This window comes from Miniopterus natalensis, chromosome 13 (genome assembly GCF_054644295.1).
Source record: "Miniopterus natalensis isolate mMinNat1 chromosome 13, mMinNat1.hap1, whole genome shotgun sequence".
NCBI lineage: Eukaryota > Metazoa > Chordata > Mammalia > Chiroptera > Miniopteridae > Miniopterus > Miniopterus natalensis.
The window spans coordinates 38874419-38927014 of record NC_142093.1 but is presented as its reverse complement, the minus strand read 5'-3'; the positions used below and the strand labels follow the sequence as shown (position 1 = coordinate 38927014).

General features: G+C 37.9%; 2 protein-coding genes, 1 non-coding gene and 1 pseudogene across 11 annotated transcripts; 3 read left to right on the top strand and 1 right to left on the bottom strand.

The window, feature by feature from the left end:
* Positions 1 to 3398: 3398 nt before the first annotated feature.
* PCYOX1 (prenylcysteine oxidase 1) lies at positions 3399 to 13388 on the bottom strand. Its single transcript, XM_087823616.1, has 6 exons — positions 13228 to 13388; positions 11960 to 12166; positions 10794 to 10968; positions 5311 to 5522; positions 4823 to 4975; positions 3399 to 4225 (listed from the first exon to the last, which is right to left on the bottom strand). Exons 1-6 carry the CDS (start codon positions 13337 to 13339, stop codon positions 3567 to 3569), a joined length of 1518 nt encoding a protein of 505 aa, XP_087679742.1. The 5' UTR covers positions 13340 to 13388; the 3' UTR covers positions 3399 to 3566.
* Positions 13389 to 13517: 129 nt separating this feature from the next.
* On the top strand, positions 13518 to 15571 carry LOC107529211 (elongation factor 1-alpha 1 pseudogene; annotated as a pseudogene).
* Positions 15572 to 21454: 5883 nt separating this feature from the next.
* TRNAG-CCC (transfer RNA glycine (anticodon CCC)) lies at positions 21455 to 21525 on the top strand. Its single transcript has one exon. It is a non-coding gene; the product is annotated as a tRNA-Gly (tRNA).
* A 344-nt stretch (positions 21526 to 21869) lies between these two features.
* TIA1 (TIA1 cytotoxic granule associated RNA binding protein) lies at positions 21870 to 51151 on the top strand. Of its 9 annotated transcripts, none has more exons than XM_087823617.1 (13): positions 21875 to 22090; positions 28782 to 28878; positions 33168 to 33266; positions 34037 to 34091; positions 34264 to 34296; positions 35516 to 35603; positions 38744 to 38819; positions 44799 to 44907; positions 45300 to 45395; positions 45507 to 45591; positions 45944 to 46067; positions 46908 to 47050; positions 48470 to 51151. In XM_087823617.1, exons 1-13 carry the CDS (start codon positions 22065 to 22067, stop codon positions 48594 to 48596), a joined length of 1158 nt encoding a protein of 385 aa, XP_087679743.1. In that variant the 5' UTR covers positions 21875 to 22064; the 3' UTR covers positions 48597 to 51151. The 9 variants fall into 9 exon arrangements, with proteins under 9 accessions (XP_087679750.1, XP_087679749.1, XP_087679743.1 ...); XM_016202619.2 differs by having other exon boundaries at positions 21877 to 22090; positions 46905 to 47050; XM_087823620.1 differs by lacking the exon at positions 21875 to 22090 and adding an exon at positions 22663 to 22767 and having other exon boundaries at positions 46905 to 47050.
* Positions 51152 to 52596: the final 1445 nt, after the last annotated feature.

Genomic DNA, 52596 nt, shown 5'->3' with positions numbered 1-52596 from the left:
CCATAATATATTCATCTAGTTCAAATATTAAGGTGCACAAACTGATGAAATATATTACACATGGATGTATCATAAACCTAACAAGGAAATGCTTAGGCCTGCTCTTTTCGTGATTTGGTAAAACCCCTACAAATCTTGAATCATTTTAAAACTAGAGAATGGGATACACACAAGTGAGTACATAAAGTACTTGTAAAACGACAGTGGCCCTGGCCACTTTGGCTCAGTGGTTAGTGTTGGCCTGTACCTCAGTTGCAGGCTCCATCCCTAGGCCCAATCTGGCCCATGCAGGAGGCAACCAATCAATATGTCTCTCACAGTGATGTCTCTCTCCCCCTCCCGTCTACTCTGAAAAGCAATGGAAAAAATATCCTCAGGTGAAGATTAAAAAAAAAAAAACAGTGGATGTCTTACATATATCTCTAAAATGGTATATCCTATTCATAGGAAACGTGTATGGCAAAAGAACAGCTAGAGGGATCAAACCAACTTAAGGAGAATTGGGTGGTGAAGCCCAATACATTATTCCAACTTTTATTTTTTCCATTTTTTTTTATTCCAATACATTTAAATCTTCACTGAAGTTGAAAGGCCTGATGTTTTGCAACCACATAGAGCTGAATTGTAGACCTAGTTCTCAATGTGGTTCCTAGATCAGCAAAGTCACCTAGGAACTTAGAAATGCAATTTTTTTATATGCCACTCCAAACCTATTAAATTCTGGGGGTGAGGCCCAGCAATGTTCTAAGTACTCCAGGTGAGTCCAATGCATACTCAGGTTGGAGAACTGCCTTTCATTACGCCTCTGCATCATTTTTACCAGACCCTTCTGTAAAAAGATGAGTAAACAAGCTGATAGCATTTTTCAACCAATTTTAAAAGTATATTCTTTAAAGCTGTAACTGAATTAAAACTAATATGCTTGATATACTGACAACATATTTTGCTCTTTGAGGAAGCAATTTTAGAGGCCCTGTTGGAAAACTTAATCAGAGTAGGTTTGATGCAGTGGCAACACTTTAAATTGTTCTTCTTATAAGTAAAAATATAACCTATTGCAAAATAAGTCTACAGGTGATAGAAATTAAATTAACTATTTCATTAGTATTTACCAATATAGCATATACATTCTCTACATACTATCTCCACAAAAGAAAAAATTCTTTTTAGAAATTAGAAAAAAGCTGATTCTTTGACAAACTATTTTTAACAGTACATGTTAACTTTTTTGCAGTTACTGTTGAATTCACAAGCTTTTACTTGTTCTGTCCCTACCTAGGCGGTCATTCATTATCTTTGTACAGTAGATGTAGAACTGGTTCTCAAGTTTGGCTGCATATTAGAATCACTTGGGAAGCTTTAAAGACATACAGGTGATTTCAAAGTGCAGCCAAGGTTGAGAACTACCATCTTATTTCAGCAACCAGTTTCTCACTCAAAATGGTACAGTAGCTTAAGAAGTTTGAACAGCCTTGGCCAGTTTGGCTTAGTGGTTAGAGCATCGGCCCAAAGACCAAGGGGTCTCAGGTTCAATTCCCAGTCAAGGTTATGTACCTGGGTTACAGGATCTAAGTTCAGGAGGCAACCGGTAGATGTGTCCCACATCAATGTTTCTCCCCACCTCCCTCCCTCCCACCCTCTCTAAAAATCAGTGGAAAGAATATCCTCTGGTGAGGATTAACAACAACAACAAAAAGCACAAAATAAATATTTAACATTAAAGTTTGAATATATGCTGGATTTGATCAAGTATGGTGTCATGCTGAATATCCTCATGTCAACTGCCCTGGAATAATCTAGGTTGCCTCTGTTGTTACACTGTCAATACTTTCTCATTGAGAAATCATTCTTCACAAAATGAATCTGCTTTGAAAATGGATTGGATTTCTTGGGACTTTTAAGGCACTACAAACCCTTTGGAGACATTTTAGACGCCAAAATCAGTGATTCTCAACACAGGATGCACATCAGGAACTTTTAAAAGCTACAATGGTGAGGTCCTATCCTCAATCCATTAAATCAGAATCTCTGATTTGGGGTGGTGAGGGTGGGGGGTGGGGAGGTCTATCCCTATATATTTTTTTTTTAATATATATTATTGATTTGAGAGAGAAAGGGAGAGGGAGAGAGAGAGACAGAAACATCAATGATGAGAGAGTCACTGATCCTGCAGGTCCCCTACTGGGTATCAAGCCCGCAGCCCAGGCATGTGCCGACCAGGAATCGAATCACAATCTCCTAGACCATAGGTGGATGCTCAACCGCTGAGCTATGCCGGCCTATCCCTATTTTGAAAAGCTCCACAGGTGAGCCCTGGCCTTTATGGCTCGGTTGGTTGAGCATCTGATGCGCCAAACGGTCACCACTTTGATTCCTGGTCAGGGCACATGCCCGGGTTGCAAACTTTGATCTCCAGTAGGGGGCGTGCAAGAGGCAGCTGATGGATGTTTTCTCTCACTCTCCCTTCCTCTCTCTATAAATAATCAGTAAAAATATTTTTTAAATATATAAATAAATAAAAGCTCCATAGCTGAGGTTTTGATAATAGAATGCCAATTTCTTCAATCAGTAGCCTATATTTGCTTTTCTTTTTACTGGAGATTTTTGTGTGACATCTTAAGGTTATACTACTCAGGCTTCTGAATTTCACCCCTGAAAAGACAGAAGCAATCAAAAGAACATTCTAAACTTCAAGGTTTCCATCATGGGTACATTTACTTTGAAAACGGTATAAATTACTGCAGCCAGGCATAAGATACCAGCTCCCATGAACTAGTCCCCAACTAAAAGGTGTGTCTTTTTAAGTTCTTCCTCAAGTATTCAGCTTAAAATGCTCTAAAGTTTTGTTCAAAATTCAGGGCCTTACCTCTAGATCTATTGAATCAGAATCTCCAGAGGAGCTAGGGAATACTACGTTTAACAAATTCCAGATAATTCTTACGATCAGACAAGTTTGGAAAACACTGTTGATGGATATTAAAAGAAGAGTTAAGAAATTTTGGAACAGGCTCTCTCCAGAGTACACCCATGCCTTTCTTCCCTCTTAGGCTTGCATCTTTACTTTTCTCCCTTAAACTCTAAGGGTCCCCATAAGACTTGCAATCAGGGGAGCAATGGGCAGCAGCAGTCTGTCCAGGGGTAACCCCCTTACCTTGTCTCCAAAGCCCCCTTTCTCTGACTTTTCAGTGAGCTAACAGCAGCCCCGCCTTGGCTCACTTCTTTCCTATAACATTTCTAGGGAACCAAAGCAGACCACCATCTAGGCTCTCTCCTGCTGCTTCTTTTACCCCAAGTCCTTCCTCTGTTTCACTATCCTCAGCTTTAATAAACATACTCTCAGAATCTCACACTCACACACACACACAAAAAAAAATGTGGAGATAGCATAAATGCAATAGTTACACCTTCACACTTAGACCCTTGTATTTTCTCATGACTCACTGGAATTACTCTTGTTAAACAATAATGGCAAACTATCTGATTCAAAATCATCTCTGCTTGAGTCTTGTTTCTGCCAGTGATATTCCATTTGGAACCAGAAGAAGGGAGAAAATGAAAGTGTTATCTCATAGTTCAGTTTTCAGTTTCTCATACAAGTCCTCTTGATCAATCATGTGTGTGTGCCCATTCCAGCGGTGATAGGCAAGGAGAGCGGCATTGTGGGCTGCAATGGCACTCATTTCCATGGCACTTGCTGCACACTCTATGCCATTGAGGTAATAGAGTCGATCACGGAGTATGATGGAGGGGCATTTCTCTGGAGGCTTATAGATAGGATATGCATACCATTGCTGCTTCACAGAATCATCATAGGACAAAAAGAGCTTTAATATTTGCTCTTTAGTAAGAATTTCCGGGGAAAAGGTCTTCCAAACAAAAGCTCCATCTGTTGATGGTTGAGGCTTATTATTTTCTCTTACAGAGGACACAATCCCAATGCTGTTAATAAACAAATCTGAATTATCAGTGGTTAAGATTGTACTGAGATCAAATTCACCTAAGGCTCTAGAGCTAAAAGTAGTTGAATTCAACTTCCCCTTAATAAAAGTTGCCACTATATGTTGGTAGTATTGATGAAATTCCTCAATTGGAGGATCAAAGTTGAGAAAAGTTATATTGGACATTTTTCGATTCAATGGAGTGGCCACCAGGACGATGTCATAAAAGTCTGAACGGGTCTCAGATCCAGTTTGGTAGACCACTTCATACATCTTTGTGGGGTTTCCTAGAAGAAATAAGTAAGCATACATTTCTTTAGTGTTTCTAACATACTATATTTTATACCTCCTAAAAATAATTCTATACCTTCTTAATAGTTTATAATCCTAAGGAATTAAAGACTGTATCCTTTAAGCCCTGGCCAGGTAGCTCAGTTGGTTAGAGCATCGTCTCTATACACCAAGGCTGCAGTTTCTATCCCCGGTCAGAACACATACAAGAATCAACTAGTGAATGCATAAATAAGTGGAACAACAAATCGACATTTCTCTCTCTCTAAAAAACAACAACAACAAAAAAAACTTTACCCATTAGATAACTGTCTCAAACTGAGGCCAACTTCCTACTTAGAATAAAAATAATACCTTGTCAATAAGTACAAAATAAGGAATTTTTACTTTTAAGAATGACATTTTTTAAATCCAAGGAGTCATGCAACTGTACTTGAGTACATCTGGGAATATTTCCACATGGCACAACACATACAATTTAAAACTCCATCATTTGGAGCTGAATGAGAAACAGAGGAAGAAAGGTTTTTTTCCTTGAGCAATTATTTTCTACAGGGGAAATCGGGAACAGTAAAATAAAAATTCAAGCTCACCTGTCTGCTTGGTCCCTGTTTTCTCCTCTATGTACATTACTGAGCCAGGTATAAGGTTGCTTTTGGAAGCTTGAAGGAGCCTTGAGCAAACAAGTTTATTGCCACCTTCTACTGCCCAAAGGCCAGAATCAGCACCAGATAGTGAAACTGCCCCTGTCAGCAGTAGGGAAAAAATGTACTTTAATTTTAACTGTGTAAGAAGCCCTCCACCCACTCTCCCTTCCCAGTTAGGTGAGTTCTGCTCCAAATGTCTCCACACATTGCCAAATTTTGCCCTGGAGACAAAATGTCACCCAGCTGAGAACCATTCTAAGGACTCTCTCCCCATAAAAATGCACATCTACATTTACACAACTTTGCCAACAATGTCTGAGGTTTCCCAGAGAAAGGAAGTCTTCTCCAATGCATGGCTTAGGTCAGGAGTCACCATAATATCAGGTATGCCCCTCTGTGAACCAGTTCTGTAACTGTTCCAAGCCTTGGCTTACCTACAAAGCCATTGATGCCTGTGCTTTGGCCGTAATTAAGCCTATGGATGGGAGCAATCATTTCATGGAGGAATTTCTCAGAGAAGCCTGCTTTCTGCAAGGTTTCAAGAAATGTTCGGTTAAGCATTCCAAGGAAGTCGTCCCCTCCTAGAGAATGTAGTAAGTTTTCTACACTACTGAAGGCATAGTCATGAGACTGGTAGCGGTAGATCCTTTTGAAAAAAAGAAAAATGGCCATTAAACACCAAACAAGACAGGGGTAAGGGGATGCTTAAAGACGGGAAATGGCATCGTAAGACTCAAACTGACTTTCAGATGTCTCTCTGATGAGTTCCTACTTAACATGTGAGATGCACCTCAGCCACCGTCTTACCCAGGTATCCCAGAAGCTCTTAGCCCTCCCTCTCCCGCTGCCTCCTCTGGAAGTCCATTGTCCTTTGTATATACTCTTCTGCATTGATTTGGTCACTGGGAACACCTTTACAGAAGTGGGTATGCCTTGTTCTCATTCATCTCTTTAACTTCCAGTAACACTCAGACTTGTCTAAAATTGTAACTTTATCTTTTCACCAGGCTAGATGCTCTCCACCCACTCCCCACCCCAAACAAAAACAACAGGACACACCTAACATCCAACATGTCATCCTCAGTTCACTCAGTTTCAAACTGAAACTTTTTCACTTCTCCTTTCTGCTTCTCCCACCCAAGAAGGAAACCTTATCAATCTTTCCAATGTCTCTCTCTTTACTTCATTCTCATTTTCCTGATTTTAAGTCAGGATTTATTTTCAAACTATTAAAATGAGTAACTGATCTACCTGCTTCTAGTTTCTTTCAATAAATCTCCCACAAGCCCTAAAATACCTTTTTTATTTTGTAATCTACCCACTTATTCAAAAACATCTTGCCTACTACTGCTTACTAAATAAAGTCCTGACTTTTTTTTCCTTAAATCATAGATTTTAGAGCAAAACTCATCAACCCTAATTCCTTTGCTCTAAGTGCAGATAAAGAAACAAAGTAGAAGTACTAAAAGAACTTGTTGAGCCCTGGCCAGTGTGGTCAGTTGGTTGGTCGCCATCCTGTGCACTGAAAGGTTGCTGGTTCCATTTCTGGTCAGGGCACTTGCCCTGAGTTGTGGGCTCAATCCCCAGCAAGAGGCATGCAGGAGGCAGCCAATAGATAATTCAGTCTCACACTAATGTTTCTCTCTCTCCCTCTCCCTCTAAAAATCAATTTAAAAATTTTTTTTAAAATAAGAAAAATCTTATGGCAAGTAGAAGGCTCAAGCACAACTTGCCCCCTCTGCCCTCATCCCCCCACAGACACACACACTCACGCCCTCCACTTGAGCACACCTGACCCATTCACTGGTCTCTAAATATGCTCTGCATATTACTCCCCAACACTGTACTGCCTCTTCCCTTCCACTGGAATACACTTCCCATTCCTAAACACAGAACAGCTACACTTCCTTCAGAGCTTGAATCACACCTCCTCTGCAAAACTTTGCCCAACTTCTCAGTCTACAGTGATGTCTCCAAAAGTCCCATAAAACTTAGCATCCGTGCTGCTCATGCCACTCATTCAGCACCTAGATACTACACTGTATGATATAATTTTTGGAAAATGCCACCTGACATTTCTCTGAACTTTATGGACTTAAAAGAATGTCCACATAAATTAGTTCAAACATAATTCAATACATAATTTTTCAGATAGCAAGTGATACAAAAATGAGAAAGACATGGTTCCTTTGCCTCAAGAAGCTTACAGTTAGGAACAGGTAATAAGTTACATGCATAAAAAGTATATAGAAAAAAGGAAGAAATAAGTGTCAAAGAAAGATCTCTATCAGTGATCAAGGGAAGAGAGTTTTACATCAACCTTCTTCTCCAAAATAAACTAAATTTTTAGAGCAGGCGACAATGTCATATCCATTTTAACATTACCTACTGTCTACCAGTGTAGTGTACAAAGTATTTTGTGGGAAAAAATAATATAAGTGCCAAAACTGAGAAACTAAAGTAACTCCTTCTAACCACTTCATTTGGCTTCTAGGTCCTAGGAAATTGGGAAAAGATGGAACTCAGTTCTTTAGAAAAATAATAGACTGAGTATCTCATAAAATGAAGAGTGGCTAATGTACAGAGTGACCACTGGCTAACAGCATGACAAAAATAACTTACATATGATGTTATAAAAAATTATTCCCCACCTTCTCCCACCTGAGCCCCAACCCCACTCAAGCAAGCCTCCTAAGTAAAGGCCTCCTAGAGGGTGACGTGAGCCTGCATACACCATATAAACACTGAGCATTGTAACTGTTTTACAGTACTACTTGCATTAGAATACATATTTACTAAAAAGTTAGACATGTAACTAGCAGTTTCTGCTAATCAAATTGCTTATACAGCATTTTCTCTTCTCAAGCTACATTTGTATACCTCTTTGCACTTATTTATTCATTCACTTATTCAGTCAACAAATATTTATGGAGCATCAACTTCAGTGTTCTAGATGTCAAAGATGCAGAGCTCAACACAACATAGGGGAAAAAAAACCCTGCCCTGATGGAGCTTGTGTTCTAGTTGGGGAAATGGTAATAAAAAACTAAATAAATGTGAGTAAATTACATAATTTAGAGGATGATAAGTATTAAGGAGGAAAGTAAATAAAATAGGAAGATTAGGCCCCTGGCCAGTGTGGCTTAGTTCATTGGGCATTGTCCTGTGCACTGAAAGGTTGTTGCCGGTTCGATTCCCAGTCAGGTCACATACAATAATCAACCAACGAATACATAAATGAGTGGAACAACAAATCAATGTTTCTCTCTCTCAGTCTCTCTGTCTCTCTCAAATTAATAAAAATTTGCCCAGCCAGCGTGGCTCAGTGGTTGAGCGTCAACCCATGAACCAGCAGATCATGGTTTAATACTCAGTCAGGGCACATGCCCATGCTGCAGGCTTGATCCCCCAGTAGGGGTCATGCAGGAGGTAGCTGATCGATGACTCATCAATGACATTTCTATCTCTCTCTTCCTCTTCCTTCCTCTCTCTGAAATCAATAAAAACATATTTTAAAAAATAAAAATATATATTTTAAAAGAAAAAAAGAATCAACTAGTGAATGCATGAATAGGTGGAGCAACAAATCAGTACTTCTCTCTCTCCCACCCTTCCTCTCTAAAATCAATAAATTTAAAAAAGAAAAAATGATACATACAAGTGGCACTACAAATGATGCCATTTTCCTGAGCATGTAGCAGCATGCCACCTACCTTCTTTAAAAAGTGACTGCCTGTCTCTACACAAATTCTATATATATATATATATATATATATATATATTTTTTTTTTTTTTAAGCGTTAAAGTTAACACTCCACAAGGTCATATTCATACAAATCAAACTGAAAAAATTTCCAGGCATACAAACTGTCATCTCTGTTAATGTGCCATCTTTCATCCTCAAATGTCAAAAATGGATTTATTTTAATGATACAAAAAAATCTAGAAAGTCAAATCCACTGTCCATTTGTGTTGGGTAAGAAACCTGTTGTCTTCATTCATTTCATGAAATCCATGTTAAAAGAACCCTGTCTTGGTTGTATATTATCACAGCACTCTTGTATTAATCCATTTTCCTCTATTTCCCATAGTGGACTGCCACCTTGATTTTTCAGTTGCAGGGTCCATTTGAGACTCTTCAGGCTGACTGGGTGTTAATGCTTCATCAACATCTAGTCCTTTGTACAGGCTCTTTAGAGATTCAGTCTCAGGATTCACATTTTAGCTGTATAAAATACAGACTTTCGCAAAGATTGCCTTTACCCTCAAATATAAAACCCCATGGTCTCAGTCTTCAAAGTGGTTTGTCTCAAATAAAAAAGCTGTATTTTTTCAGAACAAAATTTAATTTTAAGCCTCTAAGTTACCAGTCCGAGCACAGCTGACAGGACCTCAGGTTGCCTGGACGATTCCCACACCACGGCTCCTGCCTGCACCCGGTTGAGCCACAGGGCCTGCTGGCTCACAGCGCCTCTGCCATGGGAGCCAACCCCAGCGTGTGGCCCATCTCCTCTCAGCCGCGGCTGCTTTGCCTCTGCGGGCCTGCGCGCTGCCTGGCACAACTCTCCAGTGGTGAGCCCTGGGACCAACTGCAGCGATACACCCCATCCCCTCATCCACCCTCCCACCTCCCTCAGGTGGCCTGCAGCCCCAGGTTCCTGTGCCTCTACATATTTTATTAGTAATTGGTTTATTGCTTTTCGCTCTACTAGAATGTATATTCTTTGAGGGCAGGGCATGTTCTAGGTTGTACATCCTCTGGACCTAGAACAGTGCCTGGCACATAACAGGCACATATGACATTTAAGTTTTACCTTTTTAATGATTTCATTACGTTGTAACACTAAAATAGTAAACCAGCCCTGGCCAGTAGCTCAGTTGGTTAGAGCATCATCCCCATATGCCAAGGTTGTGGTTTCACAATAAAAAAGCTGTATTTTTTCAGAACAAAATTTAATTTTAAGCCTCTAAGTTACCGGTCCGAGCACAGCTGACAGGACCTCAGGTTGCCTGGACGATTCCCACACCTGGTCAAGGCATACACAAGAAGCAGCCAATGAATGCATAAGTGGAACAACGAATTGATCTGTCCATCTGTTTATCTCTTTCTCTCTCTGCCCCCTTTCCTGTCTCTCTCTAAAACCAATCAATAATTTTTTTTAAAAAAAGTAAACAAGCATAAAAATTAGCAAATGCCAACAGCCTTTAAAAAATAGGTTGCATTTTTTTCAAAATTAAACTGGTTATTTTGTTATTTTTCCTAATTACCAAAACAATGTATTTTCATACACAGAGACAATTTTGAAAATACAGAAAAACATAAAAAACATAAAGAAAAAGAGGTACCTGTACTGTCACTCCCCAGTGACACAGAACTGATACCCTACCTCTGGATGCTGCTGGCTCACTAAAACATCATGTCGCAATTAAAGCTCATTTTTCTGATCCTTTCTACAAGCTCTTGCACACATGACCCCATTCATCTGATACATAACACCAGCACAGCGCAAGGATTAAGAGTGAGGACTAGAGTCAGCCTGCCGGGGTAGGAATTCTGGATCTGCCACTAATAGGTGGATATACTTGCACACTTGAAACTTCTCCATGCCTCCACCTTTCACATCTGTAAAAAGAAGCTAATAAATAGTACCTACCTAGAGAGCTGTTATGAGAATTCAAGAAGTTAATATTTGTAGAGCATTTAAGAGTGTCTAGCAACACTAAGCAAGCATTTGTGAAATACATTTTCAAAAGCAAAAATAAACTACCCTTTCAATTTTCAAGTGAATAAATGGTCTGCATATTTTATTTAAAACATTTTGCCTAACAAATAGGCCTTGCAGTTAGGTAGAGAACTGTTCCAAGAAACCATAGTTCTTAATGATCATTAGGTTAAATGGGAAGGGAAAAAAATTACCTCATAAACTTGTCCAATATATCCTCTAACCACATGTGCATTCGAAGGGGCTGAAATCCATACTGCCAAATTAGTTTAATTATGTTCATTATAAACCAGCTGCTCTCCTCAAATACCAGAGTCTCTCCATTAGAGACCCCTATTAGGCCACCAGAACTCTGAAGAGTAGACAGACCTGCAAAAACAGAGAAAGGGTAGCCAAGTCAGTAGTTTCTATGTTGATCAAATGAAAGGTAATCTGAAGCTATTGCGGGACACTCTCTGAAGTGAATTCTGGGCTTCCCCCAGTTCTCAGGAGATATATCAAAGGAGCTCTATCTTTAGAATAGTGATACAATACACTATACACTCACTACACTGTTCAAAAGCAAATTCTCTAAAAGATGGGTCATGCAGATATATCAAAATTAGACTGGCTATTTTTAGTCCGAAGAGACTAAAAAGTCAAAAGAAAAAGCCAGACTACCAACTGAATTCAACTTAAAAACAGAAATGTCAGATATGAATCTTTGCAGCATAAATTGCTGCTGGCATATACTTGCCCTAGTGGGAAAAAAAGAGGTTCAGGAAGCACCCAAAGGAGGTATCCTAGTCCTCTGCAAATACTCTTTTCCAGTATTTCAAATACTGGAAGGAGGCCAATATTACCCAATATTCCTTGAGAGAAGGGCCTGCAGAGGCCTGCCTGATCTCCCTCATAACCAGTCCAGCTCCTCTGCTGGTAGGGAAGTAGTCAACCAGACATCCCAGCTTCTAAGCACATGTCTGTACCCACAGCTGTGAGTGACTTTAAGCCTGACACTTTAAGCATCTGGGCCTCATTTTCCCAGCTATAAAATGAGCACACTAGGTTTCTGCTAACTTGATTCTTTGATTCAACAGAAACCCACAGGTTGAAGAAGGACAACAGCAACCATCCCCACCCCCTCAACCTCTTGGTTGTAATTCCAGATAACTTAAGATGCTGATACTGGTGTCCCATTACAGGAGAGTGCCTCCTAACTAAGGCAGTGCCAACTGCTAGAAGGAAAGTGAGGAAACTAGTTTCACTGCCTTGTCTGTAAAAGACAATTAACAAGGTGGAAAAGTTTCAGTTCCCTATGTGATAAACATATTCATGGATGGTCACACAGAAAGCTCCATAGCTCTAAGACCAAATTACATACCCAGGTCCTTGACAAAACGCTTCATGTGCAGATTTAAAGGATGGATGACAGAACCTCCAGCTTCATATTCCTGCCCCTGTATAGTAATGGTGGCCAGTCGGCCCCCCACCTTTCCTCTTTCAAACAGGTCAATCTTCACATCTTTCCCAAATTTCTGGCGAAGATAATAGGCTGCTGAAGTGCCACCAATTCCAGCTCCAATTATCGCTATGGGGTGAAAAAAGGAAGTTTCTTTCCCTCTGACCAGTTCTGTGGGTTTTGTTTGAAAGGCCATTAAGCAATAACAGATGTTACTGAAGGCTATTTATTACCAACAATTTAGGGAAGCGCGGAGAGGGGAAGGCCAGTGACAGTTGCAGTGAAGGCAGAACTCTGAATCTGGACAGAAGCACTGCCCCCAGACAAAAGCGGCAGTCAATTAACTTACAAATTGACATTCGATTTTTTTATTTTTATTTTTTTTTGCCAGATGCCCAAACATTCTCACAGTTTTTTCGGGAGGCACCAATGGGCATGCACAACCTTCTTCGTGCCCAACTCGTGGGAACAGAGGAGGTGGGTCTTTCCAGCACGCATTTTAAACAAAGTGGCCGCCATTTTTGCCTAGATTTGCTGTTTCATTAAGGCAGGTAAATTATCCCAAAGAACAGTTTTAAAGGGAATAAGAAACAAAGCAAAACAAACAGCAAAAAACAAAAAACAAAAAAAACCAAACGACTGAAGCTAGAGAGCGCGCGGATTATCTCAGCTTTGCAAGCAGGGGCCTCGGGGCGCGGGCGGGCGCAGAGGCGGGTCGCGCCCCCGCAAGGGGAGCGGACGGGGTCAGCTTGTTTTCGCCGCCCGCAGTGCTGAGCCCTCGCGTGCCTGTCATCTGCAGCACGTAAGAGACCCGTGGCTCCAAGACAAACCAGAAGACTGTCCTCCCGAAGGAGCCGCAAGGGCAGGCGGCGGGAGGGCGCTCGGGCTCCCCCTCCCAGCGGCTTCCGAGCCAGCGGCTGCGGGACGCTCGGGAGCCGCTTGCCCGCCCGCCTGGGTCCCCCTTCAACGGTCCGTTCCTCAAGTGGGCACATTTCACACCGGGGAAGGCACGGGCTCTCGGGCGCCGAAAGCGACACAGCCGCGAACAGGGAAGATCGCAGCCTGCGCCAGGGCTCGGCCCCCGCGGCCTGGCGGGCGTCGCGGACGCCGGGCCTGGGGCGCTCGGCGGCGGCCGCCCGGCGCAGGGCGCACTCCCGCGCCTCCTGCCGCGCCGCCCCGGTGTCGCCTACCGATCTTATCTGGCGGGGCCTGCAGTTCGGTGCTCCCGGGACACACCCAGCTGCACAGCAGCAGCCACAGCCCCAGAAGCGAAGAGAGGAGCTCCCCGGCAGCGCGACTCATGTCTCCCAACACGCAGCACTCGGGAGCCCCGGCGCGCCCGACTGAGCTGCAGCCCGCGGCTGCACGTCCGCGCGCCCCGCGTGCTCCGCCGCCCCGCCCGCTCCGCCGCCCCGCCCCTCGGAGCCCTGCGCGGGTCCGCCCCTTGCCGGCTTCTGTCCCTGACGCCCCAATTCCACCTATGCCTCCAGGAGCTCCGAAAAGCCTACCCTTCTTCAGGGAGACGCCAAAGGTACCCGAGGAAGCTCACCCAGCAATCCTTCCTCCCCATCTGTTTGGATGAAACACCTTATTTCTTCACTAGGGTCCTCTTCTGTGCCATTGATCGCTCCCTCTCAAACAATGCACACAGCGAATCCCTGTCCAAAACAGACCAGGGGAGCTCCGAATACTTACTGAGCGATCACTATGTTCCCGGGGCTTGTTGGGTAAGAGATGAATGGGCAATGATGTTACCTGAAAGGAAAAATGAGGGCGACCTGGGATAGGCTGGTACAAGGTGAAGGGACTGAAAAAGTAGTGTAACCATACATCCCAAGGACATTACGCAGGCGTTCAAAAAATGTAGGACCTGTAACTATTGTCCTAGTTTGTTCAGTGAGAAAAAGGGTGGCTGAGTGATAGGTATTATGCGATCCCGTTTCTGTAACTAAAATACCCCAGCCACCCAAAAAGAAAATAAAAATCAGTATATGAAGATGAACAGTCTAGGTAGAAGGAAAATAAGTTTAATAAAATAAAGGTTGAAGCTTTTTCACAATGGGTTTGCCACCAGAACACTAGGGTCGTGAAAACCACCACTAAATCAAAGCCAAAATGGGAAAAGACTCATAACAACATCGTCATGATTGAACAGGTGGATTCTGACAAGTCTACCACTACTGGCCATCTGATTTACAACTGTGGTGGGATGGACAAAAGAACCATGGAAAATTTTGAGAATGAGGCTGCTGAGATGGGGAAGGGCTCCTTCAAGTACGCCTGGGTCTTAGATAAACTGAAAGTTGACCGTGAGCATAGTATCCCCATTGATATCTCCCTGTGGAAATTTGAGACCAGCAAGTATTCTGTGACCATCACTGATGCCCTAGGACACAGAGACTTTATCAAAAAATGGTTACGCGCACATCTCGGTCTGACTGTGCAGTCCTGATTGTTGCTGCTGGTGTTGATATATTTGAAGCAGGTATCACCAAGAATGGGCAGACCCATGAGCATGCCCTTCTGGCTTAAACAGTGGGTGCAAAACAACTGATTGTTGGTGGTAACAAAATGCCCTATAGCCTGCAAAAATATGAGGAAATTGTTAAATTACATTAACAAATTTGGCTACAACCCTGATACAGTAGCATTTGTGCCAATTTCTGGTTGGAATGGCGACAACATGCTGGAGCCAAGTGCTAATGTGCCCTGATTCAAGGGATGGAAAGTCACCCGTAAAGATGGCAATGCCAGTGGGACCACAATGCTTGCAGCTGTGGAGTGCATCCTGCCACCAGCTCACCCAAGTGACAAGCCCCTGACTCTGCCCCGCCAGGATGTCTACAAAATTGGTGGTATTGGTACTGTCCCCATGGGCCGACTGGAGGACTGGTGTCCTCAAACCCAGCATAGTGATCACCTCTGCTCCAGCCAACGTTACAACTGAAGTAAAGTCTGTTGAAATGTACCATGAAGCTTTGAGTGAAGCTCTTCCTGGGGATAACGTGGGCTTCAATGTCAAGAACATGTCAGTCAAAGAACTTCGTCATGGCAATATGGATGACTCATAACTTGTCAAAATCTACCTGTTAAGCATGACGATGTTATGAGTCTTTTCCTTTCCCACTGATCAGCAAAAATGACTCACCAATGGAAGCAGCAGGCTGCACAGCTCAGGTGATTATCCTGAACTATCCAGGCCAAATTAGTGCTGGATATGCGCCTGTGCTGGACTATCACACAGTTTATATCGCTTGCAAATTTGCTGAGCTGAAGAAGATCCATGGTGATTCTGGGAAAAAGCTGGATGATGGCCCAAAGGTTTTGAAATCGGGTGATGCTACCAACATCAATATGGTTCCTGGCAAACCCATGTGCGCTGAGAGCTTCTCTGACTCTCCTCCTCTAGGCCGTTTTGCTGTTGGTGACATGAGACAGACAGTTGCTGTTGGTGTCATCAAAGCACTGAACAAGAAGGCAGCTGGAGCTGGCAAAGTCACCAAGCCTGCCCAGAAAGCTCAGAAGTCTAAATGAATATTATCCCCAATATCTGCCACCCCAGTTTTAGTGGTGGAAGAGTGATCTCAGAACTGTTTGTCTTAATTGGCCATTTAAGTTTAATAGTAAAAGACTGGTTAATGACTACAATGCATTGTAAACCCTTCACAAGGAAAGGAGAATGTTTTGTGGGCCATTGGGGGGGGGGGGTGTTTGTGTGTGTGTGGCAGTTTTTAATTTATTAGTTTTTAAAATCAGTACTTTTTAAAAATATATCTTTATTGACTTCAGAAAGAGGAAAGGAGAGGGAGAGAAGAGAGACAGACAGAAAAATCAATGATGGGGGAGTCATTGGGGATCAAGCCCGCAGACCGGGCATGTGCCCCAACCGGGAATCGAACCTCAATCTCCTGGATCCTAGGTCAACGCTCAAACGCTGAGCCATGCCCAGCCAGGCTAAAATCATTACTTTTCAGTGGAAACAACTTCACCAAAAATCTGTCGCAGAATTCTTATTTTTATTTTATTTTTTTTAGGGAGGGAGAGGGAGAGAGAGAGAAAAACATAATGTGAGAGCAAAACATCAATCAACTGCCTCTTGCACACCCCCTACCAGAGATAGAGCCTGCAACCTGGGCATGTACCCTGACCAGGAATCAAACCGGAAAGCTTTCTGTGCACAGAGGACCCCCAACCAACTGAGCCACACAGGCCAGGACTGTCACAAAATTTTGAGACCCATTAAAACAATGAGAAACTTGTGTGTTCTTCCTCTCTCTCTCTTTCTCTCTCTATTTGATTTGAGAGAGAGAGAGAGAGAGAGAGAGAAGGGGAGAGAGAAAAACACTGATTCATTGTTCCACTTATTTTTGCATTCATTGGTTGATCAAACCCACAGCCTTGAACCTGTGTGTTCTTTTGGTCAACACTGTAACTTTCTATTATGCTACTTAGGAGAAAGGAAGTAGAAAATTGAGTGCAAAAAGCATTCATTCATTGGACAAATAGTTGAGTTCCTTCTAAGTGGCAGGAAATGTTCTAGGTGAATGAGAAAAATCAGTGCCCATAACCTATTTCTGGTGTTATATCTGCTGGTACTTTATAATTGGATAATCCTATTAACGGTTTTTTTTTCTGGATGGGAACTTTGTTTTTTTTTTTCACTTTCTTGTAAGGGGAGGAATCTGTTTACACAGTAAAAGCTGTGGGAGGGAGTCTGTTGGTGCAACACTAAATAGGTTAGGACAAATAAGCAAAGAATAACTTCGTTTATGTGTAAACTAGTTTGTAAAGGCCAAATTCTGTTATATTAAAGTCCACATGTTACATATAAAATTTTGTAGTTACATCAATATTGAGTAAATTTGTTGGTGTGTCAATTTTAGTTTTCCAGTTTTACTGGAATGTGAATTCACATTTACAAATACTGAGGTAGTTTAAAGAATCGAAAATGAGGCTTAAATAGTATTGAGCATTGTCTTGCTACAGTTAATTGTATCCAGATTCTAGGAAAAATAAATAATACTGAAAAGAAAGAAAGGTTGAACTTGGAGAAAGAAAGTAGAAAATTCAGTGCCAAAAGCATTCATTCATTGGACAAATATTTATTGAGTTCCTTCTAAATGGCAGGAAATGTTCTAGGTGAATGAGAAAAATCAGTGAACAAAACAGATTTTTAAAAATATTTATTTTAAGGAAGCTGACATTCTAGTGAAGGGAGACAGATGATAATTAGAATAAATAAGTAAATTATATAATATATAGAGTGGGGTATGAGGGGTAGGAATGGGTTGCAATTTTAAATACGATGATCAGGGTAGGCCTCATTGAGTAGGATGGCATTTGAGCAAAGCTTGGAGGAAGTGAGGGGAGGGGACCAGGCAGATATCTGGGGAAAGAGCTTTCCAGGCAAGAAGAATGTCTGGTGTGTTTAAGGAACATCAAGGAGGCCAACGGAGCAGAGTAAGAAAGGGGGAGTGGAAGTGTTAATGGAACAAGATGTAAGTTGTACAAGAAATAAACACTTCTACTCACGAACATGAAAATATGAAGATTAAGTCCTCTTTTGCACTTTATCTAGAAATTAGAAAGAACTAAACTATGTGTGCCTTTTGCTTTCCCATTTTCAAATTACATTATGCCCACAACAGCTAAGTATATTAAGCCTACTAGGCCCTCAATAAATTTCTGTTGGCTGATTAGAACTGATGATGTAAATCACCTTAACACAAGTGTCATATTTGGAAAATTTCATTTCTGCTACTGAAACCTTGGGAAAGAGTTTACTGAGAGGACACAGTAAAGAGACGGTGTAAAAAAGACTTGCAAAGTGGGAGAAGTGGGAGGTGGATCGAAGGCTGTCTTATTCTGCACTCTTGCTCTTTAAAATAATACTGCTACTGAAACTCAAAAAGGTTTTTAAAAAATCATGGGGGGGAAATATTACCTCATATATGAATGGTAACAATATTGTAATGTAACAAACACTTATTCAAGGGTGGTGTTCAAAAAAGCAGTCTCTAGGAAGCAAAACGCTGAGATTCCCTCCGCCAAACTCTAACCCGGTTCCTCTGAGCCCTCTTCATGACTAGGCCTCAACTTTGGCCTGTAAAAGTCTGGAACAAAGCACTGATGTCGTTTCTAACACCTCGGAGCCACTTCCTTGGGATAACCCTAGTTCCCCTTACAGTGCCCGAAAGAACACTCAAGTTTCCCAAAATAATTTACTGTTTGCTCCACCCAACACATGAAGATAGAGCCCTGTGTCCCAGTCTCCGTGGGATGGTAGGAGCCTAACTGATAAGCACCCATCCTCCCACTTCTCAATTTTTGTGATCTTTCACTTCCCAGACTTGACTGAGCCCCCACTCACCCCCTCCCTATTTCTTCATTCTCCCGTTAAAGGGCCAGTAACCTCTGTACAAATCAAAGTTCAGTTTACGCTTTTCCCCATTGTAATAGTATATTGTGATTAAAATTTAAACTTTAGTGTCTGGATTATCTTTGACAACACTCAAATCTATAATTCTGTCTCTGCTCCATGTCTTTTTTCTTCTTTGCAATTGCCTTGAAGAAATTCATTTTTATACCATCTTACTTCCTCCGATCTCATTTCTTTCTTATTCTAAATAGTCTAAATGATATTAATTCTGTCTTAAACAAGACAGGAAACTCAGAGGTGAGAGTTTATAAGAATATATAAACATATTTGACTACATAAAACAAACATTTTCAGATGGCTAAAGAGAATTTTAAAAGTTTTTAAAAATAATGCCTGAGATAAATGTTTGCCACTAATGTGACAGACAAGGTTGTGGTGTATATCACGAACATACAAAGAGCTCTACAAATTGATAAAAAGAGGTAAACAACTCAGTATAAATAGGGACTAAGTATACAAATACACAATTAATAAAAAAGAAAGCAAGTGCCAATGGTCAAAAAATACACATGAATAGATGCTCAACTACAGTAGTTTAGACAAATGAAAATTAAAACAAGAAGATACTATTTTTCATCTATCATATTGGCAAAAATTAATAAGACTAATAACATCTTACTGCAGAAGAAAATGGGGTAGAGTGGATAGAAATCGCAGGAAACAACTTTCAAATGTTGTTGATGGGGGTGTGAATGACTAAAGCCTTCTAAAAACAATTACCTATTAAGATATACAGATATACTATTTAATTCAGAAATCTAATGTTTGGGAAACTATTCTACAGAAATAAAAGGATCAGTTATAAAAATATACATACCAGGATGCTTATTGCAACATTGTTTGTAGTGGGGGGGGAGGAGTAGCCTGAATGTCCATCAATACTATTTATGGTCAATAATACAATTTACCATTGAATAAACTGTGGCACATTCATTCTATGGACTATTTTGCAATTATTTTAAAAATGAATTAGACCTGTGTTAGTTGAACTGGAAACAACTATAATGTAAGTTTAAGTTAGAAAAAAAACCTTGCAAAGTAATATCCATAGCATAATCACATTCTTTTAAATAACAAAAACCCCCAAGTACTTACATACATGTGCACCTGTATATATATAAAATAAGATGTGGAAGCTTATAGACTAATCTGTTAACATTAATTACCTCAAGAGAGGGAGAATGAGGGAATCATTAATCTTTTCCTTATTTACCTATATTGTTTCACTTGTCACACTTGTCACATGTATTACTTTTGCAACTTTAATCAAGTTTTCAACAAAACTTTATTAAAAATGTAATAGATAATAAATAAAATAATAAAGGTCTAAAAAAGCTTTTAAAGCTTAAAAAATACTTCTGTTATATCCATACAATGGAATTTTATTTTAGTAAAAAAAGGAATAAAGTATTGATGCATGCTACGACATGGATGAACCAAAAAAGCATAATGCTAAATTAAAGAAACTTGTAACAAATGACCACATACATTACTGCATGATTCCCTTTACTTGAAATGTCTAAAATAGGCAAACCTATAGAGTCAGAAGACTAGCGGGGTGGGGAATAGGGAGTGACTGCTAATTGATAAGGGGTTCCTTTTTGAAGTGATGAAAATGTTCTAAAATTGATTATAATGATGGTTGCCAATCTTTGTGAATACTCTAAAACCACTAAACTGTACTTTAAATGGATGAACTGTAAGATATGTGAGTTATATAAAAAAGCTCTTAGAAAATACTATCCACCATTAACAATTGTCTTATTCATCCTCAAACAACTAATATTTTATATCTTTAAATAAAATCCAAAAAATGTGCCACAAATTCTAAAGACAATTCCGAAAGTGGAAATTCAAAAGTATCTAGCCTTGCCTGGCCGGGCACGGCTCAGCAGTTGAGCATGGATCTAGGAGATCTCAGTTCGATTCCCGATCAGGGCACATGCCCGGGTTGTAAGCTTGATCCCCAGCGTGGGGGTGCAGGAGGCAGCAGATCAATGATTCTCTCTCATCATTGATGTTTCCTATCTCCCTCCCTCTCCCTTCCTCTCTCTGAAATCAATAAAGATATATTTTTTTTTAGAAAAAGTATCATAGTCTAAAGGAACTACTTCAAAGAGTACATCATATTTTTGGATGCACACATTCGCCTACGTTTAAAAAATATTCCACGTAACTTATGAAATTCAGCACAAAATTCATAATGAGTACACAACCATATTTCAGAGCCCTTATTTTTCTGCCTCCTCTCAAAGAGGACTGAAATTTATGGATCTTCTGACTCATTTGGTTTTAGGGTTCTTGCCACTGAATTGCATTAAATAGTCATTTTAAAAATATTTTCCAATGTACATTGAGTATACCACAAAAAGGCAAATAAAAAGAAAAATTCAGAAAAGATCTGGAAATATTTTCCTGGCTCTCAAACCTCTGGTTAACACAACCAAGACAAAGTCTTCTTAGTGAAATTCTTACTTTTTAAAAAATAGGTATAAATTATAGCTTTTTTATTTTTATTTTTTAATCAAAATTATTAGAGTGGCATTGTAAGAATAAAATTATATGTTTCCAGAGTACAATTCTATGATACATCATCTGTATATTGCATTGTGTGCTCACCACCCCAAGTCAAATCTTCCCTCACCATATATTTGACCCCCTTTACCCTTCACCTCCCCACCCCCTTCCCTTTGGTAACCACCACCATACTGTTGTCTATGAGTTTATGTTTGTTTGGAAACGCTTACTTTTTTAAATAAAAACATTTTAATTCAGACTTTTCTGTACAGAAAAATAGGAAATCCATTCAATTGTACTTGGATGAGAGAAGAAAAATTATTTGTTTTATCAACGAAAACTGGCAGATTATAAACCCTCAAACTTTTATTTTTAAGTCACTAAACAAATCCTCCTCCCCTGGGACCGAACGTTTGCTTGTATTTAGTCCTAGAACATTTCAGCGAGGAGGTTTACCAACAGCGCCGCTGGTGTAGTGGTATCATGCAAGATTCCCATTCTTGCGACCCGGGTTCGATTCCCGGGCGGCGCAGTCCCTTTTGCTCCCGCCACGAGACAATGTGAAGCGTTTAATAAATCTTTCTTCCTCTGGAAACATTTACAAATTTTAATTTCTATGAAAATTTCTATGTCATAATTCACTGGCAACATTCTAACCTGGAGAGAAAAGGCAAAAAGTCATTTCCTGAAAATAGTTAATCCTTACGCCTGCGCAGTCGGAAACATTCCTAATGTCGGATGGAGAGGCGGCTGCGCAACAAGTGAACCTATGGTTTGAGGTGCCGCTTGGCGGCCGGAAGGTTGAAAGTGCAAGATTATTCTGCGCCTGCGCAGTCCCGGTAACTTCGCTGGCTGCTCCTGGGCTCCCGGCTCGCCGCCATCTTGTATTGGGGCTTCATTGTTCGCGCTGGGCCGGGCGGTTTAGTGTAATTGCCGCCGGAGAAGGAGGCGGAGTAACCCCCGGTCAGCGGAGAAATCCCGCTATTCTGCAGCTAGAGCCACTCAGACATTTTGGGAGGTAGTAAAGGGTAGGGAGCTGGACCCAGAGGCGCCGCCGGGACAGCAGCAGCCATGGAGGACGAGATGCCCAAGACTCTGTGAGTCTGAGGCAGCGCTGAGGGGGGCGGGATGGTGGTCGTCCCACAGGGAGGCCTCGGCCCCTCGCCGCTCCCCAGCCTATTGTCCTCAGTGGACTCCGCGATCTCACGATTTCCTCTCCTTAGAGCACACCTGGATGCTTAGCGACCGAGACCCTGGCTGTGAGAGGATGAGGTGGAGGGAGTGGGGCTCAACCCTCGGAATTAATCCCTTCACTTTACACCACAGCGTGGCCTTTGGCCTCGCCACCTGCCCTCTACAGTCTGGTCTCAGGCCTAGAGAAGAGACTTTCATTCAAACCTCATTTTAGAACTCGGTGAACCTTCTTTTTGTCCCATGCTTTCCTTTTTGTTTCCCGCCCCCGCTTCTTCATTAACCTCTTTTGATCTTTACAGTCGACTCCCTTTAATTTTACTTTGATTTTCTCCTGAAACTCTTCGGGTTTTTCCTCATAAATTCTCTTGAGGCTGCTTGTACTCATTTTCAGTGAGGTAAACTTTATTCTCGCAGTTGCCATCTGGGAAAAAAAAAAAAAAAAGCCAAATATTTTTCTTTAACCTCTCTTTGGCTTCCCTTCTATAGCACTTCCTCCCCCGACCCCCCGACCAAAAAGCCTAAAACCGGACACCCTAAGGATTTTGAAACTGCTTTTGAAAAATGGAAATCTTACCCGGAGGTATATATCAACTGAGGGGAAGTAGACATGATGCTTTTTTATCATCGCTTGCTACTATTATGATTGACATGTTGCTGAAGGAGCAGGCAGCTTTTATGAAACAGTTGATAAATGCCTTAACATATTTAGTAACCTCTGAGAATTTTTACAGTTGATGTTAAATGATCTCAGCTTGGGGTATTTTCTTTGTTGTGCAGTTTCCTTTACAACATCCTCCTTTGTTTTTTCAAAGTATCGTCTGATGAGTTGATTCTGTCATTGTTGCTTTTCTGGAAAAGAAAAAGCCTGAGTTTTTACATACCTTTTGGGTTATATTCTTAAAGTACTGGCAATTTTAGAATTCTGTGCCTTAAATGTAGAACTTTAGGTTTCTTTTTGCAACTCTCTAGACATTACAGTTGTTATGAAGTACAATGTAATCAATTCTTTTTCTCACCACCAAAAGTTTCTGTTTTGTAATCTACATGATAAATGTAGTCACACTATTTTCTTAATAGATTAAACTTTTTGCTAGTTTATCTGACAATGTTAGTTACTTTAAGTATCTTTTTATAGGATGCAGCAATTAGTGCGTGACCTTTGTTTTTTGAAAGATTATATCTGTAGGTGAATACTCTCTAGGAAACAGCCCCCTAGAGCTTATGGAAACCGTTTTTTTCCTCTTGCTGCTTTGCCAGAAGTATGATAGCCAGAAGTATAGTGAGTTAAACACTACTCATCTCTTATAATGTCTTCACATTTAAGATTTTTAAGTTATTTCAAAATTTTTAATTTCAGAAACTGCCTGAAATATCTGGGATCTTAACCTTTTTATCATGATGGTTTGGGAATATCAAATAATGATAACTTCAGCTTTCTCCGGCCAGTCTACAAAAGCAGTTAAATAGCTTGGGGACAGGAGACCAGCCACTGCAGGAGAAATAATGAAGTTTTGTTCAACAAATACTTAAGAGTGCATATGATTTGCCAGGTTCTGTGTGAAGTGCTTTCCCTGCTTGTTTAATTCTCATCAGAACTATGTGGTAAATGGGTTCATTTTGCAGCTGAGGAAAAGCTAAGCTTAGAGTTGAAGTCACCCAAGGTCATACTTTTTTGTTTATATTTCTGCAACTCTTCTGTCCTCAGCTCTTAGCTCTTAACACTTAGGACTTACTTTGCAATGTGTACCTCATTAGAACACCCCATCCAAGAATCTTTTTCCCAAAGTAGTCCAAACTCTAACATAGATGTCCTACTATCTCCTTTGCTTCTACAGCCTTCAACCAAAGCTACCATTCTACCATTGAGCCCAGTCTTGATTAAATATGAGTAGGTGCTAATCCCTAAATTTTCCCAACAGTGTTTTTACTTTTAATATAAAATGTTTGTTCTAATGACCCTGGAAGTCAGGGGCTTTTAATATGTCCTTAGCACAGTATCTAGTTTGTGGTAAATGGTCAATAAATTTGATTTAAAAACTGGTACAGTTCCAAGCAGTGAATCCAGATATTACTCATTCTTGGGCGTAAGATATAGTCTGAATCTTGGTGTCACCTGTGGTACCTAAATGGCTCAGAAAATATGCCTTGATTTGCAACAAATGAGTGTTCAGCATCACCTTTTTAAGTTAGAGATTGCCAGTATTCAGTTTCTTGTCAGCAGTACTTTGGAAATATATTGTGAGAAGTGGATTGATTCTGGAGACATTTTGAAACTAGAGCAACAGCAATTACCAGTGGGTTGGATGTGGGATGTGAGAATGAAGTCAACAATAAGTAGATTTATTTACAAATGTGTAATTTTGGTCATTTAAAATGATAGTTTATTGCAAAATACAAATATGAATGAGAACAGTCTTGAGAGCATGAGTCTCTAGGATATCTTCAGGCATAGTATTAGGTAAATTTGTTCAGGCTGGTTTGTATATATAGTCATCTCCAAGTAGAGGTGGTGCTAGCTAATAACATAAGAGGGTTTCAGGTATCTTGCAACAGGCTATCCTTTGTGAAGAGTAGACAGTTGTTTAATAGTCAAGTTAAGATGCTGGGTGTATAGTGTGTGTGTGTATGCAAAAGTAGGTTTACATTTCATATGGAAATAATACAATAATTAATAAATATTAGCGTATTCAAACTGTATGCCTACTTTTGCTATATATAAGTGATTAACTTACTGGTAAAAAGAAAAGACCAGTGTAATGGGGTATTTTTATTAGCACAAGGAAGAAAAAGAGATTTTGTACTTTGATTTCTTTAATATGAAAATGTTATATAACTCACTTGTAGTTTATTGTAATGGTATCTAAGGCTGAGAGAAGTAGTTTCTGTAATTTCCTCCAAAGAGCATTTCTCTAAACAGCTGTGTGTAGACTTAATTGATAGAGACTCCTGGAGCTTACATCAAATGAACAAATGTGAAGGCAATACAGACCATAGTGATTTATTTATTTATTTATTTTTAGCGAGAGGGGGAGAGAGAAACATGTTTTGTTCCACTCATTTATTAGTTTTCATATGTGCCCTGACTGGGAGTTCAACCCGCAACCTTGGTATATCAGGATAATGCTCTGACAAACTGAAATACATAGCCAGGGCCCCATAGTACTTTTTAAAGCAGCTTATTTTTCTTTAATTTCTTTAAACTAGTTAATGTCGCTCAGAAAATATTTCTCAGAAAATCTTAGACAATTTTGCAAAGAGTAAATTATAAAATTCAGGTTCCCTGAAATTCAGGTTTCCTGTGCACTTCTCACTAGGTTATCTAGCTTTATCAAAGTACATAGGTTGTTAGAATTAAATTTTCAGAAGAGCCATTTTTAAAATATATATATTTTTATTGTTGGCAGTATTACAGATGTCCCCCATCCCCACTCTCCTTTTCCCCCCTACCCCACCCTGGAAGGGCCATTTTTTTCTTTTCTTTTTTTGTAATCCTCACCTGAGGATTTTTTTTTTCATTGCTTTTCAGAGAGAGTAGATGGAAGAGGGAGAGGGAGGGAGGGAGGTCCATTGGTTGCCTCCTGCATGTCCCCTGACTGGTGGCGAGGATAGAGCCTACAACCCAGTACGTGCCCTTGGCTGGAATCCAACCTGGGACCTTCAGTCCCTGGACCGATGGTCTAACCACTGATTGAAACAGACTAGGGCATGCCTTGGGATTTTAATGGTAATTTTCCTCATTCCTTCTACATTTATTAAAGTTCTGCCAAAAAAAACACTATACCTGCCCTGGCCGGTGTGGCTCAATGGTTAGAGCACCACCACCACCCCCGCACCGAAGGGTCTCGGGTTGGATTCTTAGTCAAGGGCACGTACCTTAGTTGTGGGTTGAATCCCCAGTGTGGGAGGCAACCAGTCAATGACTCTCTCATCATTGATTTCTCTCTCTCTCTCTCTCTCTCTCTCTCTCTCTCTCTCTCTCTCTCTCCCTCTCTCCCTCCCTCCCTCTCTCCCTCCCCCTCCCCCTCCCCCTTCCTTCTTCTCTCTGAAATCAAAAAAGAAGAGCTATTTTTTTTAGCTCTGCCGACGTGGCTCAGCAGTTGAGCATTGACCTATGATCCAGGAGATGGAGGTTCGATTCCCAGTCAGGGCACATACCTGGGTTGCAGGCTCAATCCCCAGTACAGGGAATGCAGGAGGCAGCCGATCAGTGAATCTCATCATTGATGTTTCCTTCTCTCTCCCACCCCCCCGAAATCAATAAAGATACATATTTTAAAACACAGATATATTTTTTAAAAATAAAATTAAAAAAGCAATGGAAAGATATTTTCAGGTGAGGGTTAACCAAAAAAAAAATTAAAAAAAGAAAAGGCTATTCTTCCCAATCCAAGATTCAGTCAAGTATTATTTATTGTATTTGGTTGTCAGTGTCTTTTAAGCCCTTTTAAATCAAGAACAGTCCTCCCCTTTTTTACTTTTTTTAAGGACAGTAACATTTTTAAGAGATCAAACAAGTTGCCTTATACAGTATCCCATATTTGGATATGTGTAATTGTTTTATATAGCCAATATGCTGTAAACTTCAACTAAATTTAAGCTTGACTAGATTAAAGTTAGACCTTTTTGAGTTGACTACTTCATAGGTGATGTTGTATAATTCATAGTGTACACACAATGTCTCATTGTCCACCTATAAAATGATTTAAAGTTGGATCACTGGGTCAGAGTCGTAAAACAGCCAGAGCTCTCACTTTTTAAAAAAAATATGTTTTCATTGATTTTAGAGAGAGAGGAAGGGGGGCATCAATGTGAGAGAGGCTGCCTCCTGCATACCCCCTACTGGGGATCAAGCCCACAACCTGAGCATGTGCCCTGACCAGGAATCGAACCAGTGACCTTTTGGTGCATGGGACAATGCTCAACCAACTGAGCCATGCCAGCCAGGGCTGAAGCTCTCATTTTTAAGATAAGGTTTTCCCTTCAAGATTGTTAAGTGATTTATGTGATAACTTTGGCATCATGCAAATACTCATGGTATAATATCCAGAGGGCTTACACATAGTTAATTTAATGTGGTCTGTCTAAATTTATTGATTGGCATTTTTCTGTAAAGAAGAGCTTTTCCCTCATCAACTAGAGCTATTAGATTACACTATACTGGAGTTTCTACTCAAAGGGCAAGGTAAATGCTTAATTCTTTCCCTTTAATTTCTGATTTTCAGAATAAGGTCTTGGTGTAATAATAACCTCTGATCCTGGAAAAATTGCTGTTGGGTAGATATTGTTTTGCTTTTTTGAGTATCATTTTTCTACTTGATAGATTCAGCACTTCTCTCTTTACCATTTTAACCTATTCCAGTGCCTTCATAGTAATCACTTAATGTATGTATGTTGAATGGGTAAATGGAAGGAAGAAATTGAATACACATTTTCTGACATGTATAGATGTTTATTTTTTCTGGGAAAAGAGTCTGTATCTTTCAACACATGGTTTCTGAAGGATTTTTGGTAGAGGAATGAGAAACTACAGTTATTGAGAGACTACATTCTCTGATTGCAGAAGTGATAAACTTCTTTCTAACATGTCTAGAGGTAACCTCATTTCAAAGTCCCATTTTGAAAATTTATTTATAAACTCTTTAAAATAAGTTTTCCCACTTATATGGTCTTGTATTACACTACACTAGTTAAGTTTCCTAGTCACCAATTCATATTATCTGTTAAAGGTCTCTCCTAGACTCTTTCTACTCCTCTCCACATCTGCTGATCAGTGATAATTCAATTGAAAGATTTTTCCATCCCTTCGTGAGCATTTACAACACCTGATAAATAATTTACCCGTAATTTTTCAAAAATGCTTATTGTGTAAACCAAAGTATACCTAAATCGGACAATGTTAGGGGAATTGTGAATTAAAAATTGAGAAAATTTTAATATTCTTTTTTTTTTTTTTTTTAATCCTCACCCAAGGATATTTTTCCCATTGCTTTTCAGAGAGTGGAGGGGAGAGAAAGAGAGAGAGAGAAACATCAGTGTGAGAGAGAGACATCCATTGGTTGCCTCCCGCTCGCATTCCTCCTGGGGCAGGGGATTGAGCCTGTAACTGAGGTACATGCCCTTGGCCAGGATCGAACCCAGGACCCTTCAGTCCATGGGCCAACACTCTAATCACTGAGCCAAACCAGCAAGGGCTTAATGTTTTAGTAATACTGTAGTAGAAATAATTGCAAAGCTTTCCAGAATTGATTGTATAAAAGTTCTGTATATCTAATGATTCATCTGAGAGATTTTTAAAGCATATCTTCCTAAGGTAGGCCTAGGAACTTAGAAATAAACAACAGGTTTAATTTGCAACACCTTGACTAAGAACACACTAACTTCCTACTAGCAGTGTCTAATATACTTGCAGGTTACATATATTACATCTGTTTTGAAAGAGATCTTAAAGTTTTGGCAAACTTTTATAAGTTATTCCCAGTTAGTGTAGTTTAAGGTAAAGATCTACCTATTTAAATTCATTTTTCAGTAAGCAACTTTAGAAACAGATCAAAAGAAGCAAATTTAAAATGGTAAATGTTTTTCTTTGTGTTTCAGATATGTCGGTAACCTTTCCAGAGATGTGACAGAAGCTCTAATTCTTCAGCTCTTTAGCCAGATTGGACCTTGTAAAAACTGCAAAATGATTATGGATGTAAGGGTATTTTACTTAAGTTAACTTTATTCTTTTTTATGTACATTATTTAAATCCATTACTTCCAGGAACTCTCAAATTAGTTTATATAGTCTGAATTCAGAGGGATTTTAGTGACTTTCGTAGTGAATCAGTTTTGGCCACTGAGTTTAATTCATTTTATTAAATAAAGGAAGAAGAGCAGAACTAATCATTTTTAGAGCAGATGAGAACACTCTCTTTCTCTCTCTCTCTCTCTATATATATAGGCTCTTTTTTTAAGGTACATTGAAGCATCAGAATTGTTTATTGTATATGGTATCAGCTGATAGGCTAATCTAGAAATTCACTTATTACAATTAGTTTGGACATTGGGTCAAAAGTAATAAATGTGATACTTTGAAATGTTTTTAACTTTATTTTTAAAGGTTGTGATTCAAGTTTTTCTTGCATTATGGCAATTAACCATCCATCAGACCTTAATGTACAGAAAAAACCTTGAATTAATTCATATAATTGGTGTTAACCCTGAATCATATATGTATAAAAAGACATTTAAAAATTTTGTTGATGGGAAAGACAGTGCTAAAGAGAATCCTTTTATCCCGTGGTCTCTCCTTTTGGTTTTCTTTTCCCAGGAAAGAAAATCATATATGTGTATATGTATATCTGCTACTTTCTTTTCTATTGTTTTCCAGCTTATCTCTGTTTTTATTTGGTATTCATTCATTCATTCATTCATTTATTTACTTATTTTTAATATATTTTTATTGATTTCAGAGAGCGGGAGGTAGAGAGAGATAGAAACATCAATGATGAGAGAGTGAGTCATTGATCGGCTGCCTCCTGTATGCCCCCTGCCAGGGAACGAGCCTGCAACCTGGGCATGTGCCCTGACCGGGAATCGAACTCTAATCTCCTAGATCATAGGTCAGTGCTCAACTGCTGAGCCAGGCCAGCCGGGCTTTACTTGGTATTTAAAAAGTAATTGTTTCCCTAGCCAGTTTGGGTCAGTGGTTAGTGGTTCGGTCCACGGGTTCAATTACTGGTCATGGGCATGTACCTCAGTTGCAGGCGATCTGAGGCAACCAGTCCATGTGTCTCTCTCTCAACAATATTCCCCCCCGCCTCCCACTCTCTAAAAATCAATGGAAAAAATATCCTCATGTGAAGATTCGCAAAAAATAAAATAAATGTAATATAAAAAGTAATTGTTTAGCCCTGGTCGGTGTAATTAAGTTGGGTGGACATCATCCCTTGCACCGAAAGATTGCCAATTCATTGTTCAATTCCCAATCAGGGCATATGCCTGGGTTGTGGGCTCAATTCCCAGTAGGGTGGCATGCAGAGGTAGCCAATCAATGTTTTGCCCTCACATCAATTTTCCTCTCCCTTCCCTTCTCTCTAAAAATCAATTTTTAAAAAAAAAATTTTTAAGTAATTGTTTAACCAATTGGCTTTGGTTTGTTGTCAAAGATTTAAAATGTCAAACTTTTCTCCTAAAGTAGCAAGGTCATCTGCATTTAATATAGATGGATTCAACTAATGTTTTTGTCCTTTATTCTTCTCTTAAGTGTTCTCTTGTCACATTTAATATCGGTATGCCCCTGGATAAAGAAGAAAAGATCCCTGTACCCATAGAGAAAGATAAGAAGTACAGACTGGAAAATGATGGAGAATTTAAAACAGTCTTTCCTTGATGTGGGTCTCCTTCCTTATCCCAGTAATAGCATTTATAGAATGCTTACCTGTTATTTTAACGCTGATGCATTATCACAAGTGCTCAGCAGAAACATTGTAAAGCACATTATTCCCATTTAATATATGCAGAAATAAGGCAAAGCAAGCTTGTAAATCCAGATTGAACTATGTGATTATAAGTTCTCTTCATTGGTTTGTAGGCTGCCATTCTCTCCCTGTCTGGGTCATTCTAGATATTTGTCTGGTAAAGCTCACTAGGCAAAATGTTAATGACTGCCTGACCTACAGTAAAGGCTAGCTATGTTAGCCTTTGCCACTTCATATAAAGTTTGCGGTTTTTTTCACTCAGAGGCTTAGATTAACATTTTGTTTTTATTATTATTAAAGTCTAAATTCCAGTTTATTCATATATAAGACTGATGTCCATATTTATGAACTTTACACTTCCTAGAGTATTAAGGCTGATAATGTGTATGCTTAGATTCTTTTTATCTAAAAAGTACAGCTTTTTCTGGGTACATATCAACTAAAGTGAACATTCTTTTTCATTTGATTGCTCTACTCAGATATAAGCTACTTTCTCTATCAATGTTGATCTTTGTAGTAGAATTCTCATTAAGTGTAGTATTAGTTTGAATTATACAATGTTTAAAACATTTTCATATTCCCTAATGTTTTTAAAATAAAATAATAGTGTATCAATTTGTGATTTCTTCTTTACTCTAAAATTCATATATATATGTGTGTGTGTGTATATATGTACATATGTATATATATATATTTGACAGTATTACTTTAAAATTCTTTTTTTGGTCAGTCCTCACCTGAGGACATTTTTTTCCATTGATTTTTAGGGAGAGTAGAAGGGAGCAGGGGAGGGAGGAGGGGAAAGAGAGAGAAAGAAACATTAATGTGAGAGAGATACATCAATTGGTTGCCTCCCGAACGTACCCCACCAACCGGGTCCGAAGATCAAAAAACCTACGACCTGCCTGACTGGGCATGGCTCAGCAGTTGAGCATCGACCTAGGATCCAGGAGATCGGGGTTCCATTCCCAGTCAGGGCACATGCCCAGGTTGCAGGCTGCAGCTGATCAGTGACTCTCATCATTGATGTTTCTCTCTCTCTCCCCCTCTCCCTTCCTCTCTCTGAAATCAATAAAGATATATTTAAAAAAAAAAAAAAAAAAAAGCCTACGACCTAGATACGTGCCCTTGGCTGGGAATTGAACCCACCACCTTTCGGTGAGTGGGCCAGTTCTTTAACTATTTAGCCACACCAGCCAGAGCCTCTAAAATTCTTAAAAATCATTACCAGTGACTCTTTTAAACTATTGTGCTTGAAACAAAATGGTATCTTCTAGTTTTTGTTTCTAAAGTATATATTTTTTTATTGATTTTAGAGCGGAAGGGGGGGGGGAGAGAGAGAAACATCAGTGAGAGAGAAACATCACCCAAATGCTGCTTCCTGCACGCCTCTTACTGGGGATTGAGCCCACAACACAGGCATGTGCCCCGACCAGGAATCAAACCAGTGACCTCAAGGCTCAGTCCACTGAGCCACACCAGCTGGGCTCAGCTCATTCTAGTCTTTTAGCTTCTTATTTTAACAACCCTGCTTTGGAGAGTATAGAAAGACTTTTTAAATGGTCTTTGAAGTCATTTGGTATTTTGCACTGATAGGTATAAAATATTGGGGAGTTTTTAATTTATTTTTTGCTTTAATTTATAATAAAACATCCAGACTTCATGTTTCATCAAATGTCAACCACTTGGAACACCAGCAGAAAAGAAGAGAGAATTTTTAAAAGCCTACTAAGCAACTAAAAAATCATGTCAGAAAGTCTAAATTCTTTTTTTTTTTAAACATATCTTTATTGATTTCAGAGACAGGAAAGGAGGGGGAGAGAGAGATAGAAACATCAATGATGAGAGAGTCATTGATCGGCTGCCTAGCCCTCAACTGGGCATGTGCCCTGACCGGGAATCGAACCCCGATCTCCTGGATACTAGGTCGATGCTCAACCGCTGAGCCACGCCGGCTGGGCAGAAAGTCCAAATTCTAAAACCTACTCTAAAACTTTACTTACCAGATAGCCTCTTCAGTTTTCAGAGCCTATTTATTTATATTTTAGAAACAAGCTTAAATTAAGATAGTTGGTTGACATTTTCTGCTACTCAGTAAGTTAGAGGTAGCAAGAATATATGTACATGTATAGCAATAAAAAGTAACTTCACAGGGAAGAGACAGAAAAGCCAATACCAATACTTGAGAACATAGGATTCTAGTCAAACTTAACCTCTATAGCTTAAAGAAAAGACCATATTATATGATGGGGAGAATGTAGCTATATACTAATTTACCCATAATTAGGACACATAGTCATTAATAAAAGATTAAATTATATATGTAGTAGTCTAGTATAACTTGCTGATGAAGATAGCTTTCTATAAAAATAGCTAATTTTTAAGTGTTTGCTTCCTTATTTAAAGATTTACTTGTGGAATGGACCCTCTATTTTCCATAGCCTGATAAATGAGATGTGATAATTTTAAGGTAATGGGAGTACAAAACTTACAATTGGCTGTTGTGTGTTTTTCTTTAACAGACAGCTGGAAATGATCCATACTGTTTTGTGGAGTTTTATGAGCATCGTCATGCTGCTGCAGCACTAGCTGCTATGAATGGGCGGAAGATAATGGGTAAGGTAAGCTGTCATAATTAAAGGTGACTTGAACTATAATTTTTTTGTTTGTTGATCCTCACCCAAAGATACTTTTTCCATTGATTTTTAGAGTGAGGGGAAGGGAGAGAGGGAAAGGGAGCAGAGGGTGGCGGGAGAGAGAGAGACAGAGACATCAGTTGGCTCCCTCCTGCCTGCGCTCCAACCAGGGCTAGGGATCAACCCTGCAACCCAGGGACGCACCCCTGACCTGGAATTGAACCCGCAACCGGTTGCAGGCCAACGCTTTTTACCATCAGGACATACCGGTCAGAGCAAACTAGATACTTTAAATTGGATAGTTTTGTTTCCTTTTTAGAAGCATTATATTCACTTTATAGCAGAAGATCACATTTATTATTAAAAAGGCAGGATAAAACTTTTAGAGTGCATGTTTATGTTAGTATTTTTCCTGTGTGCCTTGCACACAGTAATACTAAAATACTTGTTGAATTACTCAAGCTTGGATGAAACATCTAGGAACATTGGATGCAAATGGGGAAGAATAAAAGACAAAAGTTCATTGGTACTTAGGTAAGAAAGGTGGGTTGAATGGTAACAGAGAAGTATGTAAGATTAGGATTTGACAGCATTATTTGCAAAAGTATAGGTTAAATTATAAGAAGCTTTGACTAGAACTGGTATCCATTTCATCTCAAACATACACATTCCTATGTGTATATACATTCAAATCTTGTAATATCTGATTTTGAGCTTTATTTTTATGGAATATAAATGTAGAAAATTTTTTTTAGGAAGTCAAAGTGAATTGGGCAACAACCCCCAGCAGTCAAAAGAAAGATACAAGCAGTAAGTATATTTTATACACTTTGAACGTTTGTTTTTATTGTACACAGTAGTTTTATTGTAAAGCATATAAACATCATACGTGTTTGCAGTAATGTTTTGATCGTTATCCTAAGATATGATTGAATGTGTTTGTGTTAATAAATTTAAGAACAAATCTAATCTTTGTCATCAGGTAGTACCGTTGTCAGCACACAGCGTTCACAAGGTAATTGTATCTTCTTAAACATAAAATGAAATCTCTTGAAAGGGTATTCACTAACCACCTGAAGTTTTTTTGTTTGATATTGGGGGGAGTGGGGAGGGAGGAGGTCGTATTTCTACTTGTCTCTCTGGCAATATTTTTCCCCCTTCTCCCCAGTGTTGACCAAGTGTGGCTTTTCCACTACTTTGGTGCTATTTCAAGCTCTCTGACCCTCTTGGAGGCAGCTGATGCCTTAGAAATACTTTCACCAACTAAAGGGCGAGATACCCTGCTTCCTTGAGGTCACGATCTGTGCTCCATATCCAGATCTTCTGATTGCTTGAGTTGCTCCTGAAACTGTGTTTCCCAAATGGCAACCCAATATGTTGCTTAAGGCCTGCCAAGTAGGGGTAACTTTTCTTTCCAAATATACTTTGTCAAAATTAGTATATATGTCTGTTTTAAAGTGTTGATTCAACTATTTTGTATTTTTTAAGTGTTTATTTTCTTGAGCATTGTCTTTTTTTTTTTTAAACTTCACATGGGATCGTTATTTCTCTCCGATGCTTTTTTAATGGCTCTAATATAAAGTGAAGGGATTACTGTTTTTATTCTGTTGCCTTCAGTCTTAGTTCACTTGCACATGGATTCACATAAACTGAATGGTGTAATGTCTGGGCAACCAAAACTGTTGGCTTTTGAGAAAACTGTCAAATACTTTAACATCAAACTGTTGCAATGCAAGGTATTTCTTTGCTTGTTCTTCACAAAATATGGTTAAACCAAGTATATCATGTAGCTAGATTCAGTGAATTGTCTTAACTGAGGCAAATCTAGTCTACATAACTCACAATACCACTATTTTATTTTAATTTGTAAAGCTTTAATATAGTGGTAAACTGACTAATTGTAAATAATTACTATTAAAACTGATTAAGTCATTAATTTTTTTGTGCAAAACTTGTTATATATTATTAGTTTATTTTCTTAAACCCGTATAATAATTGACTATAAGCAGAGATATAACTGTCAGATATATCAGTCTTGAGGAGAGTCTTTCCTGTATTGTCACCTTGATTATGTTTAAAACTGATAGGATTTGTATAGATATAGGATAGAGTTTTGTTTATATGTTACTGTAATCCATAAATTACTTAAAAAATAATTTATTGAATAAATTTTAGTATTTTTAAATTCTAAAATTTTATTTTTCTTTTCACTTCCCCATCCTTCCCCTTATAAGATCATTTCCATGTCTTTGTTGGTGATCTCAGTCCAGAAATTACAACTGAAGATATAAAAGCTGCATTTGCGCCATTTGGAAGAATATCGTAAGTAACAAGATAAAAGTAAAATACTTTTAATTAGAAACAGTCTTATTTAGAAGTACTTTGAAAATTTATTGTGAATTTTGGACATTAATTTTAACACTTGAATATAATGTATTACATTGTTTAGAGACTATTTAAGCAGTTAAGAGCCAAAGATTGTTTTCCCATTGATAAATCTTTGGTCTTCAATTATCTTAAAATCTTTTTTTCAATTAGCATTAGCTTTTAAGAGACAAGTTTACTATTCTACATAATGTTTCATATATAAGTGTCTTGCTAGCTTGGTCATAATCTTTAGTAAACTTGTGCTGTGACTAAGGAATTTAGAGCTTTTGGGCACTATATGACACCACGCATTTTGTGCTAATATGTTTTAACAAAAAGAAACCTCATTTTAACACCCAAAACAGTTACTAAATGTTAATTCCAAGGTAATCTATCCTTTTGTTGTTGTTACTGTTAACAACAACAGTAACAGTAATAATGCCTTTTAGTTTTTTGTGAAGCTCTGTCATGCTTGCATTTGTTATTAATCATACAGTTTAAGCCCTTTGTAAATAGCTCACTCAAGGTAGTGTTCATCATAAAAGAACTTTAATATTTTGAAAAACATGCCATAATAGAGTAAGAATAATAATTTGATAATAGTACTTTCTTACACGTAATCGTTGAATTTAGAAAACAGAATTTTTTTAGGGTTTCTGGTTGCTTTATTATTGTTCCAGCTAGAAGAATAGTAAATTATCTTAACTGAAGCAAAAAGGAAACACTAGCTTTGGTTTGGTTTGATGAACAGACCAACAGCGAACATGAGGTGAGGAGAAAAGTAAATGCCGATAGTATTGGTGATGAATCTTGGGAGAGTTTTTATTTGAAGAGTTGTTCATTGGTAGGGTGATGAACATGCATAGTAAGAAACCACCTTTAGAGGCATTTGTGACATTACGGTTTATAAATGGACTCTTCTGTTAGGTGACATTTTTCTTTATGAGAATAGATTAGGAAAATAAATTGTCATTTCTTGATCTTGTTAATCTGTCTCAGGGTTTTGATGATGGTTAGCTTGCTTTCAAGTATCTAGACTGGCAGATACTAACCCTTGCCCTCTCAAAGGCTCTATAAATCTCTGTATGCAAAGTGTTTTGTTTGCTTTCCTTTTGGTGTGGAGTATCTGTGTAAGTTCTATTCTATTTTCAGAGTAGTCATAGGACCACAGAAGGATTAAAGAACCCTGGTCTAGATATTTGCTGCTTCTTCCTTAGAGAACCCTTTCAGAAATAAGTAAGAATTAAATGTATTTCAAGGCTAATGTTTCCTGAAACTTAACTCTAGGAAGAAAATTTTCTAACATTTTAACAGATTATATAGCTATTTTATTAAATGCTTTAATTTTGATTGAAAACTTTTCTGAAGACTTGGGAATTTTAGCTTGTGATTAGATAAAGATTTAACAATCAGTGAGTTTAAGTTGAATGACATTCAAAATTTAGTAATTTCATGACTTTTTAATCATGCATCAATAATTTCTTTTCATTAAATATGTTGGTATCATAATTATAGTCTGCAGATTTTACTATGGCCAGCCATGGTTATTAAATAAATATTAGTTTTTCTTGGGTAAGGCCTTTCTTTAAGTTTTATAATTTTCAGTTGAGGTAATATATAAATAATATTTAAGCTTTAAGCTACTGAAGCAATGTGTTTCTAAATTTAAAAGAACCATTTTCAGTAAGGTAGCATCATTTCCTGATTTTTTTTTGTTAAGGGAGATAAGTTGATAACTACATATTGAAAGGTTCTTATGATAGTCTCAGTAGAGATTCTACAACAGTGAGTTATAGAAGATATGCAGTAAACGGTGACCTATTCAAATATTTAATATAAAATATATAGTACTTTCTTTCTCTAATTAATATATAGTACTCTTCCTATTCCTTGAGTTTAGGATAATCTAACAAATCTTGGTATAGAAGTGAATTAGCTACTAAATTAATGCATGTATACCATACAGATTATTTAATAAGTATTTTTACATATTAAGAAGTGACTTGCATTTTTTACCACTACCTCTTTGTCATTTTGACCCCTAAACACTTCATAGATCACTCCTAACTAGATCAAAATATGCTTATGTATACTTTAATATAAAATTATATTGCATGGCTTTCTGACTTGGGTTTTTGTTGTGAAAGTGCCTGTTTTGTTCATGTGTCCTGAGAGAACAAGCATTGTGACATACCTGGCTAACTTAAAAGCAGATTGCCTGTGAAGCACAATTTGAGTCCAATTTTTTGAGGTATGGAGTTTTAGCTATCATGGCTGGGTTTTTTACTCAATCTCAAATAATAGGGCTCTGGTTATTTTGCAGAGTATCTCTGAAGAATGGACAGAATTGCCCTGGCTAACTACAAGCTACGGTTCACAATGGATAAATGTTGGCGTGCTTTTTTACTTTCTGACTTTTTAAAATTTTGCTCTTATATCTTGTAGTTTCCAATCAATCTTATACGATTGCTGTTTTAAAATTCAGTATAAAATCCTTTCATATATAATTTAAAACTAGTGTGTGTCTAGTTTTTTCTTAGATTATTTAGCATTTCTGAAAATGTCAAGTTCTCAAGTTTATAAATAGTCCAAAAGGGGGGGTGGGATATGAATTGATCTGAGAAAATAATTTACTTAATTTAGGGAATATACAAGTTTTCCATTCTCTTAGTTTCCAGTTTTCTATTTTAATTTTTTAATGATTAGGTAGTATATGGTATCAAATAGCAAATTATAAATTGCATGGTTAAAGAAAGCCATTCATCTAATGTGTCTGTGAACCTATAAGTGGTTAAATAATTCATCTGAATAGCTGTCTTCACCATGCTTAATATTTAAAAGTTTGAAACTTTTTGAGATGGGAGGCAGTTTCTGTACAATGCATACGTACATATTTAAGAAGTTACTGATTTGCATGTTTATAAAATTAAGCTTCATTTGCTAATACATTATAAATTTTATAGAATAAAAGGTAAATTTGCATTAAAGGTTCATTTTAATGAAGATGAAACATGAAAATGAGTTGTGTATGAAATTCTCACTTGATATCCACAGGAGAGTTTGCAAACCTAAACTTCTGATTGTTCTGATTTCAGAGATGCCCGAGTGGTAAAAGACATGGCGACAGGAAAGTCTAAGGGATATGGCTTTGTCTCCTTTTTCAACAAATGGGTGAGCTCAATAAAAAGTGCATGTGCAGTGCTTCAAGAGGAAAGAATCAAAATACTCATGTTTTAATTATTGATCTTTACTTTCATCTGCCATATTCATTTCACTAATAATTAACCACCCTCACTAAAAGATATGTTCATTATCTCCCTGTTTTATATTCCCATAGTAATTTAAGACTAGCTAATAAAATGCTCCAGGTGGGTACTTTTTAAATTGTTTATTAATGTATTAGAAATGTCTCATTTTTTCTTTCATTCAACAAACATTTACTGAATACCAATTTACATGGACTTCAAATTTCTGGTTTTTGCAGAGGAAAAAAAGGACAGTGCAGTTTGAAATGAGAGCTGAGAGTAGGGTATAGAAAGAAGGAAAAGGCTCATGTTTCATGTAACAGCTGGATAAAGTCTTTGGCTCATCCTCCATACCATGCAATACTGTGCCGTTATTTTTTTTAAAAAAAGAATGAGGAAGCTTTGTAAGTACAGATTATGGAAAAGATTTCCATGGTATATTGTTACGTGGAAAAGCTCATTTGTGTAAAAGGCAAGAGAGTATATGTTTGTGTGGTGTACGAGTGTGCATGTGTGTTTTCTTTTGCTCATAAACAAGGACCTTGTTTCAGGGTGTGTAGTAAGAGTTAGGCACATGGGGACACAGCAGGAAGCTTCTCGTTGTGTTGTATGGTTTGAAGTTTGAACCCTGTATTCTATTACAAATTCAAATAAAATGGTTAATTTTTTAGTGTGATTAACTGAATGTTCAAAACAGTTAAATGCAGAGATATCACACTTCCAAAAATATAGGAGTGGGAAAATTGAGAAGCACTAATCTTGGAGTATATGCTAAGGTTTCATTAACTTTGGGTTTTCTTAAACTGCCTCTGACTGGTTTTTGCCTATGATAAGTACAGATATACTGTACTTTTTGTGTAAGAGTGCCTTCAAATGAACTATTAAGAGTTTTTGATAGTATTAAATGTATTTTAGAAAGGCTTTTCTTTATTAAATGGAGTATTTGAAATAAATATATTATTTCTTAATGGCTTCTGGTTGAATGTATGAGCATCAGTTATTGTGCCAGTTTCTTCTGGGTTTTTAAAAATATATCTGTTGGCAGTCGTGCCAAAGAGTGCCAAACTATTTTGTTTTCACTAGTTCCTGTGTCTGCCTACATTGGAACTAATATCTGGTTATTCCTTACTATGAGGTCTTACTGTCCAGATATTTGCTATAGCAGCTTGCAACCAAGCTGGGTAAATTTTTGCCCAAAATTTACTTTCCAAACAAAAAATCTGCCCTAAAAATGTTTACATGGCTTACAAATTCAGGCAAGGAATGTAGAATGCTATTGTATCTAAGCACTTCGCACAGGAACGTTGTATCTTGTGGTCAGATTACTTAAGTGTATTATGCAGTGTAGCTGTCTTCCTTTCATGAAGTGAAAATGTCTTCCAAGAAAGTAGAAAAACCTGTGAAGAAAGTGGATAAGACTAAGAGGTCAGGAAGAACCCACATATTAAAAGAAAAATTGGAAATGGTAAAGTATATTGAGAGATGAAAAGATAAAAGCTCCACCATGTATGTGTCCCATCTACCAGTTACAAGATTTTTTTCTGTGAGATGAGAAAATAAAAACTATTACAGTGTAGTTGGTTCTGAAACCTTTACTGTTAATCACAACATAAGTTAGGAACCCACAATTAGTGTGAGTTCCTTGGAAGGTTGATAAACATAAGATTTTATTTATTTATTTTAAATATATCTTTATTGATTTCAGAGAGAGGAAGGGAGAGGGGAAGAGAGATAGAAACATCAATGATGAGAGAGTCATTGATAGGCTGCCTACTGCACGCCCCCTACCTGGGATCAAGCCTGCAACCCAGCATGTGCCTTGACCAGAAATCGAATCTCTATCTCCTGGATCATAGGACAATGCTCAACTGCTGAGCCATGCCGCCTGGGCAACATAGGATTTTAGTGTTGTGCTATTTGAGAAAATAAGTTGGGGGCTTGGTGTGGACTAGGAATTTTTTTTTTCCACTTGAAATTATGGAATAAAGGCCCCTGCTATATAAAAATCACTATTAAATGCATGTTTAATATGTGATAGAGTCAGATAGCAAAGGATGTCTTGTGTGTGGCCTCTGGAGTTAGCTAGAGATGAATTTGGATCCTGACAACTGTCATAAGATAGATACAACCCTGAATATGTGATTTAATTTAATATTCCCGAGTTTACATTTCAGCTTTTTAAAATTTGTGATATGTGATCAGTAGGCCCTCTGGTGTTGTGAAGTGCCACAGCCCTGATTCCATTTACCCCCACTCCCTTTTCCTCTCTTCCTGTGTTGTGCATGCTAGGCAGACTCCAATACTGGTTGAACATAGTTTTTCTGCCTAGTCTGCCATAACTGAATATTGCTAGGAAAAGACTGAGTCAGCTGGTTTCTCTTCTAACTTAATGTTCATGCACATTAAATGAGTTCTTGGTGCTATGTTTGCAAACCTGTGTTTCTCTAGTAAGTTTGATTTCCCATTCTTTGATAACTATTTCATGTTCCCTCCTATCTCCTCAGGTATTCTTCACTCTTTTCTCCATCATCACCCTGAGCTGCCAACCTATGCTTCAATGAGAAAATAGAAGCTATTCCTCAGCTATTAACCACCAAACCTACATAAAGTTCATCTACCTTCTTCTTCTTCCTCCTGTTACAGTGGAGGAAAGATCCTTCCTGTAAAATGTCAAATCACTTACAATTGGGCTCCTACCTCTCTTGCCTTTTCAGTGACTTTGATCCTGTGTTCATTCTTTTTCTAATACGGCTTTATTGAGATAAAACTCACATACCATAAAATCCACTCATTTTAGGTGTAAAATTCAGTGTTTTTTTAGAATATTCACAAAGTTATGCAACTATCACATAACACAATCTTAGAATATTTCATCATCCCAAAAGGAAACTGTACTCATTAGCAGTTGCTGTACTTTTCCTTCTACACTCTCTCCCCTCCCAGCCTTGAGCAATTATTAATCTACTTTGTCTGTATAGATTTCCCTGTTCCAGACATTTTCTATAAGTGGAATTGTATATGTGCTCTGCTTGTTCACTCTTTTCTCCATCATCACCCTGAGCTGCCAACCTGTGCTTCATTGTCTTCAGTCTTTCCCTCTCCACTGGATCATTCCTATCAACTAAAAAGCATGTTCTATCCCTAGCTGGGTAGCTTAGTTGGTTAGAGCATCATTCTGATGCACCAGGGTTGCTTGTTCAGTCCCGGATCAGGGCACATACAGGGATCAACCAATGAGTGCATGGATGGGTGGAATAAATCGATGTTCTCTGTCTCTCTCTCTCAAATCAATTAAAAAAACACACACTTGACCCTCACCCCTTCCCCATTTCTCTGCTATAATTCAGAATTAGGCTTCTCAAAAGAGTTGTTTGCATACGCTTCCACTTCATCACTCATTTACAACCATACTTACACACGCACACCATAAAATGTTTTTTCTCTCTTTTGAGCAAATAGTTGTATTTCTTTCCTAAGGATGTTTTATCAGAGTACCATATGGAGAATGGCTTATGGAGGATAGAAGTCCAAAATCAAGGTGTCGTCATGGCCATGCTCCCTCTGCAGGCTCTGTGGAAGAATCCTTCCCTCTTCTTAAGTTGATAGCAATCCCTGGTATCCTTGCCCTGTAGCTACATCACTCCTATCTTTGCCTTCATCTTCACATGATCCTCTTTCCTCTGTGTGTATTCTCACCGGGTTCTTTATTATAAGGACATCAGTCATTCAATTTAGGGCCAACCCTCATGCAGTATGACCTTGTCTTAACCAGTACATCTGAAAAAACCCTATTTCCAAGTAAGGTCATGTTCACAGTTATAGGAGTGGGGTGTTACTTAGGGTTTTATATCAATTTAAGAGACTCAGTTCAACCCATAACAATAGTTAAAGATCTCCTGGAATTCAAACTGGTTAGTGTGGAAAAAAACAGTGTTTTTTTCTTTTAAAGAATACAGTAGTCCCCCTTCTTACCGCAGTTTCACTTTCCTTGGTTTCAGTTACCCATGGTCAACCACTCTCTGAAAATATTAAGTGGAAAATATTAAATGGAAAATATTAAAGGGAAAATTCCAGAAATAATTCATAAATTTTAAATTTCATGCCATTCTGGGTAGTGTGATGGAATCTCACTCCATTCCACCTAGGACATGAATTGTCCCTTTGTCCAGTGTATTCATACTGTATACACTACCTGCCTGTTAGTCATTTAGCTGTCTGTTATCAGATAAACTATAGCAGTATCATAGTGCTTGTGTTGAAGTAACCCTATTTTACGTAATTATGGCCCCAAAGCACGAGAGTAGTGATGCTGACAATTCAGAAAGAGAAGCCATAAAGTGCTTTATTTAAGTGAAAAGATGAGTACAGTACAATAAGATATTTTAAGAGAGACCCCACGTTCACATAACTTTTATTGTTAAAATTATTCTATTTTAATTGTTATTGTTATTAATATCTTACTATGCCTAGTTTATAAATTAAACTTTATCATAGGTATGTATGTATTGTGTGTATATGTACAGGGGGAAAAATAGCATATATAAGGTTCAGTACTATCTACATTTTTAGTTATAAACCGGGGATCCTGGAACATACTCCCCACAGATAAGGGGAGGCTACAGTATGTATTTACTTTCTGTGTGTCTCAAGAATGGCTCTTAGCCTTGAATTTGCCTGTTCTTTTGCTAGTTTAAGCCCACATTTCACATATGCAGACCAAAGCTACACTCTATTTACTTTTTAGTTCACTCTAAACTAGCTTTTGTTCTCTACCAACTCTACCACTGGCTACCAACACTACTGTTTTCAGGTTCACCTCTTGACTTTTGCTTTCTTGGCTCTGTGACAGTATACTTTTGTGGACTTCTTCCTTCATCACTATCTACTACTACTAAGGTCACCTCTCTCTCTCTCAAATCAATTAAAAAAACACACTTGACCCTCATATCCCTTCCCTACCTATATCCCCATTTCTCTGCTATAATTCAGAACCTCAGCCTTTTGTTTCTGTCATGGTATATACAGTTTGTAATTACTTTGTCACCTCAAAAATGTAAGCTCCATGGCAGCAGAGACCATGTCTGCCTCATTTACCAAAGTATCCCTAGCACTTAATCTGCTGCCTAGAACATGATAGCTGTTCAGTATTTACTTGTTGCCTGGCCTGGTGTGGCTCAGTGGTTAATCATCAACCTTGAATCCGGGAGATTGAGGTTTGATTCCTGGTCAGGGCATATGCCTGGGTTGCAGGCCTGATCCCCAGTTGGGGGGTGTGCAGGAGGAGGCAGCTGATCAATGACAACTCTCTCATCATTGATGTTTCTATCTGTTTCTCTCTCCCTTCCTCTCTCTGAAATCAATAATACACACACACACACACTTATACATATTTATTGTATAAAGTAAGATTTTCATCCATAATAGTCTTTTTTTTAAAAAAAATATCTTTATTTACTTCAGGGGAGGGGAGAGAGAGAGAGAGAGAGAGAGAGAGAAAGAGAAATATCAGTGATGAGTCATTGATCAGCTGCCTCCTGCATGCCCCCGACTGGGGATTGAGCCCGCAACCCAGGGAATCGAACCCCGATCGCCTAGGATCCTAGGTCGATGCTCAGCCACTGAGCTATGCCGGCTGGGCCATAATAGTCTTAAGTTGTTACATGAACTTTATAATAGCTACCTCAGAAGGGCTTTTGGGCTTTGGACTTCTTTGGGTAATTAACAACCAAAGTCTGATATCCAAATAAAAGATAATTTAAAAGCGCAGTTGCATTTTAGGTGAGCTATCATATATTGTGTATCTCATAAAGCGTTTTCATTCAAAAAATATTTGTGAAAAGCAAAAAAACAGTTTAACATCAACTAATAGTGTCTTCTTTGTCATTTCTAATATTGTGTGGAACAGGATGCGGAAAACGCCATTCAGCAGATGGGTGGCCAGTGGCTCGGTGGAAGACAAATCAGAACTAACTGGGCAACCCGAAAGCCTCCAGCTCCAAAGAGTACATATGAGTGTAGGTGTATTGGAGAAGAAAAGGAAATGTGGAATTTTGGAGGAAAATACACTAGATTATAAATGTTAGAGCTGTTCCCGGAGACTTATTGCAGAAATAGATGAGAAGCAAATCAAGACTACTATTCTAAAATGTACTTAGTTTTCATTTTTGTAATTACAAATAATAAATATTGTCTCTAATGTGAAGTCTCCTATTAAATAGAGAATATTGAGTAATTTTTTAGACATTCTTGGGGGAGGTTTAATCTTTAATCATATGTAATATGTATTATATATATAAGCATTTTGGTCAAGGTAAATATTACCATTACAGTAGTGTAGTTAATGCTGCATTTCTCTTTCTGAACATTTTATGTAATGAATTAAAAATATAAAACTTCCTATCCCCAGCAAACACCAAACAGCTGTCATACGATGAGGTCGTAAATCAGTCTAGTCCAAGCAACTGTACTGTATACTGTGGAGGTGTCACTTCTGGGCTAACAGGTATGGGAGCTTTACTTGTATGGCATCTTGAGATTAATTTTTAAACTGAAAAGCTTAATATTTGTAGAGTTTTAATATAACAATGTTTTTGTTTGTTTTTTTGTCTAACAGAACAATTAATGCGTCAGACTTTTTCGCCTTTTGGACAAATAATGGAAATTCGAGTCTTTCCAGATAAAGGATATTCATTTGTTCGGTAGGGGTGGTTTAAAAAAAGAAACAACCCCCCCCCCCAATTATTTTTAGATATTTAACTTAGTGGTTTTCTTAAAAATTTGCCTTAATTATAAAGAAATAAAAATTTCTCTACCATTTAGCATATTTGCTCCTGTTTTTTAATAGCTCCCTTCTTCCAACACAAAGCCAATAAAACATCTTTATTAAAAGAAGTTTCTCCAGAATTACAAGATCTTTGGGGGGGGAAATGCCATTTTATTGATTCTTTTATTATATGAACTGCCTGGCTCAACTTGATTTTTAAAAATAGGTTTTATTCTTTAGTGTTTTAAGCAATTTATATTGGTGATTCTTAATATTGTTTTCAATAGATTCAACTCCCATGAAAGTGCAGCACATGCAATTGTTTCTGTTAATGGAACTACTATTGAAGGTCATGTTGTGAAATGCTATTGGGGCAAAGAAACTCTTGATATGATAAATCCCGTGCAACAGGTGAGAGGGTTCTTGACTTTGCAAAGTAATTACTGGGCTAATACTAAGGTTATTTTAGAATGAAATTATTTATAATCCATGTTAATAAGTTTCTAGTTCATACTGAAATGATAGTATATAAGGGCTCATCCTACATGTATTATAGTTCCAGAGTGGTGGCTCATGGATTGCAGTGGTGACATGATGAATGTGACTGCCTCAGTTGACTCATACACAGTGGATTTTAAAATGCTCCGACAAACCTAACAGGGTATTAAATTTTTTCTTAATACTTGGTAGATTTATTCACATATTATATGGAGAATTCACAAGCATTGTTGATTCTATTGAAATAAAAATATGGTTATATTTATGTTTAGGGCCTTGGCATTTTGCTGCTTTTGTTTTTCCAGGCAGCTTTAGTGGTTAACTTGATCCCACAAAGATTTCTGTGAGGGAATTGTAAATGGAGCATTATGATAGGAATAAGAAAATCCTAAACTATAAGTTCTTTAAGTAAACTGAATATAGAAATAATCTTTGTATCTTCCTTATCTAAAGGAAATAGTGATGTGAATAGCTTATAAAACACTTAAACATTATACTGAGTTTAATATTTATTACTAGAACATTACCCACTGCCTTACAAAGAATATGTCATTCAGAGCATCACGTCAAGTTAAAGCGATATAACCACTTTTTTTTTTAGCAGTCACTTTCTAAACTCTTGTTTAGCCTTTCATTTTAATTGTAATGATGGCCCTATGTCTTATGGCTATGTATATTAGTTATTTGTGGTATATTAGGACATATAACTTCAAATAATACTAAATTATCTGTTATAATTTTATTTAATAGCAGAATCAAATTGGATATCCACAAGCTTATGGCCAGTGGGGCCAGTGGTATGGAAATGCACAACAAATTGGCCAGTATATGCCTAATGGTTGGCAAGTACCTGCATATGGAATGTATGGCCAGGCATGGAACCAGCAGGGATTTAAGTAAGCATATTTGCTCTTTTCCTTTATTATTAACCTTTAAAAACTCAAGAACTTAGGAAGAGATTTTAAGTAATTAGTAGGTAGTGTGGCCCTCTTTCTAAAGCATAGCTTTAGCCTTTGAAGGACTTAGTTTAGAATGTTGTTGTTTTGGTTTTGTTTTTTAAATATATCTTTATTGATATCAGAGAGAGGAAAGGAAAGGGAGAGAGAGAGATAGAAACATCAATGATGAGAGAGTCATTGATCGGCTGCCTCCTGCATGCCCCTGACTGGGGATGGAGCCCACAACCCTGGCATGTGCCCTGACCGGGAATCGAACTCCGATCGCCTGGATCCTAGGTCAACGCTCAACCACTGAGCCACGCCCGACTGGGCTAGAATGGTTTTTAATTTCCAGTTTTAGGTATATCTCTTTAAAGTTTTGCCTAGAGATATGTTGCCTTGAGGTATAACCAGCGTTATAAGAATTTTGGTAATAAAGCAACTAATATTTAAGTAAAAAATAAGAGCTTAATAGTTATTAAGTTTTTTTGTGACTAATGCTCACTTGGCCATTTTTTTTTTTAAATATATCTTTTTTGATTTCAGAGAGAAGAAGGGGAGAGGGAGAGAGAGAGAGAGAGAAATATCAATGATGGGAGAGTCCTCATTGATCTGCTGCCTTTTGCACACCCCAACTGGGGATGGAGCCCGCAACCCGGGCATGTGCCCTGACTGGGAATCGAACCTCGATCTCCTGGATCCTAGGTTGATGTTCAGTTTTTGAGCCACTCCCAACCAGGCCACTTGGCCATTCTTGAATACAGTTATTGTGATGCTAGTTGTTTCATTCATTCTGAATTTTTTTCTGTGCAAAAAGGTTTATTATTACATGGAAGCTTCTTCATATACCCTGAATTATGCTGTTTTACTTAAATTTTGAGAAACAAACTGGAAATTAAAATATTTTACAGTTTTTAGTTAGAGAATCTTATATTTATAATGTTGAAAAAATGTATGTACTTACATATGCTAATAATTGTTTTACTTTCTTCTTTGAGTAATATAAATGCTAGTCTTATCATACCAAATGGTCAGATTTATTTCAGGGAGTGGCTTGTTCAAGTATGTCCAACCCAGTTATACAGTATTCTGCCCTGAGATGAAAGATGAGTTTTTTCTGAGGTCAAAGGGGATAAATGTTTATAGGTTAAGGGTATTTTCTGTAATTAAACTAACAGAATTAAACTGTATAAATTAAACCTATAAGGATGCTTGTTTTTAAGGGGGAGGAAAATTGCCTTTGCTTTCCTTGGCATAACAATTCTTATATTTGAGCTTAAAAAGTATATTTCCTCTGTATGTATTAATTGTTCTTGGAGTTACCTTTTTTAATCAGTGGATTTCCCTCCCCTCTGCTTCTTCCATGTGCTCTACCAGTCAGACACCATCTTCTGCACCGTGGATGGGACCAAATTATGGAGTGCAGCCGCCTCCAGGACAGAATGGCAGCATGTTGCCTAATCAGCCTGCAGGGTATCGAGTGGCAGGGTATGAAACCCAGTGAAAAAGGACTCCAGAATCTAAAGCCAGTGGCTTGAGGCTACCGAGAGTGTAGTAAAGCCGTTGTTTACTTAAAGATTTATCAAATCAGTCAGTGCAAATGTCAGATACAATGTATTTATTTAAAAGGTTCATTTTTTAATCATGAAATTTCTTAACCATCCGTATTGTTTTAAAAAGAAACAAGATGCTGGATGTCTGCCAATTTTTGCCTTCATTACCTTTTTTAATAAAGTTTCTCAGATCCTTGTTTCAAATACAAATGCAGGGATTGCTGCCACTTTTTAAAAATTAAGAGGCAGAAAATTGCACAATGTTGAACTTTTTTCCACTAAAGTAGTGTGCAGTTCTAGTTTGCATTCCTGATATGATTTAAAACATGTAATATAAAGATATTAAAAAAAAAAAACACGCAAAAAACCAAAACTGTGCAGAGTCTAGAAGTTCTTTGTAATCTTCAGCTTGTGCACAATTCTGTTTTAGGTTTTTTTACAAAGGTATTGTTTGAACTATCCCATCTCCACCGTTTTCCCTTTGGGGTTTTTAAATATAAATTATTAGTTTACATCATTTTGTATCTACATTTTTTCACAAATTTGTCTTGCCTTATTCAAGTTCTGTAAAATATACTTAAATGGAAAAACAAATGTTCACTTAGTTTTCTCAGATGGATTGTTAATTGCATTCATCTTGTGTTTTATATGAGAAGGTGCCTCAAGAACTCCCTGTTGACTTTGTTTAAAAGAATTTTTATCTTCTGTGATAAATTTTGCTGTGTACCAGGAAATATAAAAACAAAATCTTGTTACTAAAGAAAATCTCTGAAATGTGATAAGTTCTTACGAACCCGTGCTAATTTCATGTGTCAACTTCTACATCTACATGTATTATTTCATTATGTTAAATGTTTTAGCAGTTTAATATTTTGCACAGTTAGCAAACTTTGTATGCCATTTCCTTCTTAAAGGTATCATGCAGAGTTGACAGAAGATTTATAAGGTTTTAAGTTGTTGCATGTGAATATCAAATACACGCTTTGGTAGTCTTTGAATACAAAGTCATCTGCTCTTGTTTTTGAGAATTTGGAGACAAAGTTGTATGTAAAGGAATATATTAATTTGCCATTTTCTAGTTTATATTTACTCAGAAAGAGTAAATCAACTTAATTTTAATATGTACAAATGATAGCTGTGAAACTAGAATATCCTTATGTCAGGCTTGGGGTTCGTTGTGAACTCCAAAATTAGCCTGAAGGACCAGCCAGGCAAAGCATTTTTTAAGTGTTCAGAGGCCAAAAGATAAACAAACAAAAACCCTTAAAATCCTACCTCCTTAAACAGCCTTCAAAGAGGAGAATCCTCAGTGCAATCATTATTTTGATTCTTTTGGTACCTGTTTTCCTGGAGTTCCCAATTTTATTATTTTGGAGTGGCTCCAAGCATTAAGAAGTTTAATCTTTGATGGCATTGTTCTAGTTTTGAAATTTCTAGTACATTTCAGAGTCTCTTAGAATAGTTATGGAAGATTTTGTTATGTTTTCAGTGAAAGTCACAAACTCCCTTCTTCCTTGACTCACAAAGGGGAAGGGTCCCCAATATATGTATTTAGGTGGTCAGTTATTTTTAAGACCTTCAGATAGCTCCTAGTACTTTATTTAGGAACAGAAAAGGCCTGTGAAATTTTAGTTTCCTGGCCTGTATCTTCCAAGTGGGAGCAAATGACTCTAAGCTGGTCTCTAAACCAATACTCTCATAAACTGGAGCCCAGGAAAGACAACTCGTAAGTTTATAATTCTCTGGAGCTCAATTCTATGCAGTTGTACTAATGTTTCATTAAGTCACTGTGTATTTTTAAGTGTTACTACATTAAAAGTTGCTTTATGAAAGATGAGTAAATTTTTTAAGCACTTGGAAATTTTATTTCCTTGTTAACTTCTACAGATCAGGGCATGCAGCCAAAAGCAGCTTAAGTGAAATACTCAAAAAATAAAATATCAGGAAGCTATTTTTAAATTCTTCTGGCGTATGTTTCTATTTTAGGACCCTTATTTTTCTGTTTCAGAAATATTTACTACACTTCTGTGGAATGCAGGGTAAATTATTTGGGCATAAATAACTTAAGCAAAAGTATAGTTTTTCTTTCATTTTTGACTGTCTGAAGTAATAACACTTTTTATTAGCCGGTATATTTTTTTATTGCACAAATCTTAAAATGTACATTGACTACTTTTTGAAAAGAAAGTGGTATTATTCATGATGAAAAGGTTACTACTGAACAAATTCATAATTCAGGAACATTGCTAACTTTGGTTTAAATCTTTCTCTGAATGTTAAACAAATCAAAGATTTTTTTCAGTCTAAACTTACTTGCATTAGTATCAGGTAAGGAAATTTAAAATTTTTTAAATGGTTTTATTCTCTGCGATATGCATTCAGATTTTACTTTAAAATACATCTGGTACTGTAAAGAACCTGATGTGACTCACTCTTAATGGGTCATTAATCTAGTATTCTTTGCCCTGACTGTTTGGATATTAAAGTTCCTTTATGTTTTCTATAACCTGTGGGATCTTCTTGCAGTGATTATTGTGTGATAGATTTTTTCTTTTTGGTATAGCCATATTGTTATATTCATTCAGATATTTGTTAGATTTTTTAAAATCTTATTCCAGAAGCCATGGTTTGCATTGTGTTAGTGTTTAATACAACAAAGAATTGGAATTATCTAGATTCAACTCATAAACAGAGATCTCATTTTCCTTGTTGATACCATCTCTTTGTTGAAAATGAGATTCATGTAGTTTTATTCTTCTGTTTTGTCCCTGTGCTTGCTGCTCTTCCTTTTGTATGTGTGTCAGAGTTCTATTACATTTGAGAAAGCAGTTGATAGGACTAGATTGCATATAGAAAGAGAGTTAGGTTTGCTGAGTGCTATAGGTGATCTTGAGGTCACAGTGAGTTTGAAAAATAAAATGTTTATAGGAAATAAAAAGCACACCCTTTCAATGAAAGAGTGATTTCTAAAAACAAAATCATTTTTTGGAGGGGTTCTTATATTTTTTCCAGTCACTGCATTTTACTATTGTGTTTAGAACTTGAAGAATATACCTCTAAAACAAATTTCAACTTAAGAGCTTTAATAAAATGTGTCAGTGTGTCTCAGCTGAATAATATTTCACATTAGGCCTCTCAAATTGGAGGCTGGAGTTATTCTGATAGCATTTCAACTAAAAAAAGGAAAAAAGTAGACATCTGACTCAGGGTTGCTAGGCTAGGGTGAAATGCTATAAAGAAAACAGGGATTAAGTGCAATCTTATATACTAGATAAATGAGGTCCCTAGTTCCTCCTCCTTGTTCAGCTCTAGAACACGAGTGGCCACACTTGCCGCACCAAGAAGGATTTGGATGATCCTTCCATGGAAAAACTAAACTCTTAAGAGAAAAGACATGCTGATATCTGAGGATCTCCACCAAAAAGTCAAATGGCCAGCAATCCCCCTATAGTGGGTGGAGTGTGCCAGTCATTAAGCCTTTCCCATGTACACAGATCTTCCAAACAGGTTTTTAGTGCTCACTAAAGGATTGCCAAAGATCACTAGAAATTGAGGGAAACATTGTGAAAGGTAGGTCTAAACAAAAAGCAACTATCAATCAGAAAACTTCCAAGAACTGTAATATCCTGAGATGAAAGATGATGTATTCAAGAAATTAGAACAGGCCCAGGCAGCGTGGCTCAGTGGCTGAGCAATGACCTATGATCCAGGAGATCACAGTTCGATCCCCAGTCAAGGGCACATGCCAGGATTTTGGGCTCAATCCCCAGTAGGGGGCGTGCAGGAGGCAGCCGATCAATGGCTCATCATTGATGTTCCTCCCTCCCTCCCTCTGAAATCAATATAGATTTTTTTAAAAATTAAAACAGGATACTAGTAAAATGTCAGAACAAGAAACTAAAGTTGGAATAAATTCAGTGAGAATGTTAAAAGACATGTTCTTAGAACAGA

Bases quoted from the DNA above. Each gene is read 5' to 3' on its own strand.
- PCYOX1 (XM_087823616.1), bottom strand. From the start codon at position 13,339: ATGAGTCGCGCTGCCGGGGAGCTCCTCTCTTCGCTTCTGGGGCTGTGG. The intron at 12,167-13,227 runs GTAGGCGACACC...TTCACCCCATAG, and splicing joins GGCCCCGCCAGATAAGATCG to CGATAATTGGAGCTGGAATT. The intron at 4,976-5,310 runs GTAAGCCAAGGC...TACTGCTGACAG, and splicing joins AGGCATCAATGGCTTTGTAG to GGGCAGTTTCACTATCTGGT.
- TIA1 (XM_016202619.2), top strand. From the start codon at position 22,065: ATGGAGGACGAGATGCCCAAGACTCT. The intron at 35,604-38,743 runs GTAAGTAACAAG...TTCTGATTTCAG, and splicing joins GCGCCATTTGGAAGAATATC to AGATGCCCGAGTGGTAAAAG. The intron at 38,820-44,798 runs GTGAGCTCAATA...TGTGTGGAACAG, and splicing joins TCTCCTTTTTCAACAAATGG to GATGCGGAAAACGCCATTCA.